A 72,089-nucleotide genomic window follows, 5' to 3' on the forward strand; every position below is an offset into this window, starting at 1 on the left:
CCCTGTCTAAAAACATTGGACTAGGTCCAAACATAATAGTCTATAAGATCAATGCGATCATGACTAATATCATCTAATAGGATGATCATGTTATTTAACATCCCTTAGTGATACTTTGCCTACGGGATATAATATATTGTCCAATAGCGACAAGACAATTGTGATTTTTTTTTAATTCCTTGCCCAAGGGGGTGAGCTATGCTCAAATCCCATGGTCTATATGATCAACGCGATCCTGACCAGTAACATCAGTATGGTCACCATAATATTAACATCCCTAGTGATGAAAAGCCTATGGGCTATACTTTGTTCTATTTGAGATAGGACAAAGCTGGTGGTGGACTTTATGACCCCCTGTTCAAAGTGGTGGGTTATACTCAACCCTAACAGTATACATGATCAGTACGATCATGGCTAATATCATCTGATACGATGATCCTATTATTTTATAGAATATTTGAAGTACAATCTTGGGCCTCCCTATCTTCATAAGGAGACTTCAAGAAGTACTTTCCGACCCAAGGGTTATGATTGTATGCATCTTGACGGTGAATTAGATAACAAAACTAGAGTAATACAATAAACACATGGTGGATACGCTGCTGGTACTTCCTATATATAAGTGTGTTTATTGTCCTACCCTTCGTGGTGTTATCCTGAATCACTGATAAGATCTATATCACCCACGGGTTATATGCTATATTGTCCATTAGAGACATTGTCAATTATGACCATTGCGGTACATCGTCGAAGGTGATGGGCAATGCCCAAACCTTAAAGCCTATGAGATCGATAAGATCATGACTGATATACTCAATGATGATAATTATATATACATATATGTATATATGTAAACATCCATTAATGATGTCCTAGGATTTGCCTATGTGCCAAAATAAAAATAAATCGCCTTTCAAGACGATGACGAGGGTAGCCTATGACTCCCTGTCCAATGGTGAAGAACTAGATTCAAGTCTTAAAACCCCTAATCTAATAAGATTGCGGATTATAAATTAATGTCCTCTATGACAGGCATTTGTTGCCATATCTTATAACGTCGTATGCAACAAGGCCTTTGTGCCATATGATTATTTATGTCCTCCCTGACGGACTAATGTTTCATATTTTAGAAAGCCATTATGGCAAGCATTCGAGATACCTAAAATCATCTATATGCCAAAGACAGCTGGGACATTTTGATCCCCTGTTAAAAGGGTAACGGACTCTGTCAAAACCCTAAAGGCCATTAATGATCCTTGTGTGACTTGGGCCGAATATGATTGAAGTACACTCAGATAACGCTCCTTAGGAATGTTTATATGGTTTAATAATACCATGGTTAATGTATGATAAGTCATCAGAGCGATGACAAGCTGCTGAAATGCACACAATAAATTGTTACATTTAGTACTTAATACCAAAGGATTCGAGTAGGGAAAACTCGTAATAGACAAACAACAGTCGCAATGCTAGAAATGCGACAAATATTAAACGGTGCATCAAGAGTGAACCTCAATGTTAAAGGAGTTAATCTCCAAAACCAAAGTTAACGCAGTTGTTGGAAAGGTTATGAGAAAACACATGAGGCGATTCAAGAAGCCAAATGTTGTTTACTCTAAAACACATGTCACTACTCAAACAAGAATTTTATTCATACTCCATATGCGAAGAATGACCCAAATAAAATCATCTGCGGCAAGGAGCCCATTCTTTTTAGGACGTACTTAAAAAGTACTTCGTCTCTTGGAAGTCAAGAGACTTCAGTAGTTAAAAAGGGGCCATTGATTGCAAGGAAATGTTGAAAGAAGTAGAAACCATTAGATATAACAATGGTTATGCTGCAAAGCACGCGGTAAGGTATGTGTCACAAACATTCGGTGGTAATACCCATAAATTATGAGGACAATAATGGAGTCCCCTTATACAGTATCGAGATGGTCCAAATTTTAAGGACCTCATTAGAAAATCTTGGTATCCACTTTGCAAAGTGGAAAAGATGGAATAAGAACTTTTCCGACCCCCATAAGAGCTAGAAACTATCGGCAGTAGGTTGCAAACATTAATTCATTGGTTGAGATAGTGCTCTTACTCGGTTAACCTAGAGTTTAAGCATAATGCACTATATATATATATTATGATTTAACATCAGCAGCGAGAGGGCACATTAAGGTTGCAAATCCATTATGGATCCACCTCCGCTACTTATGATTGTATAAATTAAGAAATAACCAGTCAAGCCTAGACTGCCCTGCAAATTGTCAAAGATCCTATAGCTAAGTTTAAAAGGATTAAGAATGGAGGCGTTTAACCTTCCTGATGAATAATTAGAGGCAATTCACATTAATAATGACGCCAGGTAAACCCTTATTGTGATTCTTTTGGTTAAGAGTTACGTTCGGATTCAAGTACTGCTAAGTCTCTCATAAGATTTTAAGCTTAGCAAACTTTTAGAAAATATCCCGTAATAACTTCAGATATTAAGTGTAAGGTAAAACTTACAAGCAAGATCGTAAGAACCATTTCTTCTGTTCTCATCAGAAACCTTCAGCCGTAAAATTTTGAAGTACCTTCTCTATAAGGGAGGTGCGTCGGCATGTACAGTTGATATCTCCTTGATCTCAATCGATTACGAATACCAGATGGTATGATAGAAGCGCCCATATGGGGATTTGTGTATCTTAAAATGTTCCATAGATTGCTTCCATGCCTGATCAGTATGGAGGTTTAATACATGGGGCCACAAGGATATCCCGATGGTCATATGGTACTAAAGTCAACTAATGGTATTCAAAGAAGATATCCAGAATGGAAGTTTTCATGCAAATGTTCCCGATTAAGGAAATTCGTGGACTTATAACATAAATGTGTCATTTATATGACTCGAGCAATGATGGATGAACTGGAGTCTGAGATTCGGAAAATCTCTGTAACCTCATTGTATCTTGACTTCCCTGTTTACCTCCTGAGAGGCAGGTAGAATTAAGATTTCTATATCCCATTTAGGGTTGTATCTTTATGAATCCCCAAGTCGGCTAGTACCATCATTGGATAATTTGAAACCCCAATTAAGTAAGTTTTAAAATAAAGGATTCATATAGCCTAACTCGATATCCTGAAGAAATCGGTATCGTTAATTAAGAAAGACGGTTCATTTTGCTTATGCATGAAATACCGCAACCCAAAATAGGCAACAATTAAGAATTTCCATCAGCTGCCCAGGATCGTCGATTGTTCGACTAACTGTGAGAATTAACTATCCCTTAAGATTAGTTTTAAGTAATGGTTGGAATAACCATTTCTCATTTAAGATAAGCTTTTCTATAATAATTGATGTATAAGTATCAAGGCTGCTCCTTTGGAGACCTTGCTTAGATGGAATGTTGATTATCTATTGTAAATAGAAGATTGGTAAGTCCAATCATCCGATCTGATAGTTGCCTTGGAAACAACGAATAAGATCAGGCAAATCCATGATCATTTGTAAGATTGCCAGTTTTGGCAGAAAAATCGAAGAGTTATGAAAATAGCAACCCTCCTAAGTCCTTGTTAAGAAATAAGGTTCATTAAAGACATCACTCTGGAAGGGTGTGCCAAATTAATAAATATCAGGCTAGTTAAACCCTGATTATATATGAAAATTATTCGAAGGAATCGAATGTATCATAGATCATATAACTTATGAGCTAAAAGCCTATTTAAGGAGCTTAGAGGAGCTCGCAATGTATTGCACCCTAAGGATTAAGGGATATGTTTCGCCAATAAGCCAAAAGGCACTATCACATAACGGTTGGAAGACTTGTGGTATTATGATAAACCCGTATCAAATGCGGATCCAAGGCGCAAAGATTTTCACGTCAAAGTAGGTGGAAAAGTGTTGCTTAAGGTATCGCCCTGGAAGGGGGTGATGCGATTTGGTAAGAAAGGCAAGCTAAGCCCGAGATACAAAGGACCTTTCGATATTGTCGAACGTGTCGGGTCAGTCGCTTATAAGTTAAACTTGCCTGAAGAGCTTAGCGCTATTCATACTGTGTCCCACATCTGTAATTTGAAGAAGTGTTTCGCGGACGAATCACTGGTTATACCCTATACAGATAAACACATTGATGAGAGTTTGAAATTCGTGGAAAAACCTTTGTCGATTGAGGATCGACAGGTGAAGAAGCTTCGAAGGAGGCATGTGCCTATTGTTAAGGTCAAATGGGATGCCCGTAGAGGTCCCGAATACACGTGGGAAGTGGAATCCACGATGAAAGAGAAATACCCACATTTGTTTCAGTAAATCTCGAGGTCGAGATTTCTTTTAAGGGGGTGAGGATGTAACACCTCGAAAAATTTCGTCAAATAATGTATTGACACGTGTCATAAGGTTCTGGTATGTGAAAACAAACTTTAGAGGGACTAAAGTTGACAAACGGTGAAAACTATGGAACGTAAGGGTCCAAAGTGTCAACAATGGGTAAATAGACTCTATGATAACCCTACATAATGTTTATAACCTTAAACGGATGGATCATGGATCATACGAAGCGGAAATTGCACAAAAGTGAGGAATTACAAACTACAGGGGCTAAAAGTGTCAATTAATACCTCTGGGTGAACTTTTGGCAGACCCGAAGCTTTGTAATGCTAAAATATACTCACTAGAATATGTGGTAAAAATTTCGTGAAGTTTCGTTAATGTATGAGAAAGTTATGGCCAAAACCGTACTTGAGGGGTTAAAAGCGTCAACGTCGAATTTCATGGCTTTTCGGTTGAGCGCAAAGTTATCCGAGGACATTACCATGTTGGTAAATGTCCCAAGGTTCTTAGAAACCAAGTTTGGGGGTTTACGAGTCAAAATAAGTAGCCGAAACCTTGTTTGCGAAGACAGGGACCAAAACTGCCAATGTTTGGCAAAGTTTGACAGCAGCAGAAGCCAGGCGACCCGCCTGGACAGACCCAAGCGGGCCGCGTGACCCTATCTGATGCAGAGTTTCGCGAAATTGACTGTTTTGGCCCGAAATTTGAGTTGGAACCAGCTGTGTGCACCTCCAAATTTCACCAATAAGAGTGCTTGCATGCCTATGCTACTGTGACCTCCCTTTATCATCTGAATTTCCCCTATAAATCAGATCATACTTCATTTTATTGAGCACTTGTGCTTATAAACAAGAACTCACATCTTCAAGAACTCTCAAAACTTCTCCAGGAGCTTTCTGATCATCAAGGCAGACTCCAAGTGCTTGCTAGGCTTCATTAGGACCTTGGTAATCCTTTACATCATCCTATAATCCGTTCTTGCTTTGATTATTAGTTAAAAGTCAAACCGTTGTTCATATAATTTGACTTTTCGATTAAACGAGTTTGGCTCTGTCATTTCTCAAATTGAAACCACTGATATGTTGGTATTTATGTGGGAAACAAACCCTCAAAAGGGTATTCTCTGATTCCCACTTTATGCATGCTAATTGTCGAGTCAAAGATGTTCTTAAAAAGTCAACAGAAATCGTTTTTGCGAAATATAGCTTAAATGGTAATGTAGATGACATGCAATCAGTTTGATCATCAAAAATAACTTATAATGAATATAAGAATGTGTTTTATCATAATCAACTCGACAATCTTTAGTATAAATACGAATCGGAACCGAAAGTCTTGTAAAACGACTTTTTCGTAGACTATCGATTCGGATCCGTGCATGCATGTTTGAGATCTGTATTGGAGTTTATTTTAGACCATTTTTATTTTGGTTAAACTCTCTGGAATTTTTATATCTCGAGTCTATGCTTAGCCGATTCATTTGCATGTTTCCGATTATGCTTAAAAGTCGACTATTTTGCCCTTTTTGATATAAAACGTGATTTTTGGAAAAGTGAAAGAGTAGAAATCTTTATTTCTAAATTATAAACTTGCACCGAAAATTTGAGGTCAGTTGGTGGTCCAGATTTTGAGTTATGGCCGATAGCGTAAAACTAAAGCTTTATGTTTAATAAACGGCGCATTTAGCGTATAACCTATTTCAGGCCACGTTTTGATATAAAACTTTTTACCCACTGATGTTATATAATATTTTAGGATTTTTGATGATTTTTATTTAATTTTTGGCTGATCGTTTCTTAAGTCGCTTAGTCGATTCGGTTAATGCCGGTTTTGACCGTTTAAGCCATAAAATGAGTTTTATACATTCTTTTGACCTCAAACATTTTTCTACTGATTTTATATGTTAAATAAATTATTTTGAGCATTCTGGAAATATAAAAATCTCAGCTTTCTTTTGAGAACCCGGAAACGGCTCTAAATCGTATTTTTAGCGTTTTTAACGCATAGTAAGCGTTATACTCATATTAAACATATAAGACTCATACCTACTGATGTAATTAGTATATTTTCATATAATAACAGTAAGTATAAGTATATGAACTCAGATTTCCAGTTTTGGCATTTTTAGCCCTTGTGAAATTACTAAAATACCCCTACGGTGCATAGTTTGATATTAAATGTTAAATTTTGTGTACGGGTCATACCCTACTGTTATAATATGTTAAGTGAAGTATATTTACTGTATAAACCAGACCCGAAACTCAGATTTCTAATTTGACTCTTTTATAATCTTTTAAGTGACCAAAATGCCCTTATAAGGCATAAATTGAGTTTAAAATTATTCGGGGCATAATAGAACATAACTTACTGATATTAAATCATATTTAAAGCATATTATCTTAGGGAACTTGCATTTGACTCTTCTGGCTACCCGTAACGCCCTTTTAGCGTTCGGTTCGGTTTACGTAACTAGTTTGCGTAAATTGACCGAAACGGGTCAAACGTTATCATTTTTGTCTCAAAATCCAGAATGTATTTAGTATACCCATATTATACAAGTGTTCAAACTTGTCGGGTCTAAATCACATTCTATCCGGTCTTTCGCTTAATCGTGCGCTTGTACCGTATCGTCCTTAAAACTAACCGGTCAAAGCTTAGGCTTAAATAAAAGACCCGTTAGGAATCTAATAGGTTATTATAAACCTTTGTTCCAGATTAGGAGGCCCAGTAAAAGCTACCTACACTTACCGTTTGTGATTCATACTTGCTCAGGTAAATACATTTTGACTTATTTTCCCTATACGGGCTTGGGGTACGGTATATAGTATACCGCTTGATCGAGCGCACAAATCCTGCGCCCTAGGGGTGTACAGTCTTGAATAGTTTGTGCGACTCGTTTAAACAGTCTTGTCTTACTTTAGGCTTTGGGGGGTTATTGACCGTGTCCCGGATATCCTTGGCATTATCTTACGAGATGGCCACGACCAGAGCACGGGGTGTAGGCGTACACCCGACGTGTATAACTCTTTAATGTGGTGTGTCATTAAATCTTTAGCCCGGACAGCAGATCCCGGGCCACCAAAAGTACGAGTACATGTAATTCGTTCACAAGTTTAAATTGCATAATTATCCCAAGTTAATAAAAATATTTATGCCTTGTGCATTTAGATCAATTTTCAATCATTTTCTAAATGAGTCAGTCGATTTGTATTTACCAGTGTAAACTGACGTATTTTTCCCAAAAGGTTAAGTGCAGGTACTAAACGAACTAGGCTGACTGTTTCCTAAGAGCGTCCACTATAGTCTCGCAAGCTCGGACGACAAATAAACTGTTGAACAATTTATCTTATTTTATTGATCCGCCTGTGGATCCGTTTCAACTACTTATGATGTTTATTATTACATTTTAATTAAAGTTGAAATGAATCTATTTCTGCTTCCGCTGTGCATTATTATATTGTGTTGTTTGTCTATGACGATGCCAACCACGTCACTGTACCCCACACCGGGCCCACCGGTGACACGTGGAGATCGGGATGTGACAATATGAGACAAAGAAGATGGATGGAAATCCTGAGTGATTACGACTGTGATATTCAATAGCACGAAGGAAAGGCAAACGTAGTCGCAGATGCCTTAAGTCGTAAGTATCATGAGAAGCAGAGGCGAGTCCGTGCCCTTAGAATAAATCTAGAAGTAGATTTAATGGAACAAGTGAAGAAAATTCAAGAAACGGCAATCAAGGATGATGCCGAAGGAATGAAAGGTTACCTAAAAGAATTGGAACAAGGAAATGATGGAATTTGGAAATTCCACAAAAAACAGAATTTGGGTACCTAAACAGAGAGATTTAAGATTAAAGATTTTAGAGGAAGCTCATAAATCTAGGTATACTATACACCCAGGAAATAATAAGATGTACCAACATTTAAGAAAGAATTTTTGGTGGATAGGGATGAAAAAGGATATAGCCGAATATGTATCTATGTGTCTAACCTGTTCACAAGTTAAAGCCGAACATCAGAAACCTTCAGGTCTACTACAACAGTTAGAAATGACTATATGGAAATGGGAACTCATAACAATGGACTTTGTTACTAAGTTATCCAAAACCAGAAAAGGTAATGATGCCATTTGGGTAATTGTGGATCGATTAACCAAATCCGCTCATTTTCTACCAATAAAGGAAACCTTTAGCATGGAAAAGTTAGCCAAGTTGTACGTAGATGAAATAGTATCTTTACATGGAGTCCCACTCTCCATTGTGTCAGATAGAGATAGTCGTTTCACTTCCCGTTTCTGGACAAGCTTCCAAGAAGCCATGGGAACCCGACTCAATTTAAGTACTGCATATCATCCACAAACAGACGGACAAAGTGAAAGGACGATCCAAACTCTAGAAGACATGCTCCGATCATGTGTAATTGACTTTGGTGGTAACTGGGATAACCATTTACCATTAATCGAATTCTCCTATAACAATAGTTATCACTCAAGCATCGAAGCTGCGCCATTCGAAGCACTGTATGGACGCAAGTGCAGAACTCCCGTATGTTGGGCAGAAATAGGAGAAAGTCAATTATCAGGTCCAGAAATCGTGCAAGAAACCACAGACAAGATAACACAAATCAAGGAAAGACTAAAGATGGCTCGAGACCGCCAGAAAAGCTATGCAGACAATCGCCACAAGCCACTAGAATTCCAGATAGGAGACAATGTACTTTTGAAAGTTTCTCCTTGGACAGGAGTAGTACGATTCGGTAAGAGAGGAAAACTGAGTCCAAGATATGTTGGACCATTCCCAGTAATCCAACGAATAGGACCAGTTGCTTATCGCTTACAACTACCAGAAGAACTAGCTGGAGTACATGATGTATTTCATGTATCCAATCTTAAGAAATGTTTATCAGACGAATCCTTGGTAGTACCTCTTCAAGATGTGGAGGTAAATGAAAAGCTGAAATTCATAGAGAAACCCTTACAAATAGAAGACCGAAAGGTCAAGTTTCTCAAACACAAGCGACTAGTACTGGTGAAAGTCAAATGGGATTCAAAGAGGGGACCAGGATATACTTGGGAATTAGAGTCAGAAATGAAGCGGAAATACCCTCATCTATTTCAATGAATCTAGAGGACGAGATTTTTCTTAAGGTGGGGAGGATGTAATAACTCTCATTCAAATCAATAAATTAGGATGACAATTAGTCAATAAGGAAACCCTAATTGAGACACCCAAGTGATTCTGCACTAACCCTAAAATTTTCGGAACAATCGGAATCAGGATCAGGGCCCCTAAAACTCAGGGGGGATAAACCCTAATTGATAATTGTCTATAAAATGCGTTGTCTAAACTGAGAATTTTCTGTTAGTGCATTTATGTCTATCGCCTCCGTCATCTCAAACCGTAGCAGAAACTGTTAAATTCTAGGCTCTATATTGTAATATCTAGTAAAAAAAGGGCAAGGTAGCAAACTTGTAAATAAGGGGAAATCCCTTATCCCTTGTGCCTATATATAGGAGTGTTAGGCTTAGAGTTTAGAACTTTTGCCATTTGTGACTTGGAGAGCTAGAGTTCTAGAGAGAGAAAGTAGAGAGAGAAAGCTTGTCCAAGGTGATTCAAGGTTTGTACATTTTCATATCATTCAATGGAATCACGTTAGATTGTACGTTCTTGTGTTCGGTCTCGTTCGTGCACGGATTCCGCACGTCGCACGGTCGTTTCGTAATCGATTCGGTGTCAAATCCGGGACCAACAAGTGGTATCAGAGCAGGTGCTCGGTTGCGAAGATCAAACGCACAGATTCGTACAAGTTTTGATCAGATTCAGAGCCAAAAACATCCAGATTTGTCAAAATTTTCTTATCTTTCTTGTTCTTCACGTTTTTCTATGAATTTTGCTAAATTGAACGGGTTTTTGCGGTTCAAATTGGCTAAATTTTTGATATGTTGTGCGCATATATCAGATCTATAATCCTACAAATTTTCAGGTCAAAATTCCAAGCCGTTTGGGAGAAATCTGCATTTTTGTGAACGTTTTTGCTGAAACCGTTCGTCAAAATGTTCATCAATTCTTGTTCGTTCGGTTAAGCCACTCGTTCGGTTAAGCCACTCGAACGGATAGCGAATTGCCAACCGTTCGGCTAGCAAACATTGGTTCGAACAGCACGTTATTGAATTCAATCGGCCAGAAAATTGTTAGTTCGAACGAACAACATTTGTTTTTGAATCGAACTGCAATATCTACCAACCGATCGGCTAGCAAAAGTGCTAACCGATCGGCTAGCAAAATCTCAATAGCCCAGCAATTCTCGTTCGAACAGCAAGTACTAACCGAACGGCTAGCAGCTCTCTAAACCAAACGAACAGCAAACTTAGATTGAATTTGATTCTGCACTTCGATCGAACAGGAAAATGATCCCAACCGATCGGCTAGCAAAGTGCTAACCGATCGGCTTGCATGTACTTGGATCGAACAGAAGTCCTTGATCGAACAGCATTTGTGGATCGAACAGCAGAATCGACTAGCATTCATTATCATTCGATCGGTTGGCTAAACCGTTCGAACAGCAGCTAACTTGGATCGGTTGACCAAACCGATCGAACAGTGTTTGATAACTGGATCTAATAGGAAATTGGATCGAACAACAAACATCAATCGGTTGGACAAATCGATCGATTAGCAGCATTTAAGTGATCAGAATTTGGATCGAGTGGCCAACTCGATCGGCCAGCATCTATTCTTGGATCGAACAGGAATAAGCTACTAACCGATCGACTAAGACATTTCTATTCGATCGAACAGCGCATATAACTGCCAACCGATCGGTTACACCACCCGATCGGCTAGCAATCCTTTAATCAAAAAGCATTTCATATTTGTCATTTCATACTTAATCAAGAATTTCGTTCGAACATTAACATTTGCCAACCGATCGGTTAGACAACTCGATCGATTAGAAATATTTCCCATTCGATCGGCTAGGAAAGTTTATTAACCGATCGAACACGCCACTCGATCGGCTAGGAACTATCTTGTTTGAACGAACACGCAACTCGATCGATTAGCATCACATTTTATTTGATCGGCTAACAATTTCATCCGATTTAAAAATTTTTGTGGTTCATTCGATTGAGATTATTAATAATCCATTTGATTCAAACGAAGAAATTTTTTTTCAAAATAATCGAATCATTTGTGTAAATTTGTTTTGCAGAAAATTTACAAAGCACAAATTTCAAGATTCCAAGAAATTGCTCAAAGATGACAGACAGCAGCGAAGAATTCTACAATACTTTTTACAATGCTTTCACTTCGGAATCATCTGAGAGAAGATCAGAAACGAGAAATTATTCAAAGGAAATCTCAGATCACTTGAAGTTTGATAGTCTGTATGGAAACCAACAGAAACCGCCAAAACTTATGAAAATCGAAGATTATAATTGGTGGAAAAACAGGTTTGAGGGTTGGGTAAAAGCTTTCGCTCCCGAAAGCTGGTTAAAATTAAGATATGAATACAAAGAACCAGTAAAGGAGGGAGGAGAGTTAGTAAATGAAAAAGAATTCACTGAGATAAATGTTAAAAATCTTGTAGCCGAAAATAAAATGATCACATTGTTACATCAATCGGTAAGAGAAGACATTATCTCACTGCTTGAAAATGAGAAAACATCTAAGGGATTATGGGAAGCTCTTGAAAGAAAGTGTTTGGGAAGTGCCGAAATCATAAAGAACAAAAAGAAATTGCTTAGAAAAGAGTATGATTTATTTGGTTGTTTTAAAAATGAATCAGTTTGTCAAATGATTGAGAGGTTTGGGCACTTAAAATTAGAATTGGCAAGACATGGGGTTGTATACTCTCAAGAAGAGTTAGTCGATAAACTGTTTGACTCGTTGCCAGATGAACCAGATTGGCAATATTACGCTTTGATGTTGAAGAATACTATCAAGCCTGAGGATCTTACAGTCGACTTATTGATTGAAAGACTTGAAAGTCATGAATTGGAGACGAGAAAAACAAACAAAGTGAAAACATACCAACAGAATGTGGAGCTATACTACAGAGGAAACATGTTTGAGCAAAAGTCAAATTCGGGTTTTAGTGCTGAAAGTTCAAAAGTTTCACCTCAGCAGAGTTCATCAAGAGATCCGGGTTATCATTCATTTGATTCAAATTCTTCAAGTTCGAACATAGTCCAATGCAATATCGCCATTGATCTGAAAAACTCTCAAAATCTGAATACTGAAGCTGTCAAGCAACAAATGGTATTCTTAGCGTCCATCCTGGAATCGTACGAAAGTCTGATCGAGGGAAAAGTTGGAAACCCAAAAATGACAAAAGAAGATTATGATCAGATCGATCCAAAAGAGATGGAGCTGATGGATATTAAATGGTGCATGGCTAGCACACTGAGGAGAGCACAGCGTTTCATGGTGATCACTGGAAGATCGTCTTTGGCATCTAGTAATTCAAAATTGGGATTTGATAAAGCAAAAGTTACCTGTTTCAAATGCAAACAGAAAGAACACTTCAAGAGAGAGTGTACCAACAGGGAAACTGACGAACCCACGAATCCATTCAACGATGATTACTACAAGAAGGCAATTTATCATCGTTCCAGTGGATCATCAAACGTGAATCAGAAACAGATCGATGAAGGGTCATCAAAATCTAGGGCAATGGCAGTTATTCATGACGATGAAGGTTACGACTGGAGTCAAGTTTACCCTGAAGAAGATGTGGTCGGATACTCATTTGTGGCTGAGATTGATCCTGATAAATGGTGGAAAAGAGACTATGCAAGATGGGTAATCGAAAAATTCAGAGAACCATTCAATGAAGCCAAAAGAGCAAAAAGATGGAATGATGAATTGGAGTGTTACACAGATCCTCAGGGCAATCCTATTGTTGATCCATCAAAAGTGGATTTTGAAGCTGTAACAAATTTGCTTCCAAGGCAGGCTACTTTCAACACACGAAGATTATCTGATAAAGAGTATTTGCCTGATTTGGAAAAGAAAATAAGTGAAGTTTGTAAAGCAAGCCTACCGAAGGTGGTAGAGATGAAGAAGAGGAAAGAAGAAGAATTGAAGAATATGATTAAAGAAGTAAAGGCTGTTGTGAAAGCTGCTGCTGAAGAGGAATCGAAGATTGAGGAAGAACAAAAGGAAGGAGAAAAGAAGAAAGAGGAATATCAGACAGAAGAACCGGTGCTGAAAGAGTCTGAGGTAAGCGAATATTCTGATATATCAAATGTTGAAAACAATGAAAACAAGTGCAGGAATTGCATAGAAATGTGCAAAGCCTGTACTGAAAAAGATGAAATGATAAAAACAAAGGAAATTGAAATAAATAAACTTGAAAATGTTTTCACAATGAAATGCAAAGAAATGATTGAAAAAGAAGAAATTTTGAAACAAGAAGTTGATAAGCTGACACAGAAATGTCATGATTTTGAAAAAGAAAATGAAATTTATAGACAAATGTGTACAACAAAATGTATTGATTGTGTTGAAAAAGAAAATAAGTTTCAAAATTTTCAAAAAGAGTATGATTCTTTGAAGTGGTCAAATCAAAGAGTACAAGAAGCTTATGATACTTTGAAGAGCCAAGTCAAATGTTTTGATCAAAGATTGTCTGAAACTTTAACAACCAAAGAACTGTATGAGAGAAAGTTCAAAGAAAAGCAACTTGAATTAAACAAATATGTTGATGAAGTTGCTAATCTCAAACAAGTTCTGGTTGAAAAGGAAAAGATAGTTACAAAACTTCAAAGTTATCATAACTCTTCGTACATTCTCGAACGCATTTTCAACATCACACCAGATGACAAAGATACTGGCAAGAATAAAAAGGGTATTGGTTCAGAATATCATCAGGTACCACCACCATTGAGAAACAATTATACCTTTTATGATGAGGAAAAGGTGGCAAAAGGTCTGAACATAGTTGACCAATTACCCGAAAGTATCGATGTGACTTACGCCAAATCTGATGAAGCTGATGATTCAGAGGTGGTAAGTAAGGTTGTTGAAAGCGTTTTGAATGATGATTCAACCAAAGGTAAGTCTGAATCACATGATGAAAATGAGGGAAATTTTCATGATGGTTATCTCAAACATTCAAAATCTGAGAAAGTTGTGAATGATGATTCAAAAGGATTGGTTTATACCATGATTGGATCGGACAAATTATTCTTAGATATTGTATTCCCGATTCAAAATGTGATTTCAGAAAAGATTGATAAAGTTTTTAAGATGGTTGAGATCGAAAAATCAGAAATTTCAAAATTTGCTGGAAAGAACAAGAAAACTTTTTATAACAAACCCGGTTACAAAAAGAAGAATATGAAAGCAGGGTTGGGTTATAAAAGGAAACAAAATCAAAATAAAAAGTTTGAAAAACAAAATGTTCAAAAGAAAACAAATTTTGTTCATGGGAGAAGTTCAGAGGAAGAGAAAGAACTCCAATTTAGACGACAGTCTAATGAAGAGTTCCATGATCAGAAAAAGAAACAACAACAGGCTAAAGATGTTTCAAAGAAAACATGTTTTAAATGTGATCAAATTGGACATGTTGCACGCAAGTGTCCAAACACAAAGCCTGTTGATGATGTGAGACAAAAGTCTACGAGATTTGATACAAAACAAACTTGGAGGTACAATACAAACAAGTTTGCTTTGAATCAAATCTGGAAACCAAAACAGACGAAGTCTGATTCAAGACAAACCAAGAATTCTCACACACCCAGATTCAGAACAACACAAAGTTGGCAAACATCAGTTGATATGACAAAGCCAAATCAATTTTGGAAACCAAAAGTTGTTGTTCAAAGTCAAAATAATCAAAATGAGTCACGATTTTACAAAAGAGGTACTCCGAAAGGTCAAGTGTGGAGTGCTAAGAAACAAGTGACGTCGGTAAAAGATGAGAATGTTGAAATTAAAAATGAAAAAGTTTTAAATGAGAAAGAATTTCCAAAATTAAATGAAAATTATTGTGTTGAAATGCCTAAGGTCCAACAAACCTGGGCTAAATTGTTCAAGTAATTGAGTTTTTGTGAATGTGCAGGTGCTCAACGACGCTGAAGGTTTTGAGAATGATAATTGGAGCAACCTGGCACAGGAAGAGGTTGCTGAACCCTGGTTTGGTTGAACAGGGAGTTTATCTTTTGTGTATATAAATAAACAATATTTTCAAAAACCTAAAAATTTGAAAAATTAAAAACCAAAAATATGTTTTTAGTTTGTTAAAATTTGAAAAACCAAAAATATGTTTGTTTTTAATTTTGATAAAATTTATGTTACTTGAATACGCCAAAACCCTCACGGCTGAACAAACATGATTACATTCATCAGATTGAAAAACGGTTTTCAAACTGTAAAAAATCAATGTGTTGTAAATCATAGGGGTAATTATTGATTTTAGTGTAATTCAGTGTATGATTAGCAGAAAATGGATGGCGAGACAAAGCCATCAGTATCGTGTTGTCAAGTTTTCTTTAAAATGATTTTGAATTTTAGGGGGAGTAAGAAATTATCAGAAAATCCAAAAACATTAGAAAATTTGAAAAAGCCAAAAACATGATAAAATTAAAAAATTTGAGTTTTGCGTAAAAAGAGGAAATGATAGAACATCAGTAGACAGTTACTGTATGCTAAAGATTTGTATAGTATAAAGCGTTAAACAGTTTCACTAATGATGCGTTGATAGATTTTTAAACATTTAGTAGATTTATTTGGGATATAAACCTAAAATTTCAAACTTGCGAAATTTGTGGGGAACACTACTTGGATATATAGGTAACCCCTGAAATCTCGTTTGAAAGATATCATATTCTGATATACTAGGTTTTTATACTAAATGATGTCTGGGGTATTATTCCGAGACTTCTGCTGAACGGAAGTTCTGACCTAGTCCTTGGATAATACTTTGCCTCAAATGCTTGAAACATAGCATTAGCCCTCAGTTGATTAGACAATAAAATTGATAATCATCTGTTGTAGCTAAAAGATCCTCTAAAGGGGACATACTGCAAAGTCGAAACTGATATCTCTCTGCGCATACGGAAGTATCGACCTGAGATCCCTCAGTCCTCGCATGTCCTAACTTATGTACAGACATCATTTTAGTAAAATCACCTGTGTGTCTTAATATTGAGATTCTGGATACGGGAGTATATTCAAGAGGTGGGACACATGGATGAGCTAAGTTCATAAGACATCTAAATAGTATCCTGAGTAAATTGAAAATTGTGTGAGAATTTTGAAACAGTCTAAGTGAATTGTTTAATTCTGAATATGAATAAAGCTTAACGGTACATGTAACTTGTCATAAACTGATATGATCCTCTGATGCATTCTCAAACAAAAATATTGTCGGTAAATATATTTGTAAATATTCCTTTACTGCTTTATATTTTCAGAAAATACAAAAAGATTTTGATGTCTGCTTTATTTTCGACAACCGATATCTGAGTGTTAAGTTTCAAAGTCTAAGTATGCTAATTGTGTTTCTGAAAATAACTCAAGTTCATTAATTTGAAACTTGAAGGTTTTAAAATAAAAAAAAATCAAAAACAGTTTGTGATATCTCCAAGGTCATTAATTTGGACTTGGATGATCAACCGTGAAGGATTTCGATGCTCATATTGTTAAAATCTTAAAAGAGTCAGTTTTCGATGTAGGATTCTTAAATACTGCCAAATCAATAAAGATTGTTGATAGGGGGAGTGATTTAGAAAGATTAAAAGAGCCAGATTACGATTTCTGGAAATTTTAAAATATTGTCACTTATAAACGTATGAGTGTTGCAGATGTTATTCCAGACTACGATCCCGAGAGCTGAGTCTAAGGGGGAGTCTGAAGATGAGCTCAACGCAAACGAAAGCGTGAAAGGAGCCAGATATCGTTCCTGGAAGAGCTTGTAACCAGAAAGCCAGGTGTCGATCCCAAAGCACGGAAGCTTGACGAAAGGGGGAGCCTAAAGAGTCTACAGAAAGAAGGAGCTGGAGCTGAAGACAGATCCACGGGGATTCTGTTCGAGCAAAAGAGAGAGAAAGAAAAGAGGCTACGAGTCTGAATGTTTGAGATTGACTACGGCAATATCCAAGGGGGAGTCTGTTAGTGCATTTATGTCTATCGCCTCCGTCATCTCAAACCGTAGCAGAAACTGTTAAATTCTAGGCTCTATATTGTAATATCTAGTAAAAAAGGGCAAGGTGGCAAACTTGTAAATAAGGGGAAATCCCTTATCCCTTGTGCCTATATATAGGAGTGTTAGGCTTAGAGTTTAGAACTTTTGCCATTTGTGACTTGGAGAGCTAGAGTTCTAGAGAGAGAAAGTAGAGAGAGAAAGCTTGTCCAAGGTGATTATAGGTTTGTACATTTTCATATCATTCAATGGAATCACGTTAGATTGTACGTTCTTGTGTTCGGTCTCGTTCGTGCACGGATTCCGCACGTCGCACGGTCGTTTCGCAATCGATTCGGTGTCAAATCCGGGACCAACATTTTCGAAATAATTGATTCATCAAGCCTATACCACTGACTAGGCTACTCTACAAATTAGACCGCACCCTTACGTACCGTAAGGGTTATGGCTTACGGTCCGTAAGCGAGGCTATTTTCTGGCTATAATTAGCCGACCTTGGGACTTGAATCTGGGAGTTGAAACGACATAAAGTTTCTGTCTGTACGTCGAGTTCAGGTCGTTATACTACAATTAAACACACACTGCTTTCGAATTTCTGCCGCAAAACAGGGTAATCACTCGATCGCTATTACGATTCATTTTCCGAGATCAATATATCCAAGGGATGTTTAAGTGCCGCCCATATAGGGTTATACTTTGTCGTTCGTCGTTAAATCGATGAATGTTTAAGTATTGCACTTTGTCGTTCGTTGTGAGAATTTGATCTCGTGAGTTATCGTGACTGTTGTATTGATCACTAACCCGGTTTTGTGTGCATTATTATTTAAATTAGGTTAACAAGGCTAAATCATATTCTGTCCGTGTTAAATCTGCAATGTGAGTCATTCTTCTTTTTATCAACTGTTTTACAATACTCCAAATCATTTTTCAGAATTATAATTACAGTGATTAAGTTTATGTAATCACCAAATTACAGCCAGTATGTGTGGTATTGTGCACATTACTACAGTTTTTATCACTTTAGGTGGGCGAACCTAAAATTTAGTGATACGTCATTCATTGGGGCAGCCAATGGTGATATGACCACTGTCACAGATTCGGTCGAGTGACAAATACTGTGGGTAGTTGGTTGATATCAGAAACATATGTAAAAGATCTTAATACTGTGAATTATAACAAATGTGTCGTTTTCAGTAAAATGAATGATTCACTAAGTATTTTCCGCTGACAAAATCTTTTTCAAACATGTTTCAGGTGATCTATTGTAATTCAGGAAAAGTGCTGGGAAGCATTACAAGCTTAAGAAAGTGGCTCAGTATAAAATAAAGAAATATGTTTTGGAATAAAAGATTTATCAGAAAAATCTTATTATTGTAAATTATCGGGGTTTTATCCCGAGTTGTGAAATAAAATAATCGGGAAAAGTTTTTAGCTTTAAAACGATCCTGATGTTAAAATTCCGCTGCTAAACTCAAATAAATAAATATCACGGGATTTCTGTCCCGCGGCTGCTGAAACGGGTCAAACCGGGTCGGGGGCCGTGACAGAAATAAGGTGGTATCAGAGCCACTGAGTTAAGCAAATTAAGTATTTAAAAGATACTTAATTTTTCCTGATTACTATTATGTGATTATGTGTTTTATTAAACTGACTATTTGTTAGTTACAGTATAGGTAAACAAAAGCTGCAAGATATCTATCTTAAATTAGATAGGTCAGTCTACGAAGAGGGAAGTTCATCTAAAACCAAATCTTCAAAACTCCCTACAATTCCTGAAGAGGGAATATTTGTGCAAAAAGCACAATATGAGAAACCGCTTTCTCCTAGAAAAAAGAGTATGATTATTAAGAAAAGTAAAGAGCAAATCCGATAAAAGAAGATTATAAAGGAAACCCAGGAATTAATCAATAAATCACCTTGGGAAGATAAGCTAGATGAGAAATGGGCAAATTTGTATATGCTAGCCACTGTAGCAGAACATGCAAATCTTTAAAAACCCTAAGTCCAGTAATAGCACTTCTCAGTAAATAAATAAATAAATCCGAGTGTGTTCTTTCCTGTTATTTTGTACAAATAGTGTGCAATAAAACTTCCATGTTTATTTGTTAAACTTTGTTCCAAAGTTTTAACTTAGCATTTTTGTGCATTTTGCATATATGCTACACAGCATGAGTGAGATATCTGAAGCTTTTCAGAACCTCAATCTTTACCCGGTGAATGTAGAATTTTCCCAAGATATTACCGGATACTTTGCTGATGTGGAACAACCTGTAGAATTCCATGCTCCACCTTTGACAAAGCCAAAATGGAAGAAAAAGAAGAATTACGTATGGGGGAATCGTATACGTAGGAAAAAGCCAGCTCCAAAACTTCCTAAAATAAACAATCCTTTAGAAACAGAAAAAGAAACTGGTAAACAGCAGGAGATGGAAACTGAAGTCGAGGGAGATCCTAGGCCAATGGGAATACAGTTTGAAGAGTATTCTAAGAAAATAGAAATGGAAGTTGGACAAGGTTCTAGACCAAATCAGATGGAAATTGGAGAGAGTTCCAACCAAAACCAGGGAATAACTTTTCAGGAGAAAATAGATTTTCTATTGGCAAGCTGTGAGATTATTCAGCCTGTCAATACTAATATTTTCACCTATCCTATTGAAAATCCACTCCCTATGAACTTTGAACCAGCAATCCCAGAACCAATAATCCACGCTCAACCTGTAGAAATGGAAGAATGGTGGACAAATGATTGGCAATTTCAAAATATTGTCAACGACCCTTATTCCTTCCTTCCACAATTCAGCCCAGAACCCCTACCTAATCCACCAATGAGTAACGAAAACATGGCTGAACTTCGCCATTTCGGTGAAGAATTGATGGATGCAGGTAATAGAATCAAGGAGATAGGGGGACAAATTGCCTGGAAGTATGATGAAAGGGAACTTCGTTTTTTAGGAGGACAAATGACGAAAGATAGGAAGATGGTATAGTTGTATAATAGTAAAATTAATAGTAAAATCAGTCTATAAAATACTACGAATAAAACTTTGTAATATATTGGTGTGTAGTGATGCATACTATAATATATATAAAATGGAATCGAGAAATCGATAATTTTGACTATACGTGTATTGCAAATTGTCTGATTGTTTGTATATAATTGCTATTTATAAGATACTAATTAAAAGTTATATATATCATCTGATGGCAAATATTGGTAATGAACCGGTAAATGAAGTTAATCAGTCAGAGCAACATCCGGGAGATCAATATATGACTAGACATGATATCGAAAATATTGTTGCTCAAGGGATAACTAATGCTATTCCAGCAATCGTTGCTGCTGTAAAAAATCCAATCGAACCGCAACATATCATTCCTAGTAAACGTACTACTGAAGATAATTTCAGTAATAGTATAAACGGGGGCAATAATCATGTTAATCATGATAATGAATCCCAGCACACGCCGCTCCCTAAGAAACGGAAGGCTGCAACACCTGGTTGCACTTTCAAAGAATTCCTTGCTTGTAAACCCACTGAATTTGCAGGCAATGAAGGGGCAACTGCATCGCTACGTTGGTTAGAGAAAACCGAAGTAGTAATTGCAATTAGTAAGTGTGCCAAAGATGATCAGGTCATGTACGCATCAAATCTGTTTAAAGAATGAGCACTCGAATGGTGGAACACTGTGTTACAAGCTAAAGGAAGAGATAGGGCTTATGCTATGACTTGGGAAGAATTTAAGAATCTGGTTGAAAGAAAATTCTGTCCTGAGTATGAAAAGGAACAAATGGAAAATAAGTTCCTAAATCATCGGATGATAGGTGTAGATTGTCGTGGTTATACTTCGACATTCTTTGAATATGCTAGAGTGGTACCAACACTGGCTTCGCCAGAACCGGTACTCATTTCTCGCTATATTTGGGGATTAATAAGCGAAATTCGCAATATCGTTAAGGCTGCGAGACCTCGCACTATTGACGATGCAGTAGAATTAGCTAACACCTTAACTGATGAACTGATACGCACAAGAGATGAAGACAGGAAGATGGAACTAGCTCAGAAAATTACCCAAGGATATAGGGTGGGTAATAGTAGTAATTTTAAGAAAAGAGGAGCAGGGCAATCTTCAACTTTGCCATTCTGCAAAATTTGCAAAAAGAACCATTTTGGAAGATGTAATAAAATTTGCAATTTTTGCAAAACAATAGGACATCGTGAAGAAAACTGTAGAAGGAAATCCATAATTTGTTACAATTGTGGAGAAGCCATACATTTCAAAACAGAATGTCCTAAGATAGTCAAACCCGTAGACAACAAACCCAAGGCGACCGAAGGAGCTACTAAGAAGAATGCCAGAGCATTCCAGCTAACCACTCAAGAAGCAGAGCTCATTCCGGATGTGATAGCCGGTACGTTTTTAGTTCACAACGTTTATGTAAAAGTATTATTTGACTCTGGTAAAAACCAAAGTTTTATAAATACTTTATTCTGCCAAGTTCTTAAGTTACCCTTAACTACCGTTAGGCAGATTTTTACAGTCGAAACTGCAGATGGAAATTCGGTAAAAATCAATCAGGTTTTGCAAAAAGTAGAAATAGAACTCTCAGGCCATAAATGTACTGCAACCCTATTAACTGTGAAATTAGCCGAATTTGATGTTGTGTTAGGAATGGATTGGTTAATAGCCAACCATGCTCAAATCATTTGTGATAAAAACTCTATAGAAATTCAAGCACCTACTTGAGAAGTAATCGTGATTACAGGAGATAAACCTCGAAAGCCACTGAAATTCATATCAGTAATGAAAGTTGCTAACTATGAACGGAAACAAGGAATAGTATATATGATTTCAGTAATCATTAGTACTAAAGGAAAAGAACTTAAGGAAATTCCTGTAGTCTCAGAATACCCAGATATATTCCCAGAAGATTTACCTGGGTTACCACCAGATAGGGAGGTTGAATTTAGGATTCATTTAATTCCAGGAACTACACCGATAGCCAAGGCACCCTATCGATTAGCTCCTACCGAAATGCTAGAATTGAAGAAGCAATTAGATGAATTACTAAGCAAAGGATTTATACAACCTAATTCATCCCCTTGGGGTGCACCAGTGTTGTTTGTGAAAAAGAAAGATGGATCGATGAGAATGTGTATCGATTATAGAGAGTTGAATAAGGTTACAATTAAGAATCGATACCCATTACCAAGAATTGATGATCTTTTTGATCAATTAGAAGGCGCCAAATATTTTTCTAAGATAGACTTGCGCTCCGGATATCATCAATTAAAAGTTCAAGAAGAGGACATACCTAAAACGGCTTTTAGAACTAGGTATGGACATTATGAGTTTACAGTCATGCCCTTCGGGTTAACTAATGCACCTGCAGCATTTATGGACATGATGAACAGGATCTGTAAACCATATCTGGATAAATTTGTAATTGTTTTTATAGACGATGTACTTATTTATTCAAAAAGCCAGGTCGAACATTGTCAGCACTTGCATGCACTATTAACTTTGTTAAGAAAAGAAAAGTTATACGTCAAATTCTCGAAGTGTGAATTTTGGCTACAAGAAGTGCAATTCTTAGGACACATGGTGAATCACGAAGGTATTCACGTAGATCCTGCTAAGATAGAAGCAACTACCAATTGGAAGGTTCCGTAAAGTGCAATGGAAATTAGAAGTTTTATAGGTTTAGCAGGGTATTATAGACGGTTTATTAAGGATTTTTCCAAGATAGCTGTACCATTAACTAAGCTAACCTGTAAAGCCACTAAGTTTGAATGCGGACCTAAACAAGAAGAAGCCTTCAGAATCTTAAAGCAGAAATTAATCAATGCTCCAATCTTAGCCTTACCGGAAGGAACTGAAGATTTTGAAGTATATTGTGATGCTTCAAAACTAGGATATGGATGTGTGCTTATGCAACGCAAAAAGGTGATTGCATATGCTTCGAGACAATTGAAAAAGCATGAAGAAAACTATACGACTCATGATTTAGAATTAGGAGCTATAGTTTTTGCCCTTAAGATCTGGAGACATTATCTGTATGGAAGTAAGTTTACTGTTTATACAGATCATAAAAGTTTAAGGTATATATTTGGGCAAAAAGAGTTAAATATGAGACAAAGAAGATGGATGGAAATCCTGAGTTATTACGACTGTGATATTCAATATCACGAAGGAAAGGCAAACGTAGTCGCAGATGCCTTAAGTCGTAAGTATCATGAGAAGCAGAGGCGAGTCCGTGCCCTTAGAATAAATCTACAAGTAGATTTAATGGAACAAGTGAAGAAAATTCAAGAAACGGCAATCAAGGATGATGCCGAAGGAATGAAAGGTTACCTAAAAGAATTGGAACAAGGAAATGATGGAATTTGGAAATTCCACAAAAACAGAATTTGGGTACCTAAACAGGGAGATTTAAGATTAAAGATTTTAGAGGAAGCTCATAAATCTAGGTATACTATACACCCAGGAAATAATAAGATGTACCAAGATTTAAGAAAGAATTTTTGGTGGATAGGGATGAAAAAGGATATAGCCGAATACGTATCTAAGTGTCTAACCTGTTCACAAGTTAAAGCCGAACATCAGAAACCTTCAGGTCTACTACAACAATTAGAAATGCCTATATGGAAATGGGAACTCATAACAATGGACTTTGTTACTAAGTTATCCAAAACCAGAAAAGGTAATGATGCCATTTGGGTAATTGTGGATCGATTAACCAAATCCGCTCATTTTCTACCAATAAAGGAAACCTTTAGCATGGAAAAGTTAGCCAAGTTGTACGTAGATGAAATAGTATCTTTACATGGAGTCCCACTCTCCATTGTGTCAGATAGAGATAGTCGTTTCACTTCCCGTTTCTGGACAAGCTTCCAAGAAGCCATGGGAACCCGACTCAATTTAAGTACTGCATATCATCCACAAACAGACGGACAAAGTGAAAGGACGATCCAAACTCTAGAAGACATGCTCCGAGTATGTGTAATTGACTTTGGTGGTAACTGGGATAACCATTTACCATTAATCGAATTCTCCTATAACAATAGTTATCACTCAAGCATCGAAGCTGCGCCATTCGAAGCACTGTATGGACGCAAGTGCAGAACTCCCGTATGTTGGGCAGAAATAGGAGAAAGTCAATTATCAGGTCCAGAAATCGTGCAAGAAACCACAGACAAGATAACACAAATCAAGGAAAGACTAAAGATGGCTCGAGACCGCCAGAAAAGCTATGCAGACAATCGCCACAAGCCACTAGAATTCCAGATAGGAGACAAGGTACTTTTGAAAGTTTCTCCTTGGAAAGGAGTAGTACGATTCGGTAAGAGAGGAAAACTGAGTCCAAGATATGTTGGACCATTCCCAGTAATCCAACGAATAGGACCAGTTTCTTATCTCTTACAACTACCAGAAGAACTAGCTGGAGTACATGATGTATTTCATGTATCCAATCTTAAGAAATGTTTATCAGACGAATCCTTGGTAGTACCTCTTCAAGATGTGGAGGTAAATGAAAAGCTGAAATTCATAGAGAAACCCTTACAAATAGAAGACCGAAAGGTCAAGTTTCTCAAACACAAGCGACTAGTACTGGTGAAAGTCAAATGGGATTCAAAGAGGGGACCAGAATATACTTAGGAATTAGAGTCAGAAATGAAGCGGAAATACCCTCATCTATTTCAATGAATCTAGAGGACGAGATTTTTCTTAAGGTGGGGAGGATGTAATAACTCTCATTCAAATCAATAAATTAGGATGACAATTAGTCAATAAGGAAACCCTAATTGAGACACCCAAGTCATTCTGCACTAACCCTAAAATTTTCGGAACAATCGGAATCAGGATCAGGGCCCCTAAAACTCAGGGGGGATAAACCCTAATTGATAATTATCTATAAAATGCGTTGTCTAAACTGAGAATTTTCGAAATAATTGATTCATCAAGCCTATACCACTGACTAGGCTACTCTACAAATTAGACCGCACCCTTACGGACCGTAAGGGTTATGGCTTACGGTCCGTAAGCGAGGCTATTTTCTGGCTATAAATAGCCGACCTTGGGACTTGAATCTGGGAGTTGAAACGAAAGAAAGTTTCTGTCTGTACGTCGAGTTCAGGTCGTTATACTACAATTAAACACACACTGCTTTCGAATTTCTGCCGCAAAACAGGGTAATCACTCGATCGCTATTACGATTCATTTTCCGAGATCAATATATCCAAGGGATGTTTAAGTGCCGCCCATATAGGGTTATACTTTGTCGTTCGTCGTTAAATCGATGAATGTTTAAGTATTGCACTTTGTCGTTCGTTGTGAGAATTTGATCTCGTGAGTTATCGTGACTGTTGTATTGATCACTAACCCGGTTTTGTGTGCATTATTATTTAAATTAGGTTAACAAGGCTAAATCATATTCTGTCCGTGTTAAATCTGCAATGTGAGTCATTCTTCTTTTTATCAACTGTTTTACAATACTCCAAATCATTTTTCAGAATTATAATTACAGTGATTAAGTTTATGTAATCACCAAATTACAGCCAGTATGTGGGGTATTGTGCACATTACTACAGTTTTTATCACTTTAGGTGGGCGAACCTAAAATTTAGTGATACGTCATTCATTGGGGCAGCCAATGGTGATATGACCACTGTCACAGATTCGGTCGAGTGACAAATACTGTGGGTAGTTGGTTGATATCAGAAACATATGTAAAAGATCTTAATACTGTGAATTATAACAAATGTGTCGTTTTCAGTAAAATGAATGATTCACTAAGTATTTTCCGCTGACAAAATCTTTTTCAAACATGTTTCAGGTGATCTATTGTAATTCAGGAAAAGTGTTGGGAAGCATTACAAGCTTAAGAAAGTGGCTCAGTATAAAATAAAGAAATATGTTTTGGAATAAAAGATTTATCAAAAAAATCTTATTATTGTAAATTATCGGGGTTTTATCCCGAGTTGTGAAATAAAATAATCGGGAAAAGTTTTTAGCTTTAAAACGATCCTGATGTTAAAATTCCGCTGCTAAACTCAAATAAATAAATATCACGGGATTTCTGTCCCGCGGCTGCTGAAACGGGTCAAACCGGGTCGGGGGCCGTGACAGAAATAAGGTGGTATCAGAGCCACTGAGTTAAGCAAATTAAGTATTTAAAAGATACTTAATTTTTCCTGATTACTATTGTGTGATTATGTGTTTTATTAAACTAACTATTTGTTAGTTACAGTATGGGTAAACAAAAGCTGCAAGATATCTATCTTAAATTAGATAGGTCAGTCTACGAAGATGGAAGTTCATCTAAAACCAAATCTTCAAAACTCCCTACAATTCCTGAAGAGGGAATATTTGTGCAAAAAGCACAATATGAGAAACCGCTTTCTCCTAGAAAAAGGAGTATGATTTTTAAGAAAAGTAAAAAGCAAATCCGAGAAAAGAAGATTAAAAAGGAAACGCAGGAATTAATCAATAAATCACCTTGGGAAGATAAGCTAGATGAGAAATGGGCAAATTTGTATATGCTAGCCACTGTAGCAGAACATGCAAATCTTTAAAAACCCTAAGTCTAGTAATAGCACTTCTCAGTAAATAAATAAATAAATCCGAGTGTGTTCTTTCCTGTTATTTTGTACAAATAGTGTGCAATAGGTTGGTGGTGGGGTGTTTGTCGGGTGCACCGTGAATCATGCCGTGGTTGATGGGACGTCGTTTTGGAACCTTTTTAATACTTTTGCTGAGATTACAAAAGGGGTTAGTAAAGTGACGAATTCGCCGGATTTTAGCCAGGAAAATGTGTTTATATCTCCGGTGGTTTTGCCTCTTCCGGCTGGTGGACCGGCGACGACTTTTTCCGGTGATGAACCGTTGAGAGAACGGATTGTTCATTTTAGTAGAGATGCGATTTCGAAGATGAAGTGTGGTGGTGGGGTTTTTCTCTAAAAATGTAGAAGATGCCCGAATAGTCCCTGTGGTTTGGCCTTTTAACGAAAGGGTAAATTGGTCATTTCATACCCATTTAACAGAGAAAATAAACTGAAGTTAGACCCAGGGACTATCCGGGAACAAAAAATGAAAAGTTGGGGACTATTTAGGTAATTTTAGAAAGTTGGGGACTATAGGTGAAAAAATGTGAAACCACAGGGACTATCCGGCAATTTTTCTCTAAATACTATTATCAAATACATATACTAAAAGAAATTTCACTTTTTTACATTATGAATATACTAAAATAAATCACTAATATACAACGGTTAATGGAAAATAAAAACATAAATTAAAAAATTCGGGTATATGATCGGGTATATAGTTCGGGTAAACGGGTATGTCGTTTCGGGTAATCGGGTCGGGTATCTCCTAATCCTATTCCTGACCCATACCCGCGAAAATTTCTAAAACTAATCCTATACCCGCCCCAATACCCATCGGGTATCAGGTATACCCGTCCCATTTGTGTCGGGTTTCGGATATACCCGTCGGCGTCGGGTGTTTTTGTCATTCCTATGCGAACCAAACGCACCCTAGTCAAAATCTTTCGTAGATGTGAAGGAATTCAGGTAACTCATTGGAATATTTGATTGGTTGACGTCGTCGCTTCCACTACCCCGTCACCATCCACCATGCCCAACCTCCTGGTCACCATCTTGACCCGACACGCACCATTTTGACCCGTACTGTTTCGACAAATATAGTTTTGGACCTGAACTGTTTCGACCAGTATAGTTTTCGACCTGAACCGTTTCGACTCGCACAGTTTCGACCCGTTCCGTTTTCGACCCCAACCGTTTCGACTCGCACTTTTTAGACCCATCCCTTTTCAACCCGAACCATTTCTGACTTGCATCGTTTTGACCCGTAACGTTTTGACACGCACCGTTTCAACCCAAATCATTTCAATGCACACCTCTTTGACCCGAACCATTTTCGACCCTAACCGTTTCGTCCAAATCGATTCGACCCAAACCGTTTTAACCCGTACCATTTCGACACGCACCGTTTTGACCCCAATAGTTTCAACTTGCACCGTTTTTACCCGAATCAGGGTTTGTGCGGGCTGGCGGTGATATCTACCAGTTCATTTGACAACCAAACACATCTAAATTGGAATTGTGATTCTGATTACAACAATTTCGAATTCTTATTGGAATGTTTAGATTCCAAAGCCAGTTCATTCCAATTCCAATTCCAATTCCAAAACATTTTACAAACCAAATACACCTTTAAGAACAAAATTTAGATTCCAATTCCAACAAAGTTTGTGAAGAAAACACATTTAAGATATGAAATACATATTCCAGTTTCAATTCAAACTCACTATTTGAAGGATCTCCATTTATTCCATCTTGATCTTGTTCGTTCTTAACAAGAACCTTAATCTCATGATTATGATGTTCATCAACATCATCCTTCAACATGTTGTCTGGATACATTTTCTTAACTCTCAATACAAGTGCAATCAAATTTATATACCATAAAGCATACTTGTTTGGTATTTTCTAGTTCGATTATGTGATCGATATGAAAAACACACTTATGATGCAACGATAAGGAAGCACACAAAAAGACACACATGACAATGATTAAAGAGCACAAAACAGGTTAAGTCCCCTTTCATATAGCAGGCCAAACTCTAGTGGACCGGCCAGGGTTGGGCCGGGCGCAAACGAAGGGTACAGTTTACAACTCGCAAGGCTACTTGTCCTCATCACTGTCTCTTTTCTGCATATACTCGTCGAAACGATCGACTGGATACAAATCAATAGCAGATACAGAGGAATCAGTGTATGGGAATGACATTTCCTCTGTTTGGATCTCACTCGTATTCTCAGATTGCTTCATTTTCTTGGGACCCATTTTAGTCACCGAGGCACTTTGTCCAACAATAAATTCTTGAGGAACCATTCTTCCTTCGAGCATGCTAACCACTGACGACATCGCGGGCCTATCGTTTGGAGAGATTGCAGTGCATGCTAAAGCTATATTTATAACCACCGCCATCTCTTGGACATCATATACTGAATCCAGCCTCGGGTCAGCTAGCTCCATCAAATCACCCGTAGTTTTCAAATCAATGGCCTAAATTAAGAGGCATAAAGAATAAGGGGTATGAATTTTTATGACGAATACATTTAGTGGAACGGGTCGTGTTCAGGTTGGTCTGGCGGGTTCACTTCAATTTGGATCGAACCCGTGAACACGTTCAGTTAAACATGTCCGTGTTTGGGTCGACCCGTTTACTTAAAAAAATATGTTTTATATCATGACATAAATTGATTTGAGTAGTTTATGTCTAGATTGTAAAGATAAAATGAGAAATTAGCACTATTTTTTAGTTTAAAAGTAAAATTAATTCTTTTATATACGTTTGTACTTTTTGTTGCAAATTGTAATTTTAAAATATTACTTTGTGAAACTTTAAAAGAAAATAAAAATTTCAGGTTAAACGGGTGATGTTTGTTTCAACTCACAAAGATTAGTGTTGTGTTCGGGTTAGACCCATCAATCCATGAACATGACCCAATTAATACCCATATGCAAATTTGTAAAATGAAAAAGTTCATGATAGTTACCCGATCAAGAAGAATAAAATGATTCTCCTTTAGCCTGTCAACAGTGTTAGGCGTTCCACTTACGATCTCTAAGAGAACAATTCCAAAGCTATAGACATCTGCTTTATCCGTGAGGTAACCACGCAACGCGTACTCAGGAGCCATATATCCACTGAAATTTGTAACGGATTTCTAAATATTTAATGTATTAGATATAATATTATTCTATAAATAATTAGCTTCTTACTAAGTTCCAGCAACACGGGTGCTTATATGGGTGTCATCCTCTTCATCAAGCTTAGCCAAACCAAAATCTGAAATTTTGGCATCTAAATTCTTATCGAGCAGGACATTAGTGGCCTTGATGTCTCTGTGTACAATCTTCAATCTTGATTCTTCATGTAGAAAAGCCAAACCTCGAGCTATGCCGATGCAAATTTTGTATCTTGTTGGCCAATCAAGTTCCAACTGCCATTCTTCCGGCCCTTCAACCCACAAGGTAAAAATAATTAGAAAAATAATAAAAAATGAATATTCAAGTGGTTTGTTACCGCTAAAACTATGCTTTTTATAATCCTACTTATCCATGGCTCTTTCTCTGTATATATAGGGTTAAATTATTGTACATATGAGTTTTATCATACAAAATGCCCTTAACGCGAGAAGTGAAGGAGGTTTTTTTTTCTGAAATTTTTTTACCATCTTATTAAGCACGTATACAAAATAAGGGATTTTTCTTATTTTATTATATACAATTTTCATAAAAATAACAAAAAAATTGATATTATATATTAACAAAAATTAATTAAAAATGGAAATCAATTAATATTAATAAATAGATAATAAACGAGGCAAGCTCGAGTTTGAAAAATTACTCATGAGACAAGCTCGAGCTTTAAATTTAGAGCTCGAAACAAGCCGAGCTGGTGCTCGAGCTCTCATAATTTAAAAGAGCCTGAGCCCGAGCTTAAACAAGTTCGAGTTCCGCTCGACACGTTTACACTACTAGTCATAAAACTTTTTAATTTTATAGTTATGTTATGATAATGATATATCATTTTAATCATATTTAAAGCCTTTAGTTAAAAAAATTTTGTGGGTCAGCCTAACCCACCCAACACGATTGACCCGCTCGTTTTGCTTATATGAATACCGAAAGAAACTTTTACCAAACAAAGCACGGGCAAGACTGTTATTTTCCATGTATTCATATGCAAGCAACAACTGGTTTCCTTCAATACAACATCCATGTAGTTTCACAAGATGCTTGTGTTGCAAGGCGGAAATCATGCCCAACTCATTCAAGAACTCCCTATTCCCTTGCCTGGATTTGGAAGAAAGCTGTTTCACAGCAATTAAGGTTCCATCCGCCAATACTCCCTACATTAAAACACAATTTTTGGTTTCCAGCATAGTATGAAACATGTTTGATATTATATATGTAGGCAAAAGATCAAATACAAATAATCTTAACATACTAAACATACAAAGTGAAGAAACTCAAAAAGACAAGCTGACATTTTTGTAAGGCTACACGGTATGGGGGTCGGCCCCGGCCCGTCGCGGGTCGGCGACGGTCCAAACACCGTGCCGCCCCCATCCGTCCCCGTCCTCTCCGTCCGGAACTAGCCGTTTGCGACGAAGCTAATAAGGTGGGTCCCCCACCTTTTGACCGTTATAAATAAAAAAAAAATTTCAAACGGCTATATTTTAAAAACCACCCCATTTCACTTCCATTTTTATAAATACTCACATCTTTAACCCCTATTTTCACAACTTTTCACCCACTACCACCCCATCTCTCTCATATTTTATAAACCACTCTTCCCTTTTTATAAAAAATCATCATATTTTGTACCATTTTTTACCCGCTACCACCCCATCTCTCGCTAAAAAATTATCATAGCTTCACCCGTTTCTTCCATTTCTTCAATTTCTTCTATGTCTTCATCGTCTTCGTCCGAGTGGTATTCATCATCTTCGGAAGAGGATGTTATTATGCACAACATGATTATGAACGCGGCTCAGGTGTTCATGGCGACCGATGAAGGGTCATCCCAACCGCTAACTAGACGAGCAACATGTAACCGAGACCAAGAAGGTATTTTATTTTTTTTCCTTATGTTTTATATAGATTTTAAAATGTATTTTTTAATTAATTTCATTTATGTTTTGTTCTAAATTTATAGCCGGCCACGATAAACTAGTAGCCGATTATTTTGCTGACGAACCCGTGTACCCAGCCGAGATTTTTCGACGTCGTTTCCGCATGAGTCGTCCACTGTTCTTACGTATTGCAGGCGACATGGCCCAGTCTGATCCGTTTTTTACATTGCGAAACGATGCTAGGGGGCAAAGGGGTTTCAGTAATTTACAAAAATGTACGTCGGCCATTCGCCAACTTGCGTACGGTTACGCACCAGATGCATTAGACGAGTACATTAGGATGTCTGAAAGAACCGCACGTCGATGTTTGTACAAGTTTTGCCAATGGGTTGTCAAATTGTATAGCAAGCAATACCTGCGGAAACCGAACGCAAACGACGTTCAAAAATTATATCAAGCACACGAATTTTTGAGGCTGTTGCGTCACAGGATTATCATTCTAGAGGCTGTTGCGTCACAGGATCTCTGGATATGGCATACTTTTTTTGGTCTACCTGGTTCGCTCAATGACCTCAACATCATATACCGGTCACAGATTTTTGATGTTGTAGTGGCGGGTACAGGTCCAGACACAAGCTTTACGGTTTCAGGGGTGGAGTACAGGCGAGGTTACTACCTAGCCGATGGGATATACCCAACGTACTCGACAATCGTTAAAACTATCCCGCACCCGACCGACGACAAAAGGAAAAAGTTTGCAAAGTTTTAAGAGGGCGCAAGAAAAGATATTGAACGGACTTTTGGTGTTTTACAAAAAAAATGGCACATCATTTCTATTCCAGCACGTTCGCAAACACCAAGGAGGTTACGACACATTATGTACGCTTGTATCATCCTTCATAACATGATCATTGAAGACGAAGAGAGAGCGATATGCCATTACGACGAAAACGCGTCTACTGGAAATTCTGTTCCAGTTAGTGAGGAACAACAAGATTTGAACGCCTTCGCTCTACGTAACGAGTACACACATCACAACCTACAAGCGGACTTGGTGGAGTACATTTGGAACAACGCTCAAAACGAACCCGCCCACCACATGGAAGACGAAGACTAGTAGCTTATTTTAATATGTTAGGATATTTTTAAGTTTTTTTTTTTTTAACTTTAGGTTTTTAAGTTTATGTTTTTTTTAATTTATTTTTTTAAGTTTAATTTTTTTTTAATTTTATGTAATGTTTTTAATATTAATGAAAATATTTTGTTACTTTATTTGTTAAATGTTTAAAAAAAGTTGAAGATTAAAAAAAATAAAAAAAATATAAAAGTGGTGGAGGATGATGACTAGGACCATCCTCCCATGCCCCCTAGTTTTGGAGGATGATCCATCCTTGGGAGGACTATGATGTGTCGCCTACGTGGCGGATCATCCTCCAAGGATGGTCTATCACCATACCATGTAGTCTAGGTTTTTAATTACCACCAACTATCAAAGTTACTATACCAATGTGAACTCAACAAAAAATACCTAAAAAACACACAAAAAAATCTAACATTTTTATTAAAATATCGCTACATTTCGTTAGCAAAAAAAAAATGTTTTGCTACTAAAAGTAGCGGTTTTTTAATAAAAAATGTTAAAAAAATAAAATAAAATAATTTGTGTGTTTTTTTTATTTTTTTACATTTTTTGGGGTTTAGTTTTTAGCATTTTAGCTTGGGGGGGGGGGAGGTTTTTCTTTAAGTTTTTGGGGGTGGGGGGTTTAAGTTTTTTTTTTTTTTTTTTTTTTTTTTTTTGTGGGGGGGGGGGGGTTAGGTTTTTTTTAGGTATATTTGTAGAGTAACTTTGATAGTTATTGATAATTACAAAAATGCCACCTCGGCTCGAAACGGTTCGCGTCGAAACGGTTCAGCTCGAAACGGTACGGGTCGAAACGGTTCGCGTCGAAACGGTTCAGGTTCGAAACGGTTCGCGCCGAAACGGATTTTTTTGATTTTTTAGAATTTTTTGGAATTTTTTTGATTTTTTGGAACTTTTTGATTTTTTGGAATTGGATCAAAATGGTAATTGAAAACATTTAAAATGAAAATCCCTAAAATACCCCTGGTTAAAGATGGAGTTTTTGGATGGAGTTAGTGTATGTGATCAAAATGAGAACAAAAGGGAAAAGTTAGGGACCCAGAGGCAAAAAAAAAAACTATTTGGACTAAAATGACAAATTTCGACAAAACTCAGGGACTAAAATGGCAATTTACTCTAAGATTATTTGTACAAGAACTTTACCCTATATATGTAATCAAGAGAGTAGTAGATTACCTTATAAACCGGGCCGAAACCACCTTCTCCAATCTTATTAGCAACATCAAAATTGTTTGTTGCAGCTTTGATTTGCCGCAATGTAAACCGACCTGTGTTAAGCTCCAGACCACTCAAATCTGACAACCAAAAAATGAATATGGAAGATAATTAAGTGAAAAATGGGTCAAAAAACTTTAGCTAATAGGAAAATGGGTCAAACGGGTCCAATGTCGCCCAAATACATTTCTGATGCATACAACTTATTAGGCCATGTGTAGTCATAAAGCCCCCAAAGGGGCGTTATGCGCCATGTGGCATGCCACGTCACCCCGGGGCTTTATGGGGCTTGAGGCCGTAGTCATAAAGCCCTACCTCATCATAACCAAAGTGTAAAATGCAGGGACCAAAGTGTAAAATGCAGGGACCAAAGTGTTTTAATGCAGGGACCAAATTGTAAAATGCAGGGACCAAAGTGGAAATCTCCTTCTTCCTCGCGCCGCGAAATTTTTCACGCCGGTTTTCTTTTTTTTGATCATGGCGCCCCTGGGGGCGGTGTGGGGGGCTCCATATGGGCGCTATGCCCTTGTTCGCGCTCCACTACAGGCTGCCTTACAACCCTGTAAATTATTTTAGTCAAAGCTTTAAATTAATAGTTTAGTAGTATTGTTTTTTTTTTCCCATAAAATCATTATCAGTGCATTATTTATTTACAAATTTTGAACTGGCAAAAGTGTATATGGGTCAACCCAACCAAACCCGGCACATAAATACCTAGTCCACTTGAATCTCTGCGTCGTAAATAACCAAACCACCATAAAATTCCAAGAATTAGGATAATGCTGAAAACTGCTCCAACCACAATCCCGGCTACAACACCTCCAGACACACCGTTTCCCTTCTCTTGCGCTCGTGGAACATGAAAATCTGTATAATGGAAATAAAAGAATGAACCAACTAGAGTTTAGAAGTAACATTAAACAATATAGACCATGCAATAACATACTACCATCATTGTCACAAGTAATACAGTCAACTCCAAATCATGAATACCATATCAATAATAATAGCTTACTTGGATCCACAGAAATAGCTGAAATAAGAGGCCCGTATGTTCCTCGGGTTGGGACATTTATTGTTCCTTTTCCAGCCCAATAAAGTCGGATTTCCAAAGTACTTGTAACATTAACCGAGTAAGTCGTCACAAGTGCTTTCCCAACCCCACCTGCTCTATCACTGATGTCAAAATCCTTCTCCACGAGCATACCCTGAATGTAGATATCAAACACGCGCCTCCCAAGGCTGCTAAACTTCGTATCATCAGTAAAAGCAATCTCGGCAAAGTGAAGGCTGACGTTGTAGCTTCCATTACGCATGCAGTAACCGTAATAAGTCAAAGATATGGCCGAGGTTCGTGCAGTCGCGTACAATTCAGAGTTCTTCACAGGGAACTCGGAATTAGTTGTCAAAATATAACTGTCAGGCTGATCATCATCCAAGAAGTGACCGGTATTGCTAAATCCCCACCGATCATTAGTTGAAGAGAAATGTGAAGCACTGCCCGAGTTCTCATCACCATCGTATTCCTTATTACCATCCGATACTCCCTTTCCACCACAGTTAATGTACAAGGAGGTTGAAGCTGATACAAAATCGGTGTCATAGTTAGAACCGAATTATGAATCCATCAAGAAATCAACAGGTTCCATTTCTTACATGTTTCTTGTATTATAGTGTAAACGAGCTGGGCCGAGCCCCAGTCCGACTAGACTCGAGCTCGGTGCGACTCGGCTCAAGCTATTTGAGAACAGCCTCACACTAGCTAAAAGCTTGGCTCGAGCTCGCTTCAGTTCACTTAAAGGAAGCTCGAGCTCGACTCGCCAATGTTATTATTGTATTATATATAAAAAATACTAGTAAAAATATGTTTGGGCTCGTTTAGGCTCGCGAGCCTAAACGAGTTTTGTATTTCAAGCTCGTTAACTAAACGAGCTCTATTTCAGGCTCGAGCTCGGGCTCGTTAAGGCTCGGCTCATTCGAGCTTTTATCTGAGCCGATACGAGTAACTCTCGAGCCTCCGGGCTTTTATACTCCACATTAGCAATCTTTTCAAAGTAAATTGATTTCACTGCCATTATACATATATTTTATAAGGTGATATCCTAACATTTTAGAGTATCTTTTATGCAAATACAATGATTTTGAACTGAACACCCAGAATATGTAGTTCATGCTAAAGTTTATCAGCATCACAAATTGAATGTATGTAAATGAATTTAGAAAAACCTCTTTTGTAATTACTAATGCTTATTAACATAAGATTACATAGGTTAAACCAAAAATATTAGTTAAAGTATAAAATGTATAACTAATCCAGTCTCGTGCTTAATCCAACTATCAAGAGCCTAGGGGAAGTGAATGAGAAACAATAAATTTAACTTACGTGTACCACAAATGTTGTTCGCCAAGCATGAGACCTCTTTACTGGTAAAATAGTACAAATAAGAAAGTATGTCACAAAGAAACGAACACTGACATAACTAACCTAGAAAAATAATTCACAGTAGAGAAACTTACGAAACGTTATCCGTTGAAAAGGAAGCAAACAAGTTTCTACAGGAAACAACACGAACAATAAGCTTTAGCGGGTAGGATATTAAAACACTAAGGGGTCAAAATAGTTTAAAACTGATTGTTTTGAAAACAGGCGAGACTGATCTTACGTTTGCCGAATCTGACACCTTAAGTTACTTGAGTTTTGATATGTGAATTTGTTGTATGACAGATCACTGCAAGAAAAACCTAGTTTCAAGTATTTTACATTTTATCTTTAACAAGTCTTACAGTAGATAAACTTACATAGTCTCTCCTGTAGTGAGCATCCAATCAGGTATAGTTCCAGATAGCAAGTTTCCCGTAAGATAGCTAAAAATCAAAAAATGATAAGTTAATATTGCAGTCGTATTGAAATCGTTCATAATAAGAACATAGAACTATACAGCAATTAGATGGTTTCATCTGTTGCACAAAGTAACTATTTCAAAAGTATTATGTTAAACTAGAAGTCAATGTATATTAAAACGAGATACTTACATGTAGTCGGTTTTTCTTAGATCAGCGAACCCGTTTGGGATGGTACCATTAAGCTTGTTAAAGCTAAAGTCCCTAAAACAGCAACATAAACAATGAGTGTATGAAATTTTATAAATTTGTAACCTTTTTAGAACGTCTTCTGCTAAATTTATTTATCCAATTCGGAATTGAAATTAAAAAACAGAGACGATTACAGACTAATGGCAGGTGGACGGGCAATAAGCTGCGCCGCTAACAGTGTTAGTAAAAGCCGATGATCTTCATCATCATCATCACAATGGGTTTTTGGTGGTTTGACACGAAACAGTGGATTACTAACCGAATTGGTAGACATGATTGTAACAGTGAGAATGGATAAAATGGACAGACAATAACGAAAGTTATGAATGTCTTGGTGCCAAGGGATGTTCCCGGCAACAAGGTTATATACATGCCATAGACTAGGCAGTTATTTGGTGGTTTATTTTGGCGGGAGAAACCATCAAACTTAACCGTTTAACCAACCGTCACAACTGCTTGTCCATATCGATTCATACATACAAATATAGTAATAATGTATAAGTACAAATAAACTATCGAATTATAATTATGTTTATATAAACTAATACTCTCCCCTAAACATAATTATGTTTTACGGGAGTTTTTGATAACACTGCAATTTGCTTCATTTACAGCCTTTTTTGCCCTTGAAAAATCAAATCTTTTTCGTTGTTGTTGCAGTTTCTTGAGTCCATGCCAATCATTGCCACCATAGTATGCGTAATGATCTCCAGCTACTTCTTCATTAGCTTCCGGCTGCTCGTATAAATCATTGGTCATACCTGCTTGATCTGTAAATAATGCATATTGATCTGCATCCGTTCCTATTGCCCCTAAACTGCTTGAACATCCAGCAGTCTCTGTTTGACCTGCATTACTCATAACCTCCTTATCTCCTTCGCTCATGTTCTGTCTGGGATCCACCATCTTCACTTCCTCTTTTCCGAGTGCCTTTTCTTGAGTCAACTTGAACTTGTAGTAATATACAAGTACATCCAGATACATAGCGTATATCAGACGCATGTATTCACCATCTTCATACTCGAAACCTATATCTTTTGCTATCATAGCCCACATACCATTCTCAGTGATCCTCCGGTGACCTCCTTCCTTCTTTACCACCATATACAGATCCAGTAACTTTACCTTCCGATTGTTTGAAGCGTATGCAGGCAACGGTCTTGTGTGAATTTCCAGTTTTTCCTTAAGAAACCATTCAATCATGTTGTTGAATGTAGTTTCAAGGTAATACTTATATTTAATAACATAATCTTCATCTTCTAGCATATTCAGTAGGGCCTTACAGTCTTGAAAATCCTTAAAGGACATTGCTTGCAGAATAAGAATATTCCAATCCGGTTCACTTGATGAAATATTCAGACTTTCAAAGTACTCATTCAGAAATTTAGATTTAAACTTCTCATGTTCAGATCCCTTACTTATAATATACTGTTTCTCTAATTCTCCAATCTCTTCCTCCCTTGTCATTCCCGTATGACTATTCCGTTTATTGTTCAAAGGAACACTAAATGTCGGAAATATTTTGCATTTATCCCCCATAAATTTTACTATAAAACCCTGAGTCACTAATTGATCGAGACCTAAGACATCTCTGTCTATGTCTGGTGTATAAAACACACTTTGGACTCTTATCTTTTCGAATCCGATTATAACATCAACCACACCTATACCTCTAATAAAGAAGAATTGATTTTCACCAGTCTCCGTTTCAACACAAGACATATTTTTCATTCGTTTAAACATGTCTATGTTACCAGAAAAATGATGTTTATAGATTTTGCTAACATACCATATGTCTGACCAATATCCTCCGTCTGTTCCGATCACTATATATTCTTGTCTCCGATCGGTTTGTTGAGGGGTATCTGCATCCGAAAGTTTCTTCGTTCCAGTATTGACCGCTAGACGTAGCAATTGACTCTCTTCATCCTTCTCCTTCTCTTGACATGCAGAAATTTTGTGGCCAGGCTTGTTGCAGTAGTAACAACACCGCTGCATCCATTTTTGTTCTCGTATTTCATCAGTGCAATATTTCCGGCATCATTGTCGACGTTGGCTTTAGATCATCATTTCTTTCATAACCGGCTCTGATACCACTTGTTAGTAAAAGCCGATGATCTTCATCATCATCACAGTGGGTTTTTGGTGGTTTGACACGAAACAGTGGATTACTAACCGAATTGGTAGACATGATTGTAACAGTGAGAATGGATAAAATGGACAGACAATAACGAAAGTTATGAATGTCTTGGTGCCAAGGGATGTTCCTGGCAACAAGGTTATATACATGCCATAGACTAGGCAGATATTTGGTGGTTTATTTTGGCGGGAGAAACTGTCAAACTTAACCGTTTAACCAACCGTCACAACTGCTTGTCCATATCGATTCATACATACAAATATAGTAATAATGTATAAGTACAAATAAACTATCGAATTATAATTATGTTTATATAAACTAATAAACAGAGCAAGACACAGAATAAACATATCTTGATCTCATAGTCTTTCCTTAACACCACTATAACAGGTTTGTAATAGTCTTTTCTTTAGTAGTTTTTTACGGCATTTGAGGGCAAAGTAAATTTTACTTACAAAACTTTCAAACCGCTTGAAGGAAGAGATTCTGGTAAGTTGCCGAATAGATTGCAATTCCTCAAGATCCTGGCAAGGATGAGTTTACATGTTACAATACATTAAAAAAGAAACTAGTGATATTTCATTAGAAGAAGAAATTCAACTACTCACAAGGTCTTAAAAGACGTCGTGTTAACAAAAGGTGGACAAAGCGCGGCTGTTCCTCCCAAGTCACTAATTCTCCTGCATATCTTGATTCAGTCAACACAAACGATCACAATTTCAAGAAATTAAATACATGACGTATGAGAAATTACTGACAAGTCTGACAAGTTCGCCAAAAGAGTAATTCTCCAAGGTATTGGCCCCTCCAATCCACTGGCCTGCATCCTTCTGTTATTTAAAATTTTTAATTAAATATAATTTCTATTAGCGAATATTTAAAAACCGAACAGCAGCAAAATGCCTCACAAGCTCTTGAGACTTTGCCATCGCCCAATGTAATCGGGGATCTTCCCAGAGAAATTGTTACCTCCAATCCGACTGCAAAAAATAAAAAAATAATAAATGAATAAAACAGTCAGTTATGTCTACCAATATATTCGTATTTAATGAGGTGGTAGATCTCACAATTCCTTGATGGTAGTTAGATTCGCAAACGATGCAGGCAACGTCCCACTAAAAGAGTTGGAGTTCAGAAACCTACAATTAAAAATGGGGCAAACGTATATAAGTTGATAGGATGACGAGATACAGAGAGCATCAAACAACAATACAAAAAAAAAAATTCAAAAAGGCATACAATCTCTCGATGCTAGCAAGATTCCCAAGCTCCTCAGGAATCGTTCCAGACATCAAATTGTCCTCTACAGATCTAATTAACAACAGAATTGACACCGTAAACGACAAAAACAGGTTACCGAAGTTATAATTGAAGTAAGTTTAAAGAGAAACTTACAAAGTTGTCAATGTGCTTATGTTCCCAAGTTCCTTTGGGATTGATCCAGTTAAACGATTCCCGATCATAGAACTGCAAATATTACTATGATAAGTAAAAGAAAACACAAGCTTTTGGATACCGAATCCGACGATTATTATTGATTATACATAAAGAAAGAAGTACATGTTTAAAATCTTCCCCATGGAACCCCATGCTGGAGGGATGGTACCACTGAGATAGTTGCGAGTTAAGTCTCTGTAAGAATGAAAAATACACAAATAAAATACTCAGAAAACCTAAGGCTATACAAACATTACAAGAAATATTATTGATAACCGAAACCGGTTTTAGGAGTGTACATATTTAGAAGGTTGGGAAGATTGGTGAATTCAGGAGGGAGAGTGCCTGCTAAGCTTTGTCCTTTAAGACTTCTGCATCTCATACAAACCAAAACATCATCAAAATCAAAATCTAACATATAATAAAAGATTCCAAAGAATGCCACATGGCATTCTCTCCTTCAAACACATAAATTTTATTTATATTTATTTAAAAATTTTCTTTGAATATTAATTTTAATTAATTACCAATATATAAATATCTCTTATTTCTATTCTTATCTTTATCTAAAATTAATAAATAACTTCAATTTTGCAATTTAGACCATTTGTTTTTTTTTACTTTTAACCCAAAGTTTTTCATCTTTTGCAATTTAATCCCAACCTTTTTTTTATTTTCAATTTTGGTCCACCATACTTTTCATCTTTCCCAAGTTTATCGTTTCGTTCTAAATTTTGTGAGTTAACGCACCGCAATGTGTGTGGGGGGTTCAACATTTTTTCGTATATTTTTTTCCTGTTTGACTGGCCCGTCGCGTCACATCTATTTTTCTGCATTTGACAAGTTCGTCCAACACGCGGGTCCTGGATGGACTTAGTTATTTTTTTTCTATGTTTTACATTTCAATTTAATTTCTCAGAGCAACGAGCGTGCGTGATCCAGAGATTTTACGTCTGCTTTTCGCTCGATATTATTTTTTACCCGTTTTTACTTATTTTGTTTATACGAACTTATCTGGTGTTGTTGGTCGTTGACAATGGTATAGTATTGCTACTACTTAACACAGTTTTATGACAACCGCTGCAACGCAGGGGCTTAATACTAGTTAATAATAAACTATTCTTAAATAATATACACAGAAAACCTAAGTCTATACCTGATAAATAAATAACGGGTTACGTCTAGTGTCACTTTCTATTTTAATCATATATTTCCTCAAAATATCCTTTTATAATTCCTAAAACTTTATTATTAATTAACTGTTTAATATTTCTTTAACCAAACAATCATGATTTACAGTAAAGGCTGAGTCAGATCCGAATACGATTGACGAAATAACTGAAGATAATCAAGCACTTGGAATCGTGGGCCAAACACTTATCGGAGTTCTTCGACTCAAGCCCATAACTGGGCCTTTTTTTTTTTTTTTTTTTTTTTTTGAAAGCAGGCCTTTACTTGTGACTCATTAAAAAATATCTCAGTGCCTCAAGCTCAGTCTCGAGCCCAATTTTGTTGGTTATAATTTCTAGAGTTAAATGTCATTTTAGTCCTTGTGGTTAGAGCTATTTTATCAATTTAGGTCAAATGTTTTATTTTTCGTCTGTGCGTCTAAAAGGGTTTCATCGTTGCCATTTTAATCCACTGAGTTAACTTTATCCATTTTTTTTGTTAACGAGAAGGGCAATTCGGTCATTTTATATGGCCGAATTGTCCTTCTAGTTAACAAAATTACATACAATGTTTTAAAAACCGGTAAATATCGGTTGGTTATACCGGTTGAACCAGGTTGTACCGAGCGGTTCAACCAGGTTGACTAACTAACTCTATAATTTCATAAATTACAACATTAACTCAAAAGTTAATCAAAAAATGCATGATTACGTATTAAAAGATGGTCCAAAAGTAAATCCATAACAAAAAATAATCCAATAGATAATCGAAAATCATTCAATTTTCCAACAAGCTCTTTTAAATGAAAGTGTACGATCGATATGTTTAAGTCACTGAGTGTTGAATACATCAAGTTCACGATCGCATAAAAAATGAAATTCACTATTATTGTCATCCTCATCAACTAGAGGATAACTATTTTCGTTTCATACAATATTAAATAAGAACTTTTAGTTACGAATAATCATAATATATAAAAATTACGTAAGATAAGTAACATATATAATAAAAATAAGAAACAATCCAAACTAAAATAACCCTGGGCCGGTACCGGTAATACGTTTCAAACCGATATACCGGATTTTACCGCCGGTACAAACCTTATGCCGTTTCACTTATTTACCGGGGTGTTTCGTACCGGACTTACATCTGGAAACGGTAATACCGGTATAACCGGCCGGTATTTACCGGTTTTTAAAACATTGGTTCCGGGTTACAAACTGGTTCCAGTTCCAAAAATGGTATTTTATGCACCTCTATATCTATAGTGGAAAAAAGTTATAACTGAATTCGGTAGAGTATCATTTTAGAGACATGAACCCACAACCTCTTTAAGTTTTTTGTTCGTTAAACTTACAACCCTATATATATTTTACCATACTTAAAATCTAAGGGTTTTAATCATAAAAAGCCTTGTTCTCAAGAAAACCTTATTGTTTACAAGAATATGAGTCTTAACTCATCGTGCACAAGCACCACTACAACTTCAAAGTACATAAATTTAGATTTTGAGGGAAGAGAAACATACATGCTAGTGACGTGGCATATCGTCCCGTTAGATTCAGTACAGTTGCAAAGGACGGTATCATCGTATGTGTTATTGGCAGGAGAACCAATCCATTCAAGACATGGATCCTTGTTGAAATCCCAATCTTTACCCAACTTTCGTCCGATCACCCTCAACGCGTTCACTGCCAAAAAAAAAGGTAAAATACTTAAACCACGAAACATGAAACAATTAACTTCAAGTTACAAATTAAATATTGTTACCAAACCTTCATAGGACGGAAGACCAGTCGTGTCGATGGATGCAAGACCAAAGGGGAGCATTAAAGCAAACCATAGAATTGTGACCAACATGTTGTTCCAGTCTCTAAATGTTTTGGGATCATACAATGAGTACTTGTATAATAGCCAATTAAGAAAATAAAATGATGCAAGGGGGAAGACTTTAATGTTTGTTATTTATATATATATTATTATGTCAGACTGGAGCACTGCAATCCACACAGCTAAGGCCAAGTCCAACAACTTGTTTCTATATAGGTAAATTGAAAAATAATAATCCCACCATTGTAAAATTGGCCAATAATAATCCCAAGTCAGTAATTAGCCAATAATAATCCCACCTCGTCCATTTTTGGAAAATAATACTCCAAATGCTGACGTGGCACTTTTGTCGTTTAGTGACTGTGGATTATTATTTGGGGCCAAAAATGGACGAGGTGGGATTATTATTGGCTAATTCCTGACTTGGGATTATTATTGGCCAATTTCACAATGGTGGGATTATTATTTTCCAATTTGCCTTCTATATATATGTAAGTATATTTTCTGGATTAATTATGTGTATTTATATAATAGCCAGTTGATATAGAAAAAACTAAGTAGCAGTTGAAATGTAATATCCCTGAAGACGAAGACTTTTGGTGCTTGCCAATGCTATTAATTACGTGGCTTTCTGTACTATATATATAGATAATACGAAGTGTTTGGTTTGATGTGAAATAAGTCAGATACGTATTTTATGTCACGTATGCTACGAACAAATTAGAATGTAGTAGGTGAGAAGAAAATGCGTCTTCATCGTACGGGTTTGGAAACGAAAAGCCAAAACTGCCGGGTTGGTTGGATTGGCTAAACGGTCCAAACAGCCAAAACAATTCAGTTTTGATGGTTTGAATCAATTTAAAAAAAAACATTACTTAACTTAGTATTAATTTCTTTTAAGTGCACTACAAGAAAAAACACTTTTAGAGACAAAATTTTTAGGGAGGACAAAAGTTGTCCCTATAAAATAAGCTATGGGGAGGACTTTTGGTTCATATATAGTTTTGCAGCATTTCAATTAAGTTTTCTCTATAGGGACCAAAAGTCGTCCCTATAGCTCGAAGTTAAATTGTTTTTTTTAATTCTAATATTATAAATAAGAAACAAATAAATGTTTTAACATGTAGAGACCACAAGTCGTCTCTATAACTTTGAATATTTTTAAAAAAATTTCATTTAATAATGACGAAAATAAAAAAAAGTTAAAAAAAAAAGAAAAAACACTTGTAAGGACAAAATCTATAGGAAGGACAGTAGTCGTCCCTATACAACAAGCAATTGGGAGGACTTTTCGTTGATATAGAGTTTTCCTTCATTTCATTTAAGTTATTTCTACAGGGACCAAAAGTCGTCCCTATAGCTCAAAGATAAATTGTTTTTTTTTTTATTTTTTTAATTCTAATATCATAAAAAACCTAAAAAATGTTTCAACTTGTAGAGACTATAAGTCGTTTCTATAGCTTTGACTATTATTATTTTTTAAATTTAATTTAGTAATGACGGAAATAAAAAAAGACTCAAGCTATAGGGACGATATATGGTTTCGAATAATTTTGACTAGTCAGTTTTTTTAGCGCCAAAATTTCCCACATTTTTTTAAAATTTTCTTACCACTTCACAACCTAGAGGGACCATAAATTGTCCCTATAGAGAAAGTTTATGTAAATTATTTTATTTTATTTTACTTTATCTTTTTTAAGAACTATTCTTATTAATAAATTTAATTTTGTAATTATAATAAATATATCATTTGGTTTTTCATTTATAATAATTAGGTTATATACTAAATATTAATTTTAATTTGTTTGTTCTATTCTTCATTGATAAATAATAATAATAATAATAATAATAATAATAATAATAATAATAATAATAATAATAAAAATAAAAATAATAATAATAATAAAATGTTTTCAATTGTATACGTATATTTGTGGGTATGTGGGTGTATGTATGTGTATTTTTTAAAAATGCTTATTTCGTTGATTAAGTTTCGGATCTCCTCAAATGATGATAGAATCAACATCCGCTCAATTGCTTGGTTTGACCGTCAATGACTGTCTTTAAGTTGTTGGCCCATTTGACCATCATTTTGTTTATCGTAAAAGACAAACCTACCACCAAAGACCATCACAATCTCAGTCCTTTTTATCACAACTGGGAAACCAAAACTAGTGGATGACCAAATGCTCATACCGGTTTCGGATCCATAACCTTCTCAACCACGTCATGAGGGCTTTAACCGAATGCCACACATATAGTCACCGGAGACCCCATATATGACAAGTAAATTGTAACGCCCGGCTCTTTTGTACTTTCCATTTTTAGAAAGTTTTGTTCGTATTTCTATTTTTTTGGAAACCTTGTATTCTTGTAATCGCTCCTTTCATTGTAACCATTATCAAACCGAGACATGGATCATTAATGAAACTCGTATTCTGATACAAATATGTTATACACACTTTTTATATGCTCAAACATTCACTTTTGTGGAACGACTGATACTTATTCGTGATTCTTGGAAACTATGTACTAAACTTGTAAATACATGAAACTTGTGCATTAAACGTATTTTGATCGTAAACAATACTTGATTATGAAACTTATACGCTTAATTATACTTCGGTTATGATTATCGTGCTTGATTACATCTTATACTATACTTTTATATCAAAACAAGTCCCCAAACTCTCAAGTTTGCACCTAAAAGCATCAAACTCAAAACTTCAGGGGCTAAATTGTAATAAAACGAAAGTCTGGAGATCAAGGGCGCCGCGTGACGCGAGGCTCCTTGGCGTCACGCGAGCCCCCTGTTTCGGCAGACTTGTGTTTCTTGAGCTGTTGTGCACGAAATCCAATCTTCTAATCTCACCCAATCACCTTTAATCCACCTCTAATCACCTCCAATCACCTTCTAACTCCCTAATTATAAATACCCACCTTCTCCAACCCATTTGACACTTTCACAACTCTCTAATCTTCACTAAAACACTCTCAAATCTGCAGAAAATCTGAGTTTGGACAGCTTCTTGTATCTTTACTAAAGTGAGTGTAACTCACTCATTTCTTAACCAAATCACTTGGTTCTTCTTCCTAATGCTTCATTATGTCCTTAGGTTTGAATCCTTGGTTTTTCCTTGGAAGAATCATGCTTGGATTTGCCTTAAAATGGACCAAAACTTTCTGTTTTATATTTTATTTTCAACAACTTGTTATTCCTTATCAAACTTGAGTTTACTCATCTCATTCCTATGTCCTAATGCTTACAACACTTTTGTGGTTGGTTAGGCTTAAAAACAAGGTTGAGACACTTAAAAATCAGAGGATTAAACCTCATAAACTTGGTGTTTTATTTAGGGTTTTAACCCACAAATCATGTCAAACTTAAGCTTTGATACATGAGTGATTATGGAACAACTTGGGTTGTTCCAAACATAAAATCCTCACATGGTTTGATGATTTCTAATAGTTAGTTTACTTAATGTACTTGTTATAACCTTAGTTCATGACCCTCCTTGGTTGTTTTTACATCAAGTGTAGTGGTGAACATCAAAGGGGTACCTAAATGGAAGCTTGTCTTCCTACCCCATACGTGACATCTATGACACATCTTGAGGTACCTAAATGAAGAATAAATCTTCTACCTCTTACTTGAATACTTAAAATATATATATCCTACAAGTTAAATAATATATATGTACATACACATCTTTGATAATCATCTAAGGACCTAAAACCTTGTCATGATTCTTATGAGTGTTCAACTCATGAAATCACTAAGACCCTTGTGGTTACCAAGTGTCATGCAAGTGTTGAAGGGAAGATGAATACTTTGATATTATATTCTATTACATTTTCATGTTACTTAAATTCCGAATCTTCCGAATCCCCCAAACTCATACACTTTGTTTCTTTGTGTAGAGGAACAAGGTGCTCCAACTAGCTAAACCACCAACTTACTCTCGGACCTCAAGCTAAAGACTTGCAAACCGTGAGTATACTCGTATTTTCCCCCTTTTTACTTTTACCACTTTTGGGGTGTAACATGTTTACCTATTGAAAAACTTACACATGAACACTTTGTTAAACACATGAACGTTCCTATAACATGCTTGTATACGTGATGGCTTGATACTTTAAACTTGGGTTATTCTTATGTGTTGAACTTATCATTAACTTCGTACGAGCCAAACCTTGACATATGTAGCGCTATAGGATTAACGACCCGCCCGTAAACTTGAAGTTATGTCTTGAGCATATTGCGTTTTCTTGGTTTGATATGTTAGACACATGCCATATTTAATGTTTATCTTGAATCATATGCTTGCCATGAGGAATTGTTCACACTTTTTATCTTATGCTATGTACGTACCAAACTTGTATACTCGCCTTTGCTTTTGCATTGAATTGTATTTTTAAACATGTTACAAGTTGATGATGATGAAATGAAAACGGATAGCAAAGATGCCTAGATACTCACTTAGACGTTTAGGTTTAAAGTGTTGTATCAATTTTGTTTATGTTATGTTGAACAATGTTGTTATTTGCTTTTCTTGTAATGTTTTGACAATTTATTTTGGAAATGAAATTTGGATTATTAAATTATTGTCACAAATAGCGTTATGATGTCTCGAGCAATCTTCACACTTCGTCTCATCCCGATGTTTCCGCCATTGGTTGGGGTGTGACAGATTGGTATCAGAGCCATAACTATAGGGAATTACGAAAAATTGCCATGATTTTGCCCTAGTCTATAGTTTTAGGAACTTTGTCTCTTATTTGTTGTTTAAAACATTTGTGCTCTATCTTACATGCTTCCTAGCTACACTTCTTGTTAATAAATTTATGTGCCTTTCCTAAGGCAAACACAAATACACTTATGCTATATTTTCATATATTCTTGTTACATTATCGAGACAAATTTACTAAAATAGGCGTGAAACCCACAATTTGGTAAACGACTCTCACTCTACCTTTAATCTATTTTTGCACGAAATTTCACCATTAAGCTAGGAGTGACATCCACAACTTAATGGTAATTTCCATTTCAACTCTAGTGGACCCTTGTCAAAGTGTCAAAATTTTATTTTGGCCGACAAGTACCAACCACATTTAGGGTACGAAATCGTCAAGTTAGGGGTGAAACCCGCATCTTGTCGATTAAGTCCCATTCCTTGATTTTATTCTCGCCAAAGTCCCGAATGTTCCAATCATTTAGAGATGTGTAGTAACCGGAAGGGTAAGATACCGTTAATCGCTTCTCGACGAGAGTATCTTACTTATAGGCCAAAGCACAATATCTCTAAATCGAAAGGACTTTCGACCCACTTTGGAATTGTCGACGTTTCTCTACCCGAAACAATCCTATGTTTTATTGAGCCTCTCTTTTATGTATCTCAATTTATATGTGATTTTATACTTGAACGTTCATTCGTTTCGAAATGTCGTATTAATCATTTCGCACGTTATCGCAATCACAAACAATAATAATCCCTCGTGAACGAACTAAATTTACAATGCTTTCATTTATTCATGTTATGTTATGTGGAATTCACGATTATGCTATATGAGACGTTTAAACTTTTATACTATGCAAATCAACTTGAATCTTTACGCCATGTGACCCTTTATGCTATGTGATCAATTTCATTTTCTTAAACAAACATTATGACCAAGTCTCATCTACTCCCTCTTTTCGAATTCGAATTTTTTTTTTAAAAAAAAAAAATTTCATTTTCTACGCATATATCGTACAAATACTTTATCGTACATTTATACATTATTTACATACATGATTTCACATAATCTTATTTATACCCCTTGTAACAATAAATGGAGACATATCATCAAGGTGGGAGTGATTTCCTTACCTTGACGACTAACTCCGTTTCTTTTCTCATCTTACAACGACCTCGCCAACGAATTAGGGGTGATTCCCTTACCTAGGTGATCGTTACCGATATTTTCCTTAATAGACTATATTACGTAAACATGATCACGTTTATAACTAAATCGTTTATCATTAGGCAAATCTCTATTTATTGCAGCATGCATTGTTTATATGGACGTATTCCTTATCCTACAATATATATATATATATATATATATATATATATATATATATTTTCTTTATATAGCTCACACACACAAAATTCTTAACCTTACCATAAACGCTTATTTCTCGATTTTCAAAATTTACAACCTAGTTGGTTTAATAAACCATTGCCCACGAAATTTTGTATTCAACGTAACTATTGAAAAAGGCTCATCTTACATCCCTAAACTAGAGATCTTCTATTTTCAATTAGGAATCAAATCAACTTTTCCCGCACACCTATAAAATACTACCAATGTTATTCAATCATTTACTAAAATTTCTTTCAAAACCAGTAAAATGTTTTATTAAAAAAACGCTTTTTCAACAATCACTAAGATCGTATACCAAAATCCTTTTCAACGTTGTCACAAAAATGTCTAAAATTCGAATTTCTTCTTTAATGCAAGATCATTTAAAACGATGCAAACTTATTTACTTCTAGAACCTTTTCAACCATTATTCAATACGTGTGGGCAAGGAAACTTCATAAGAACCAACCATCTTCAACGAATGTAAATCCTTTTTAAAGCAAGAGTAGCAATCCCTTTCTTTCACAAAGTATAACACGCGTAACCAATAGATATTTTATACTCTCTTTATGAACTAGATTCTATATTTCATGTCAACTCAATCTATTTTGATTTTAATTAAATTTCACGCTTGCTCAAACAACTATAATTGTATATCATTTTACGTGCTTTAGTTTATATCTCACGACAATTTCACCTATACACTCGATCATTTTACCTTCATACTCAGAACTTCTTGGCCTTTCTTTCCATGTTTAAATTCGTATATTACGATGCATATCATAAACAAAATCATTACGTATTACACTCATATCCATATTCGTATTTCTACACCTTATGTCTACACCTATATTTATATTTACACATTTATGTTAATTTTCATAATCATATCTATATCCATACGTTTTATATTATACTCGTGTTCCCAAATTATACATTTACGCTACACTTATATCTAAGTTTATATTCATGTAATACAATTATACTTACACTCACAATTACGTTGCGCTAATATTCATATTCGTGTTTATACTCATATATCCTACTTGTACCTGTACCTATACAACTATGCTTAAACTTATATTCACATCCATATATTTTCCTCATACCAATACAATTATGTTTATACGAAAATTCATAATTATACTTGCATTTATACAATTTATGATAGACTCATACTTATATATATACTCTCATTTACACGATATACGTTTATGCTCACGCTCATTCGTTTATGCTCAAAAATTGTACTCACATATATACTCATACTTTTACTCATACCCCTGGCATGCGTTTTATTTAAACTTATACTAGACTCATGTTTTTTTTCACAAAATTTATACTTTCGCACTATACGCGGGCGAAACCCGAGGGATTCGCTTACGTTGTTATACTATTTGAAACACAAGCGTGCTTATATGCTATGCCTCTATGCACGCAATCTTATTTTTAGAATTTATTTATACCTTAATTCATACACAACTAGTACAAGTTATGCGGATCATGTGACGATCAATGTAATCGCGGGTGCACACGGGATTATAGTGATAGTCGTATTAGAACCATAGAGTGTACTATTGTGTATGGTAAGACACGGAACGTAACATGACACCGGATACGAAACGGACGTCACATGGTCAAAACATGGTGGATACGCCGCTGGTACTTCCTATATATAAGTGTTTTCACCATGTACCAAACTCTCGTAAAACGTGCCATGAGAAATTCAGTGTTTTACAGACCATGTAGACCTGTTACAACCTTAGACAACTCACAAACGCATTATATTCGTTTATCCTTGACGAGACCTCATCTTTTCCCTACGTCTTCCTAAATTTCGGGACGAAATTTCCTAAAGGAGGGGAGACTGTAACGCTCGGCTCTTTTGTACTTTCCATTTTTAGAAAGTTTTGTTCGTATTTCTATTTTTTTGGAAACCTTGTATTCTTGTAATCGCTCCTTTCATTGTAACCATTATCAAACCGAGACATGGATCATTAATGAAACTCGTATTCTGATACAAATATGTTATACACACTTTTTATATGCTCAAACATTCACTTTTATGGAACGATTGATACTTATTCGTGATTCTTGGAAACTATGTACTAAACTTGTAAATACATGAAACTTGTGCATTAAACGTATTTTGATCGTAAACAATACTTGATTATGAAACTTATACGCTTAATTATACTTCGGTTATGATTATCGTGCTTGATTACATCTTATACTATACTTTTATATCAAAACAAGTCCCCAAACTCTCAAGTTTGCACCTAAAAGCATCAAACTCAAAACTTCAGGGGCTAAATTGTAATAAAACGAAAGTCTGGAGATCAAGGGCGCCGCGTGACGTGAGGCTCCTTGGCGTCACGCGAGCCCCCTGTTTCGGCAGACTTGTGTTTCTTGAGCTGTTGTGCACGAAATCCAATCTTCTAATCTCACCCAATCACCTTTAATCCACCTCTAATCACCTCCAATCACCTTCTAACTCCCTAATTATAAATACCCACCTTCTCCAACCCATTTGACACTTTCACAACTCTCTAATCTTCACTAAAACACTCTCAAATCTGCAGAAAATCTGAGTTTGGACAGCTTCTTGTATCTTTACTAAAGTGAGTGTAACTCACTCATTTCTTAACCAAATCACTTGGTTCTTCTTCCTAATGCTTCATTATGTCCTTAGGTTTGAATCCTTGGTTTTTCCTTGGAAGAATCATGCTTGGATTTGCCTTAAAATGGACCAAAACTTTCTGTTTTATATTTTATTTTCAACAACTTGTTATTCCTTATCAAACTTGAGTTTACTCATCTCATTCCTATGTCCTAATGCCTACAACACTTTTGTGGTTGGTTAGGCTTAAAAACAAGGTTGAGACACTTAAAAATCAGAGGATTAAACCTCATAAACTTGGTGTTTTATTTAGGGTTTTAACCCACAAATCATGTCAAACTTAAGCTTTGATACATGAGTGATTATGGAACAACTTGGGTTGTTCCAAACATAAAATCCTCACATGGTTTGATGATTTCTAATAGTTAGTTTACTTAATGTACTTGTTATAACCTTAGTTCATGACCCTCCTTGGTTGTTTTTACATCAAGTGTAGTGGTGAACATCAAAGGGGTACCTAAATGGAAGCTTGTCTTCCTACCCCATACGTGACATCTATGACACATCTTGAGGTACCTAAATGAAGAATAAATCTTCTACCTCTTACTTGAATACTTAAAATATATATATCCTACAAGTTAAATAATATATATGTACATACACATCTTTGATAATCATCTAAGGACCTAAAACCTTGTCATGATTCTTATGAGTGTTCAACTCATGAAATCACTAAGACCCTTGTGGTTACCAAGTGTCATGCAAGTGTTGAAGGGAAGATGAATACTTTGATATTATATTCTATTACATTTTCATGTTACTTAAATTCCGAATCTTCCGAATCCCCCAAACTCATACACTTTGTTTCTTTGTGTAGAGGAACAAGGTGCTCCAACTAGCTAAACCACCAACTTACTCTCGGACCTCAAGCTAAAGACTTGCAAACCGTGAGTATACTCGTATTTTCCCCCTTTTTACTTTTACCACTTTTGGGGTGTAACATGTTTACCTATTGAAAAACTTACACATGAACACTTTGTTAAACACATGAACGTTCCTATAACATGCTTGTATACGTGATGGCTTGATACTTTAAACTTGGGTTATTCTTATGTGTTGAACTTATCATTAACTTCGTACGAGCCAAACCTTGACATATGTAGCGCTATAGGATTAACGACCCGCCCGTAAACTTGAGGTTATGTCTTGAGCATATTGCGTTTTCTTGGTTTGATATGTTAGACACATGCCATATTTAATGTTTATCTTGAATCATATGCTTGCCATGAGGAATTGTTCACACTTTTTATCTTATGCTATGTACGTACCAAACTTGTATACTCGCCTTTGCTTTTGCATTGAATTGTATTTTTAAACATGTTACAGGTTGATGATGATGAAATGAAAACGGATAGCAAAGATGCCTAGATACTCACTTAGACGTTTAGGTTTAAAGTGTTGTATCAATTTTGTTTATGTTATGTTGAACAATGTTGTTATTTGCTTTTCTTGTAATGTTTTGATAATTTATTTTGGAAATGAAATTTGGATTATTAAATTATTGTCACAAATAGCGTTATGATGTCTCGAGCAATCTTCACACTTCGTCTCATCCCGATGTTTCCGCCATTGGTTGGGGTGTGACATAAATGGAGCAACATTTATCACACTATCTTGAATCGTCGAAAATGACCTAGGAAGTTAATGATCTACTCGAATAAGGAACCTGTAATTGGAAAGCTATAAACCACCATGAGTCAGGTGTGCTTGCCTGATTCCTCTGTTAGCCACCATAAATTGTGGCCACCGTTGTCGTCTGCCAATTCTCTTAAAGGTATGTATCGTATGAAACTTCTACCTTATGCGGTTAATAAAGCAAACGAGGCAGGCAATTATTCCATTAGAATTAATAAGGATTCAATGTTACACCATTTTCAGGGTCATGAGCATGCATGTGCATTGTACGTGTGTGTGTGTGTGTGGATGTGTAAGTGTCAATAGACGTGTATGTGGATGTGTAAGTGTCAATAGACGTGTATGTGTATGTGTTAGTGTCTATGTGTGCGGATGTGTATGTGTATGTAATTATGTAGAGTGTGTATGTGTTAGTGTGCGTATGTGTGTACATGTTAGTATATGTGTATGTACGTGTTATTGTGTTAGTATGCGTATATGTGTGCATGTGTTAGTATATGTGGATGTGGATATGTATGCATGTATACCCGTACGTATCTATATGTGTTTGTTTAATATGTGTCTACGTGTTAGTATATGTGTATGTCTGTGTTATTGTGTTAGTGTGTGTATGTATGTGTATACGTGTATGTATGTATGTACGTATCTATGTGTTTTTGTGTATGTATATGGAATTGTGTATGTATGTGTGTAAACTGTGATATGGGTGAGCACGAACCGGTTCGGTTCTGTTTTGGGGTTTTCATAACCGAATCTGAAAATTTTGGTTAATTGGTTAATAACTTAATTTCGACATAAACATAAAGCACAATACATAAATTTGATTTAGTTTTTATAGGGTTTATAAATCTTCTTAATCAAAACATAAGTGAGCCCGCTCGGCTCGGTTAGAAAGTGAGCCCGCTCGATATGGCTCGGTTTTATATTCATTTTAGCTTGGGTTTTAAAAAGCGCGCCTGAGGCGCAAGCCTTGGCGCCCCATCGCTTTTGTGCGCCTCTCGCTTTTTAAAACCAAGATTTTAGCTATTATGATAAACTAATTTAAACATTTTGTCCCTAATTCAGTAAATTTAAATCCGACTTTCCTGGGCGCGACATGAAAACAGAATTTTCCTCATGGTTTAAATATGAAGCAGATACATCTTCATCATCACATAATATGTCTCCGGACTGTACCAACGAATTAATGGCATTGGCCTATGGTCCAACAAGAGCATGTTCTTACGATGCTTGCATAGTCAATGGAGTTAGATTTGTGGTACACAGTCGTGATGTTCGACGCACTACTCAGAACAGTGGTGTTGTTTCAATAGGAGAAGATGGTACTCTATTTTATGGTCAATTGGAGCAAATCATAGAGTTGAAGTATCTACATAAATATTCGGTTGTACTATTTCGTTGTAAATGGTTCGACACGTCGGGTAAAAGATTAGAAAAGAAAAACAATATCGTTTCTATCAACATTAGTCGTGAATGGTTTGTTGGTAATGAATGGTATGATGATCAACAATATATATTAGCGACACAAGCTAAACAAGTCTTCTATCTCCAAGATCCTTCTCGAAGCACCGACAATTGGAGGGTTGTGGAAGACGTTCACCATCGAAAACTCTGGGATCATCCAAGTATGAGTATTGTTAATGAGATGGATTTATTGCACGACACACAATCATCAGATTACAACTTGGTAGTCGACTCAGGTTTTGATGAAAATAACAATGATGATGAAAATTTCATTGATGGTGATGGTGAATTTGATGCCGACGTCAATGATGAATTTGATGATTACGAAGACAATGAAGAAGATGATCTTTTATACCCTTCAGATGAGGAAGTCCAAATAAAAGATGATTTTATGGTTGACGATAACGTCGATCTTTTATACACATGTTATTCTAGTGATGATTCTGATTGAATGTATGCTTACTATTAATTCATTTTAAATTGTTTAAATTATTTTTGTTTATTATATCTTTATTACATGTTATGTTTTTTGAAGGAATGGCAGATATTGCACGTGGACACGGGGGAGATGGTGGGAGTCAGTATCCCAATAGGAATTCAAACAGAATCCCTAGCATTTGCGAGTCTTGTAAGTTGTTTCGTTTAATCATGTATTCATATAATTAGTTTTTGATCAAAGCGTTTTTATTATGTTGTTGTGTTATTTGTTTCGGTTAGGGTCAGGGTCAGGGTCTGATAACCTACAAAAAGACATGCATAAATAGAAATTGTAATGGAGCATAAGGTTTTTCTATACACAAAGGGTCATTGTTTCGATCTGGTTGTCTAAAATCAAATAAAATTGCTGGTCGACTTAGATTAGAATATCTTTTCAATTTGCTAACTTTTGAGTTTTACATATCAATGTAGCACAAGCCAAGAGAAAGCGTGGACGGGGGAGAAATGTAAAGTTATTTAAAAAAAGTGAACAAAATAATGGTGATCCACTACCCATTAACTTTACTGCTCAGGCACGTCAGTATAAGTTCACTGGACCGCATGCCCAGGATTTTATAAGATTTATCTCCAACACTATTGCAAGCGTAGTTCCTATGCATTTTACAAGTTGGCAGAGTGTTCCACCTGAGTACAAAAAATCCGTTTATCCCGTACTTTTCGTAAGGGCTCATTTGTATTGTTTTATTCATATTTCAGTTTTATAACTTTTACATATTTTCTAATTATTTGTTTTTATAGGATTACTTTAATCTCAACATGTATAAAGATGGCGACGCCGACCAGTGGGCAGGGATTAAGCTCGGAATCATTGCCGAATGTCAAAGTCGCTACAGCAGTCGAAAGAATAAACTGCATGATCATTTTTAGACAGTTGGAGGTACTAAGGATGTTGATAGAGCAAAGAGTTGCCCACCAGAGAATTATGATTCGCAAAAGTGGGTCGACCTTATTGATATATTGTTCACGGATCCTGCCTATATAAGACGAAGCAATGCAAATAAAGAAAACAGAAAAAAGCAAAGATACCCCAGTTATCATGGTAGTCAATCTTATGCTCAAAGGCGATACATAGAGGTAAGAAAAACTGTTAGTTTTACCTAAATGCGTATTAACATACCTATTGAATCTGAAAATTAGTATATTTGTTGTTTACAAGGAGCAAAAAACTAGAAGCCCAAACTATATTGTTGTTTTTGAGAAGACACATTACAAGGAAGGGCGGGGATGGGCAAACGATATTTGTGCAGCAGACTGGGTGAGTAAAAAACATTTAGTTGTTTCCTAGTAGTGTTCTTTCTGGGTTAAAATCCCAGCAGCAACGTTCTTTCTATTTTATACTTTGCTGGAAACTTAACTAGACCCGGCAAAGGGGTTGGGTCGGGTTGCGGGTCAAAACGGGTCAGTTAAAAAGGGGTTGGCGCGCTTAAGGCGTGAGGCGCCCGAGGCGCCCATAAAAACGCTTTTCGCGCTTCGCTTCAAACAGGGGCGGGTCTACATTGGTCGGAACGGGTTCACACGAACCCACTGCATTTCGAAATTTTAATAGATATTATATATAGTAAACTGGAGTGAACCCATAAGTATTATTAAAGGTGAACCCATACTCAAATAACAAACTTGGTTTAGTGGAATAAACCTCCTGTTTCCCCTAAAGAATCCTCGATTCGAGTCACGTTTTTATCTTTTTTGTAATTTTTATGTGTTTCTTTTTTATTTCAAATCTGTTTAAACTTCAAACACACATTTAGGGTAATTCAAGTACAAACTTGCTTAGCCATACCAGTAGTAAATAAAGCTGCAATAAGTTCTAATTTGTGTGAAATTTTGATTTTATTTCCTTGTCAGCTGCAATAAGAAAGAAATCGTTCTATTGTAATTTTAGTTAAATTATAAGTATGGGGATAAGAAGCCTGCTGTGAATGCTCATAGATGTAAATTAGCAGGACCGGATATTAGGAAGGTTGGGTAGATGGTGGGCTATTTAGGCGAATGATGTAGGTTTTGGTAATGTTTTTGGTTAATTTAATGTATGTGCTAAGTTGAATGAATACAAACTAGAATGAGTTGTCATTCTTTATTATTAATGTTGGAACAGGTTAGTTTTATCGATTTTATCCGGTTATGCTGTCGAATTTTAGTAAAAAAAATCTAATGTATCTTTTAATGTAGGGTAAAATTCAAGATGAGTTAGCTAGAGCGTCGAGAGATGTCGATGATACTTCACCAGTTGATGAACTCGAGGTACTCAAAAGTGCCTTGGGTCATAGGAATGGGCACGCACGCGGTGTTGGTCGTGTTGTTAAAAATGTCACCCACGAAATATCGAGCTCATACCCCCCGCCAAGACAACAACAACAATTGGAAGAAATGCAAGAAGAGATGCAACAAATGCGACAAGAAATACAAGAAATGCGACAACAACAACAACAACAACAACAACAAGTGCAAGTGCAACCATTCTCAAACCAAGCATTACTGGAACTACTACAACAACAACAACAACATGCGTTTCAAATGCAACAAATGGAAGCACAATTTCAAAGCCGACTTAATGAATTGAAACGAAAAATGCGTCAAGTTGACGAAGATGATGAAGATGATGATTAGACTTAGATATTTGCATTAAACTTTTAATTTGAAGTTTGTACTCGATAACTAATGTTTATTTTGAAGCTTGGACTTGATAACTATGATGAATATTTTGTATTTTGAATCTTTAGTATAATATGTAGTTTTGAAATTTCCTGTTTAAATTCAGTTTAAAAAAGCAGGTTAATAATTATAAAAAAAGTAAAACGCATTAAAAATATTAATCTGTAGGGACGACATATTGTCCCTATAGAAAAAAAAGAAAAAAAAATGATTTTGAACTTGGTGGAACAACATATCGTCCCTATACATTTAAACCAATTTTTTTATTTTAACTCTAAAGGGACGACCTTTTGTCTCTAAAAGTTTAAACCAATTTTTTTAATTTTTTTTATTTTAAATCTATAGGGACGACTTTTTGTCTCTAAAAGTTTAAACCAATTTTTTTATTTTAACTTTATAGGGACGACTTTTTGCCTCTAAAAGTTTAAACCATTTTTTTTTATTTTTAAATCTATAGGGACGACTTTTGGTATCTAAAAGCTTAAACCAGTTTTTTTTATTTTAACTCTATAGGGACGACTTTTGGTCTCTAAAAGTTGACCTATGGGGACAACACCAATAGGGACCACCTTAATAACCTGTAGGGAGGGGCCTATAGGAACAAACGATGTGGATACCATATATCGTTTCTATAGGTTAAAAATACTTATAGGGACGATAAGTCGTCCCTAAAAGCTCAAAAAATTTGGTTTCCACAGGTGTTTTTCCTTGTAGGTGATATTCATCCATCAAATACATATGATTTTAACTTAGATTTATAGGTTTAACGTGAATATAATATCTGATTTAATATCTTACACATTGACAAAACAATATATCAAAAACTATAATTATTATTATAATGAAATTCTCTTATATATGCTGCAAATCGAGTCAAGGGTGACGCATATCACAAGGTGTGGAAGACTTGGTCGTGGCTGCATAAAGTCAAACGGAAACTTAAATCGCAAAAAGTCATAAACTCATAATAGTGTTGCAAGCAAGCTGTCGTTAGAATATGTCAGAACTGCATTAATTTTTTTGAAATTACATATTATAAGGTATGTAATTTTCTGTATGAATCGTACAAATATTTCGATTATCTCGATCAGATAAATGTTTTCTTTTTAAATATTGATTAAAGATTTGTGTTTTAAGGTTGCGCAGCCTATAACAACTTTTTATTGAAACGTTTTATGAAATAATTTGCCTGTTAGGCCACCCGAGTCACAACCCGAAATTGGAGCGTGTAGTCACTACCCGCTTGGGTACATCGCTGCCGGTCCAGCGGGTAAGTGGTGGGATTTGTACAAGTCGATGAAGGTGGAAGATGTGAATGCTTTTTGGGTAGTTTCTAATAATAAAAGGATAAAAAAAGAGGGTAGTTTAGGGTAGCTTTATTTAAGAAAAATTTCTTTTAATCAATGTGGTGTGAGATGAATTCAAGACCCTCCCTGTTCCAAACCTACATGTTTAAAGGTTTTGTCTTTGTCAATGAACCATCACCTCATTAGGATAGTGGTGCCACCAAATTGGGTAGTTTAGGCTAGTGGATGGAGTAGGTGACATGGTGGATAAGGATTAGTGGATGTTAGGGTAGGAAGGGCAAGTGACTCTTCTCCAGTTTGAACTTTTGCCGCTTGTCAGTTTGTTAGTGTTTTCACGCGGATTTAATGCAACCCGTACCTGAAATCCAAATTGAAACGCAAGTTGCTGTCAATGATTGACCAACCCTGATTGTTAGCTATTTTAAGAGTCCAATCGAGCAACCAAAGGTGAGTTCACACTTTCGTCAAAGCATGGGATTCCAGGTGGTTCGGGAATGGGTTAAATAACAACTATCCCCCTTAGGTGGGATATAATCTGCGTACTCTCCTTGGGTAAAATACGTACCTCCGCCCTCCTTGGGTAGGACAACAACCTTAAACTTACTAGATAAAACTGTATCATGAAGTCCCTCATTTTTGTATCGACTTAATCGCCGGGCCATTGGCAAACACGTCATTAGTTAAATAGCGCTATTAGGTCTGACAAGCCTCACACTGTGCCGTAGAGGACGGGAGTGGATTAATGTACTTGGGCACTTTGTCACTGATGATAGACATTGACGCATGGCACTTAAACATGACTTAAGTCAGTAGCCGATATGGTAACGCGTCTAGTGGTTTACAACATGGGCTAGCCCCCACGGTATATGGTTATGGGAACATGGAACTGGGTAACTTTTGGTTTTCGAAACAACTAAACAACTTATGGTTTTTGGAACAACATTAAAACAGACAACCAACTGTGAACTTGACAACATTTTTGTTGATACGTTACTACATGCTTTGCAGGTCGTTAGGTTATTTGCTCAAGCTTGTATTGGAGAAGGAGTCGTTGTGGGACATGAACCGTTGTGTGTTCATGAGAAACTTTATGAAACTTTAAACTTATATTTTGGTTTTGAACTTAATGCTTCTGCTATTAACTTAGACTTTGCTAAATTGTTTGACACCAATTATATTGTTTGTGTTGGGTTTTATTTATTTACTTATATTGTTCAATACAATTAGTGGCTTGATCCTGGTCAGTCATGCTCCCTGCGGTGATACTTCGCTTGTGGATTTTGAGGGTGTGACAGTTGTCATCACTAACTCCGGTTCCTAGTAATGACACAGTTTATACCAACAAGGTAGCTCAGATGCAAGCTCCAAAGGCTTTAATCTATGGTAATCAACCTACCATAGACGCACAGCTTTGCTACCCCTGACCCGTAGTTTTCGCCAAAGCTGGAAATAAATTTAGTCTCAGATGCACTATGCGCTCCAAACTCATATCGAAGTTAATTCGGAGTTCCCATTTAACTTGAGTAAATTCTAATTACCTAACGTCCATTGATGAAACTAAAATCACCAACAATAAAGAGAAAAACTTAAAAAAAAATAACATACTTGTAATCCAACAAACCTCTTACAAAAAATAAATTATGCTATACAGTAATATCAATCTTCCTTCTATACATCTATTTAAGAATATAGGGGTGTTCATCGAATCGAATATCGAATTTTCGAATTATTCGAATCGAATTGTTCGAATAATTTTTATTTTTCCTTGAATTCGTATTCGATTCGAATTCGATTAAAACCTACCGAATTCGATTCGAATTCGTATTCGAATAAAAAACCCAATTCGTATTCGATTCATATTCGATTAAAAATTCGAATTCGAATCGAATTCGAATAAATTTGATTTAATTCAGATTCTCAAAAAACATGTAAAAAACTTTTAAAATGAAACATAAATTTTAAAGCAGCTATAAAGCACAATATCACATTAAAAAGTTCCAAAGAAAGTACCACAAGTCTAAAATTCAAAACGAGAAGTCGGGAATAACCTCTCCACATTACAAGTTAATATTTTTACGCTTAGAAATGTATTCATAGATTTGTTAATTAGGTTTTAGTTATAGGCCATGTAGTGGGTTTGGTAATGGGAAATTTTAATACTCGGAAAAAATTTGAAAATAATTTATAGTATAGCCTAATAAAAGTTATATATGTATTTTATATAAAAATAATAAAAAAGTGTATAATTTTTATTCGAATTTCGAATAGAATCGAATTTGAAATTATAAATTCGTATTCGATTTACTTGACTCGAATTGAATCGAATTCGAATTCTTATAATCGAAATGAATTCTTGATAATCGAATCGAATTTAAACGAATTTCGAATTTTTCGAATTCGAAACGAATTCTGCACACCCCTATTAGGAAAGACCATAATGTTGAGTTTACAAGTGGGTTTCGAACAAGGGAAATAAGACAATTCACACCATCACGCACAACAGTGGCGGATCTAGGATTTTTTTTTCCAATGGGGTCCCTTTTTTCTGTGTTAACATATTTCACAACTGTTGGTGCAGTTGTCTGTCGACTACATCTTAGTTCGAGTCTTAGGGTAGGGCAGATCGTATTGTGCACGAAATACAAGAAAATGTGAGCTTGTATAGAATTGAGCTTGTTGGACCGCTCATTAGTCAATTAAGATTAGGACCGCTCGAACGGCAGTTTGGCTGAACCGCTCGAACGGTAGGATAGTTGGACCGCTCGAGTGACATGATGTTGGATCGCTCGAGTGGCAAGTGTTTGGATCGCTCATATGGACTTGTCCATATAAGCGACCCATGACTCCTATATATAGGTGTTATATGAGCGGTTCCAGGAGTTAGTGTGTGTGTTTTCCAAGGTATAACGGCGAAGCCCTGCCCGTTTGTCTCCAAGAACTTGTAATTTGACATATTATCAATAAACGAGACATTAAATAGTGAAATGAAGCTTTACGAAGACTAATTCAATGAATTCCGCCTCTGAACTAGTCTAAGCGCTCTTCTGAACGACTCGTTAGGTCGGAAAACGTTCCTACAAGTGGTATCAGAGCTCAGGAGGAAGAGTTCTTACCGTTTAGCTCGATTTTCGCTCAAAATTTCTGTCTTCTACACCTTCTTTTTCAGATTCTGACACTTTCAACGGTCGAAATTTGCTAAAAATCTCAGGGATTGTGCACGATAGCATAGAGACAAACCCTTGAAAGTTTGGTGTCGAAATTCGAAGAAAAAGTGGATCAAAATGATATCCGAAGCCCGTCCGCTTTTCTGAACATACCTGGATCGCTTATTGGACCTTGGTTGAACCGCTCGAATGGACAGTTCTGGAACCGCTCGAACGGACAATTCTTGGTCCGCTCGTTCGAACATCCTCTGGTCCGCTCAAAGGATTCTCATTGGATCGCTTTTAGTGACATCTCTTGGTTCGCTCGAACAGACTCTGTCTGGACCGCTTATTTGACAAATTCATTGGACCGCTTATTTGGTTGTTGTCCGGTTCGTTCCAAAGGTTTTGTCTAGTCCGCTTTTGCGTCTGATTGCTGTTCTGATCCGTTGTGAGTCGATAAGTATTGGGATTTTCTGGAAAATGACAATGAGGTTTGATGAACAGGAAAACAATGATCTGAAAAGGTTGAATGATTGGTATCGAGGATATTTCAATAGTTCTTATCAGAAAATATCAAAAGAAATTTGGTATGAACGTTTCAAATGCTTTTTGAGTAAGAAAGATGAAAAATTTGATGATTTGGAGAAACGTTTTGATCGTTTGATTGACTATTTGAAGGAAAATCAAATAGTGATAACAGAAGCTGATAAGATATCAAAGTTCGCTAATGGTTTATCAGCTGAATGGGATGATTTTTTGAAAAATTTGAAAGAAAATTCTAATTTTTCAAAATTAACTTTGAATAAATTCATCAGCGAACTTAAAAATCACGATAATGAGAATTATCAAACGAAGAGAGAAATATTGGATAAGATAAAAATAAATTTGGAAGATTTGAGTTTAGATGTGATAAAAGAAATAAACAAAAGAATCAGTGTTTAACAAAAAGAAATTCGGTATATGATATGAAAAGAGGTTGTTATATTGATGATAATAGAAATCCTCTTGATCTTGTTACAATATTTAGTGCAGGTACACATCAGATAGAGAAAGAACATGTGTCTAAGATTGGAGAATCTGTGAAGAATGAAACTTCATGTTCTGAAACAGTATGCTTCGAATGTGACAACTTCAAGACTGACAATGACAAACTCGTGAAAGATGCGGAAAGTTTGACATCAAAAGTCAAGAAGTTGGAAGACGAGAAGCAAGCTGATATTAAACAGATTCTTATGTTGAAAGAAAATTGTGAGAAAATAAAAGCTGAAAATGACAAACTGTTGGATGGTTTGAACAGTTTGAAATTTGAAAGCAAGTTTTTAAAAGAAAAAGAAAAAGATTTTGAAAGCAAACAGAAATCCTCAGAAAATGAAGATTTCTAGATTAAACTGGAAAACAAAAATCTGAAAGTAAATGAAGCAAAATTTCAAGAACAGATAAAGGTTTTGGAAAATGAAAAGTCTGTTCTTGAAAATTTGAATCATGAGAATGAAAATTCAATCAAGTCTCATCTTGAAAGAATATCTCAGCTTGAAGACGAAGCTAAGAGTTCAAGAAACAAGATTGATGAACTTGAAAAGAAATTGATGGGTTTTGCGACTGTATCAGATAGTTTGAAACTTCCCTGTCCAAAACCAATCAATTCTGTTCCAATAAGTGACGATGTCACAAGCTTTGACAAAGTCAAAGTTGAAGATTGTGATGAAAAATCTGATGATGAAAATGTTAAAATTGAAAAACAAAAATTGTTTTTAAATTTAAAAGAAAAATTTCAGAAAACCGTTCTACAATCGACTGAAAAAGGGGAATGTTCTAAACAGAAACCTTTAAAGAAGAAAGTGGAACAGAAACAAAAAGATAATAAAAGTTCATCAGATCGATCATCCAATCAAAAGAAAAAATTACAAAAAGTAAAAAACGAAAACTCAAAAATTGTTGTTAATAAGTGGTGCAGGTCAGACCACAGTGCTCAAAAGCCAAATCCAACAAATTTGAGGAAAGAATATCACCAATCCAAACAATGCTTTGATCTGAGCGTTTGGACTCAAAATGGTGATAGGCATGATAACAGAGTGTGTTACAGCTGCGGTTATCACGGACACATTGCTGTTAACTGCCAGTATTGGAGTTATGAGACCAGGAGGTGCTCTAATTGCAACATCAAAGGTCACATTGCCAGGGATTGCCCAAGAAGATCGAATGATAGATTGAGGGCTAAATCTCAGAAATTGGCAAAGATTCCAGTCAAAGTCAAGCCCCAGGAGCAGAAGGTTCTGAAACCTAAAGTTCCAGTACAGTCAATTCAGGAAAAGAAAGTTAAACTTTCACAGGGGCAGAAAGACCGACTGAGAAAGAAGAGGAAGAAAGCGAGAGAATATCTTGAGAAGATATTGTCCTCGGATTCACCGGACAGAAAGAATAAAAGTTCTGATGAATCAACTCCCTCAATTGCAAAGTCTAGCAAGACAGATTCATCCGATACAAATCTGAGGACAGAACAGAGAGAGAAAAAGAAGAAAATGGTCGGCGATGAATCTGACAGGTCAAAGTCAGACAAGCCACCTGCAGGCAATGATTCTGGTTCGTTAAAACCAGAGGAGCCATTGGTTGAGGTAAAAAAGGAGAATTCAGGTTTAACAATGGATGATGCAAATTTTCCACCATTGTTGAACAAGAATTCAAAATCACCCAAGGACCGTCAGGCTTGGGTGAATCTTTTTAAATGAAAAACCTGACTTGCCGGAGATCCCAAGATGGTATCGTGGATCATGAATCGGCACATTTCTTGAGAAATTTCACTTTGGTGATTTTTCGCCTCAAATGTGGTAAATCAGGGACATTAAGTTGTACTTGATTTTCTACAGATGTTGTTTGGGTTTTTGAAACTGGAAAGGATAAATCTTTAAAATGTTTGAAGAAAACAAGTTGATGAGATAACCCCGAATCTACAAATGATTGTTACACAAACTAATTTTTCCGGAAAAACCATTTTGATTGAAACAAACTTAAGTGTTTTGAAATCACTATGGGAAAATGGTTTGTTGTGAGGGGGAGTTCTGATTATTTTTGCACAAGAATTGTGATTTGAGGTAATTCACATAATGTTGTCATATTTCTTGTATAGTTTGTTTTCAATTTTTCCTCGGAAAATCAAAATTGAAACACATTTTGATTTTAGGGGGAGTAATAAATTTTTAAAAATTTAAAAAAAATTGAAAAATGAAAATGAGTTTTGTTGCAAAAAGAGGAGATGATAGTACATCGGTAGATTATCACAGCATGCTAGAGATTTGTAAAGTCAAAAATGTTATTAAACAGGTCTTACTAATGATGTGTCAATAGACTTCACACAGTTAGTAAATTGTATTCGAGATATAAACCTATATTCAAACTTGCTTAGTTTGTGGGGAACACTACTTGGATATATAGGTAACCCCTAAAATCTCGTTTGAAAGGTTTCTTATTCTGAAATACTAGGTTCTTATACTCAAATGATGTCTGGGGTATTATTCCGGGACTTCTGCTGAACGGTAGTTCTGACCTAGTCCCTGGCTAATACTTTCTTCATATGCTTGAAACATAGCATAAAACCCTCAGCTGATTAGACAATAAAATTGATGATCAGTTGTTGTAGCTGAAAAGATCCTCTAAAGGGGACACACTGCTAAGTTGAAGCTGATATCTCTCTGCTGAACGGAAGTTCTGACCTGAGATCCCTCAGTTTTCGCATTTTTTCCCTAATTTATATACAGATATCATTCGTAGTATAGTTACCTGTAGATCAGAATATTGGGATCTGGATACGGGAGTATATTCAAGAGGTGGGACACGCAAATAAGTTTAAGTGCTAATACATTAAATACGTATCTTGAATCAATTGAAAACTTGTGTAGAGGTTTAAGTGGACAACAATACTGACAATCAGAAGTGAATTTGTTTAGTAACGTTTGCTGATTAATAAGATCAACGGTGTTAGTGATATGTCTCTGTCACACCCCAATTTTCCACGTGTCACCGGTGGGCCCGGTGGGGAGTATCGTGACGTAGTTGATATCATCATAGTCAAACAACACAATTTAAAATGCACAGCAGAAGCAAAAGATGAATATATTACAATCCGATATAAAGTAATATCCAGGTATTACAAACGGAAAGTAAAGGATCCACAGGCGGATCGCAAAATAAAATATTGTTCAACAGACTTCAGGCATCTAAGCTTGCGAGACTTCTATTTGATGCTAGGAGTAACCAGCCTATTACGCGTAGTACCTGCACTTAGTCTTTTTGGGAAAATACGTCAGTTTTCACTGGTAAATACAATTTAACTGACTCATTTTGAAAATATTTAAAAATTGGTTTTAAATGCACAAGGCACAAAACATTTTATAACTTGGGAATAATTAATCAGAGTTAAACTTGTAAAAGATTTACATGTTTGTTGTGCGTTCAGTCGCCCGAGTCGTGTCGGGTTTAAGGTTAAATGACACACCACATGGTATAAGTCCGCGGCGGGAAGCCAACGTTAATACCTTAAAAATAATGGACATAATACCGGGTGTACGCCTACACCCGGGTGTCAAGGTCGTGGCCAAAAATGATGCCAAGGATATCCGGGACATGGTCATTAAGCTCCCAAAGGCGTAAAAACAAACAACACTAAGTTTTCAAATGGGTCACATTGATAGTACCCAACTACTAATGAGTTGGGGTCAATTGCCCGACCAAGCAGTATATTATATACCGTACCCCCAAGCCCATATAAGGGAAAATAAGTTAAAAGTATTTACCTGAGCTAAATATAAATTTAAGCCCAGCCGTAAACCACCAAGCAAGTACAGATAGCTTTTACTGGGCTCCTAAATCTGGAACGAAGGTTTTTAATAACCTATTAGAATCCTAACGGGTCTTTTAATTTGGCCAAGGCCTAGACCGGTTAGTTCTTAAATGAAGATTACGGTTTAAACGCACGATAAGGCGAAGACCGTCCTAGAATGTGGTTTTGACCCAACAAGCTTGCATACTTGTTTAATATGGGTAACTTAGTCACATTCTGAATTTTGAGACCGAAATGATATGGTTTGACCCGTTTCGGCTATAATGGGTAAACTAGTTACCTACGCCGATCCGAACGCATAAAGTGCGTAACGAGTAACCATAAGAGCCAAATACAAGTTTCCTAAGTTAATATGCCTTAAATATGTTGTGATATCAGAATGATACCTTCCATTATGCCCAAAATGGTTTTAAACCCAATTTATGCCTTATAAGGGCATTTTAGTCATTTTAAAGGGTGTAAAAGGATTTAAATAATAACCTGAGTTACAGATCTGATTAAATCAGCAAACCTACTCATTTTACCAAGTTATAACAGTAGGGTATAATTCCTTATGTGAAATTTATCAATCTTAATCCTCCTAGACTCCGTAGGGGCGTTTTGGTAATTTCACATATGCTCAAAAGGTCAAAACTGGAATTCTGATCTTAAGATATTCTCCTACTGTTTAAAATATAAATTTTTACTAAATACATCAGTAGGTTTTGACCTCATATGTTCAAATAGGTTCTAGCACATACTTATGCGTTAAAAACGCTTAAAAAGGCGATTTGGAGCCATTTCCGGGTTTTATATAGAAAGCTGATATTTTGAAAATTCCAGAAGGCTCAAAATAATTTATTTAACATATTAGATCAGTAGAAAAAGGTTTGGGGTCAATCGGATATGTAAAACTCATTTTATAACCCAAAAGGGCAAAACCGGCATTAGCCGAATTAAGCTTAGAACACTAAGTTATGCTCAGCCTAAAATTGAATAAAAATCTTTAAAAATCCCAAAATATTATTTTAATACAGTAGGTATAAAGTTTTATACAAAAATTGGGTTTAGATAGGTTATATGCAATTTACGCTATTTAATTACTAAAGAAGCTTCTAATTACGCTATTGAGCATAACTCTTAATCTAGACCTCAAACTGATGTCAAATTTTATGGACAAGTTTATAATTCAGTAGTGAAGGTTTCTATCCTCTCACATTTTCAAAAATATCGTTTTAGGGTCAAAAGGCATAACGGTCAATAATTCGGCATATAACGGAAACTTGCAAATGAATAGGATAACTAAGGATTCAGGTTGTATAACCTCAGAGGGTTATACTAACCTATAACATGATCCTAAAGGAATCCTAAGGCATGTCTAAATAAGTCTAATTCGGTTCAGAACTGAGAGTCAAAGCAAAAGTCAACTTTCGCGACTTTCGGCTCCGAACCGAGCCTATACTTAGAATTGTCGGATTGATCATGCTTAGACATGTTCAACTAATATTTACCAAGTTGTTAAAGTGGTAAAACTGATTTTATAACTTTGATTAAATAGTTATGCATTTCATTTAGAAATAACCCGTTTGACTTTCATTTGACCCGACAATTAAACTAAGTAAACGTGGTAATTAGGAGATGCCCTTTAGAGGGTTAATTACCTACCTAATTACGATCACGTAGCCATGTTCAACGCGAACCATGGATCAACCGATTAAAAGTCAAAGTGTTTATCGATAACGCTTGACTTTTCGGTTTAAATGCTAAACGATTAAACTAAGCATGAAAGAATCACTTACAAAAGTCCAAAGGACTGAAGATTACTCAAAAGGAGGTTCCTTTGAACAGGCTCCTCAGATTTGAGTGTTAGAGAGCAAATTGGAAGGAAATGAGCAAAGAGAACAATGATCAAGGGGGGTATTTATAGGATTTTGATAGCCGTTAGGATCGTTCATCGATAATCGTGCTTCAATCTCAGCCCTACACTTCATACCCATGGTTTACAAAACAATGGGCAACCCCTAGATTCATGGATTGAGAGACAAGAGCAAAACAAGGCTGGTTTTCAGAATTCTGGTTGCTGGGCAGGCTATACGTACCGTATGGGGTCCTGTATACGGTCCTTAAGGACCAGGTCTGCACCAGGGAACTTTCAGCAAATGACAGTTTTGGCCCCTGCACTCTCAATTGTCATTTCCGACACATTTGAGGCCCGTTAAACCATTTTTAAGGCTCTACAATGATGCCTAAGCATAGGGAACATGAAACATGCTCAAAAATATGCCGGATGTCGGTTAGTTTGGTCGTACGGTCCCGTTGTTCGGCTAATTACGACGAAACACGGACGGACGCTAAAAACGATCCAAATTACGCGACGAATGGAATTTTATCAAGCCAAACACTAAAATAAAATATTTTAGTGCTTACATAAATTTTTGGGTGTCCGAGGATACTCAGAACGCGAGATATGCGCAAAAGTGCAAACTTGTGCACTTTTTGACACTTTTAGTCCCTGCATGACATAAAAGTTTATTTTTGCGCACCGAACACCTCTAGGCCTATATCTAAGCTATAAAAAGGGTAAATAGGGTATGATTAACTTATTAACATATTCCGGAAGGTCCGTTACCATACGATTCGACCTCCTTTTTCAGTTTGACGCAATTAGTCCCTTAATTGCGCAAAGTAGCGCGAAATGCCATTTAATGACATCCAAGCCTTCCATGGCCCATAATAATCATTCCCAAGCATATATTTAAATATTACTACGCTCCCGCTTGCTTAAATGGTCACCGAATGGCGTAGACTCAAAAGTTGACGCTTTAGGCCCCTCTATTGCGCAAACTTGCGCATCTCCTCACTTAATAGCATTGAAGCCTCATCTAATCCATATTAGGCATTCTTGAAAGTATTATTAAACATCACGATGCTTCGGGTCCGCCAAAAGGTCATTCAGAGGTATAATTAAACATATTGACACTTTTAGCCCCTCTAACTTGCAAAGTTGCGCGTAACTTTACTTATAGGCATACAAACCTTAGTTGGCCATTACTTGGCATCCCCGAGAGTATAATTAAATATCATGAAGCTCCCGGTTGGTTAAAAGGTCACTCAGAGGTAAGAATTAACATGTTGACGCTTTTAACCCTTCATTGCGCAAACTTTCAATTAATTACGCAAACGGCTACACTTTATCATCAAGTGGCACATTTGGGAACATCGCCATCGTGAGAGGTTATTTAGAAACTTATTTTAGATATGCTAACACTTCCAGTCCTTTCAAAATCAAAGTTTTCGATTTTTCGAAAAATTAGTCCCTAAATTTCACTTTTTGACTTCATTAGGGTTTATTACACGTGTCAATACATCATTGGACGTGATTTTACGAGGTGTTACATCCTCACCCCCTTAAAAGAATTCTCGACCTCGAGATTTTCTAAAATGCTGGAAGTTTCTTTTGTCGCATAACGGACTTTACTTTCATAGCATGTTTGGAGTCTTTCCAAGCTCCCAAGTTGACCTCTATATTAGGTACATGTATCCCTTTCGAGCATTCTTAACCTGCCGGTCCTTAATCGATACAGGTTTCTCATCATATCATAGATCTGCCTATCATATG

The 72,089-nt window shown here is 36.2% G+C and overlaps 1 protein-coding gene across 1 annotated transcript; it reads right to left on the reverse strand.

Moving 5' to 3' along the window:
• Window positions 1–28,766: 28,766 nt before the first annotated feature.
• Window positions 28,767–44,236, reverse strand: LOC110899310 (probable leucine-rich repeat receptor-like serine/threonine-protein kinase At3g14840). The gene is made up of 23 exons (XM_022146196.2): window positions 44,095–44,236; window positions 43,848–44,010; window positions 41,449–41,520; window positions 41,273–41,344; window positions 41,108–41,179; window positions 40,952–41,023; window positions 40,780–40,851; window positions 40,621–40,692; window positions 40,471–40,542; window positions 40,321–40,392; window positions 40,168–40,236; window positions 37,513–37,584; window positions 37,279–37,344; window positions 37,143–37,208; window positions 36,997–37,032; window positions 36,863–36,903; window positions 35,495–36,061; window positions 35,194–35,346; window positions 34,441–34,559; window positions 31,187–31,397; window positions 30,265–30,502; window positions 30,039–30,189; window positions 28,767–29,544 (listed from the first exon to the last, which is right to left on the reverse strand). The coding sequence occupies exons 1-23, from the start codon at window positions 44,177–44,179 to the stop codon at window positions 29,161–29,163; spliced, it is 2,997 nt and encodes a 998-aa protein (XP_022001888.1). The 5' UTR covers window positions 44,180–44,236; the 3' UTR covers window positions 28,767–29,160.
• Window positions 44,237–72,089: the final 27,853 nt, after the last annotated feature.

The sequence above is a fragment of the Helianthus annuus genome, chromosome 11, assembly GCF_002127325.2.
Source record: "Helianthus annuus cultivar XRQ/B chromosome 11, HanXRQr2.0-SUNRISE, whole genome shotgun sequence".
In the NCBI taxonomy this organism is placed as follows: domain Eukaryota; kingdom Viridiplantae; phylum Streptophyta; class Magnoliopsida; order Asterales; family Asteraceae; genus Helianthus; species Helianthus annuus.

What these genes read in the sequence shown, in the direction of transcription:
- LOC110899310 (XM_022146196.2), bottom strand. Translation starts at nt 44,179, where the DNA reads ATGTTGGTCACAATTCTATGGTTTGCTTTAATGCTCCCCTTTGGTCTT. An exon ending in CTTCCCAACCTTCTAAATAT is followed by an intron (nt 41,345 to 41,448) that starts GTACACTCCTAA and finishes TCATTCTTACAG; the next exon opens with AGACTTAACTCGCAACTATC. An exon ending in CTAACTACCATCAAGGAATT is followed by an intron (nt 40,693 to 40,779) that starts GTGAGATCTACC and finishes TATTTTTTGCAG; the next exon opens with TCGGATTGGAGGTAACAATT.